This window comes from Nicotiana tabacum, chromosome 20 (assembly GCF_000715075.1).
Source record: "Nicotiana tabacum cultivar K326 chromosome 20, ASM71507v2, whole genome shotgun sequence".
Classification (NCBI taxonomy): Eukaryota; Viridiplantae; Streptophyta; class Magnoliopsida; order Solanales; family Solanaceae; genus Nicotiana; species Nicotiana tabacum.
The window spans coordinates 1-72,089 of NC_134099.1; the positions used below are offsets into that span (position 1 = coordinate 1).

At 37.4% G+C, this 72,089-nt stretch overlaps 4 protein-coding genes across 4 annotated transcripts; 1 reads left to right on the forward strand and 3 right to left on the reverse strand.

Moving 5' to 3' along the window:
* Positions 1 to 4,506: 4,506 nt before the first annotated feature.
* On the reverse strand, positions 4,507 to 6,379 carry LOC107826775 (heavy metal-associated isoprenylated plant protein 20). The gene is made up of 3 exons (XM_016653801.2): positions 6,181 to 6,379; positions 5,754 to 5,829; positions 4,507 to 4,856 (listed from the first exon to the last, which is right to left on the reverse strand). The coding sequence occupies exons 1-3, from the start codon at positions 6,256 to 6,258 to the stop codon at positions 4,564 to 4,566; spliced, it is 447 nt and encodes a 148-aa protein (XP_016509287.1). The 5' UTR covers positions 6,259 to 6,379; the 3' UTR covers positions 4,507 to 4,563.
* A 4,030-nt stretch (positions 6,380 to 10,409) lies between these two features.
* Positions 10,410 to 15,352, reverse strand: LOC107826772 (G-type lectin S-receptor-like serine/threonine-protein kinase At4g27290). The gene is made up of 7 exons (XM_016653800.2): positions 13,917 to 15,352; positions 13,206 to 13,334; positions 12,897 to 13,078; positions 12,421 to 12,631; positions 12,074 to 12,311; positions 11,686 to 11,836; positions 10,410 to 10,986 (listed from the first exon to the last, which is right to left on the reverse strand). The coding sequence occupies exons 1-7, from the start codon at positions 15,262 to 15,264 to the stop codon at positions 10,672 to 10,674; spliced, it is 2,574 nt and encodes an 857-aa protein (XP_016509286.1). The 5' UTR covers positions 15,265 to 15,352; the 3' UTR covers positions 10,410 to 10,671.
* An 11,689-nt stretch (positions 15,353 to 27,041) lies between these two features.
* Positions 27,042 to 29,196, forward strand: LOC107785657 (putative fasciclin-like arabinogalactan protein 20). Its single transcript, XM_016607010.2, has 2 exons — positions 27,042 to 28,218; positions 28,974 to 29,196. The coding sequence occupies exon 1, from the start codon at positions 27,132 to 27,134 to the stop codon at positions 28,215 to 28,217; it is 1,086 nt and encodes a 361-aa protein (XP_016462496.2). The 5' UTR covers positions 27,042 to 27,131; the 3' UTR covers position 28,218; positions 28,974 to 29,196.
* A 495-nt stretch (positions 29,197 to 29,691) lies between these two features.
* On the reverse strand, positions 29,692 to 31,801 carry LOC107772966 (pentatricopeptide repeat-containing protein At1g77360, mitochondrial-like). Its single transcript, XM_075241135.1, has 2 exons — positions 30,108 to 31,801; positions 29,692 to 29,990 (listed from the first exon to the last, which is right to left on the reverse strand). Exon 1 carries the CDS (start codon positions 31,767 to 31,769, stop codon positions 30,246 to 30,248), a length of 1,524 nt encoding a protein of 507 aa, XP_075097236.1. The 5' UTR covers positions 31,770 to 31,801; the 3' UTR covers positions 29,692 to 29,990; positions 30,108 to 30,245.
* Positions 31,802 to 72,089: the final 40,288 nt, after the last annotated feature.

Consider the following 72,089-nt stretch of genomic DNA (forward strand, 5'->3'; position numbering starts at 1 on the left):
AAATTACCTTAATTAATCTCTCGAAGATTTTCCCCTCTTTTCGCCTATTATACCATTTTGAACATTTTCATGATTCATCTTCTTATTCTCCATTTTTATATTCCAAATCTCTTGGGTACTCAATAAATACCTTAGAGGTATTTTATACCTGCTATAAATTTTTAGCAGTTTTCTTTGTATACTAATGTTTTAATATACATGGTATAATTTTATTGAATGATAATATTATATATATCTGGTATAATATTTTTTTTAGAGAAATATTAAGGTACAATATTATATATATAACTAGTATAATGATATTTCGTGAAATATTATGTATACTAATATAATAACATACCTTTGACCTTTTTAATAAGAATGTACTCCTTGGTGTAATAATGATATAAAATTACATGATTTATAATGAATATATACCTTAAATATAAATTACATTTTTCATTCTTTCAAAATATAAAGATGTATACTTTTGCTAGAGTTTATGCTGTATAAAAAGGTACATGTACTTTTTTTTTTCTAGTAAGAAGAAGATCCATGTATGGGAAGTACAAAATTTGTTATGAAATGAATTAGTTTCCAACAAAAAAATAGTAAAATGTATTACCATTTAAATATGTTAGGGATTGGTTTCAATGGAAAATATAGAAAAAAATGTTAAAATATAATAGGAACGTCTTCATTAAGGAAATAAATGCATTTGGTGTGTGATTAACTGATTATAGGTGAATGATTCAAAGGTGTCTGCTAGGAATATAATTATTTAGTTGTCGGAGGTGTAAAATAGCTATTGCTGCTAAGTTTTCATTTTGCTTGTTTTTCTTTTTGGTACATAATTCTACAGGCCCAGGTGGCCCACTATTTAATATCTTTGATTTTGGGGGCCCAAAACTGATCTTCTTTAGATATTGTCAATTCCTAAAAGTGGGGGAAGGTTAAGGAAATGACTAATGAGTTGTCTGTACTACTACTAACAACTTCATATTGAATGGAGGAAATTAAGTGCAAAAATATGTAGCCCTTATCTCTTCCAAATTTCCAAGTTATTCTTTGAGTCCCAAAAACAAAAACAAAATTCCAAATAATTTTTTCAGTCCAAAGTCTACTGCTGATTCGTGACAAGATTGTTGTCGGATAATTTTTAAATATCTAAAATTTTAAAGTGAAATGGGACCTTGGAGTTGGAGCAACGGTAAGAGTCCGTGTCGTGTGATCAAAAAGTCACTAGTTCAAATCGTAAAAAGAATGCCTCGCAGAAATACAAAATAAGATCACGTACAATAGATTCAATATAGTCAGATCCTTCTACGGAACTACAAAAGTTAAACTTAATGAAGATTTATCCGTAGCGATTCAATTTTCTCTCATCCCTTTTCATTTATTTGCTAAACGACCCCAAACAACGCCCTAAAATTTGAAAAAAATCACCTGCAATATATCAACCAAGAGGTTGTGAGTTCGAGTCACCCCAAGAACAAGATGGGGAGTTCTTGGAGGGAGGAAGCCGATGGTCTATCGGAAACAGTCTCTCTACCCCAGGGTAGGGGTAAGGTCTGCGTACAAATTACCCTCCCCAGACCCTACTAGTGAATTATAGTGGGTTGTTGTTACTTCCATTTATCTTCTTTAAATACAAACAATAATAATATACCAAGTGTAATTCTATAAGTAAGATCTAAAAACGATAGTGTGTATACAGTCCTTCTGATAGACCATCGAATTAAAAAAATAAAATTAAATCAATTCAAAAAGAAATACGATAGCGAAGAAATCATGCATCTCAAATGCAACATAAAGAGAATAAAAAAGAGTAGGACCTTTAGCTGTTTGATAGACAACTCAAATTTTGTTTTTGTATGAATGAATCCTCATTGTCCTTTATATATGGAGACAACTTAGTACATACCCTACATATATAAAGAGACACAATTCTATTTGTTACATAATGTTCCCTTTTTTGACATGCAATTTTGTCCTGTTTTGCTATATTTAATTACAAGAGGAAGAAACAAATGACCAATGCAGCAATGGCATTCATCAATATGATCAGTTACTCAAATTCTAAAGATTCCAATCACATCAAAATGTTTTCTAATTATGTTAAGCCCAGAGTCTATCGAAATCAAACTCTCTTATCAATCCAAACATGTGATCAATTGATTTTGTGATTTATTATTATTTTTTTAGTTATATATCAAATCTTCTAAGAGCACGTAAGAGATTCGAAAATAAAATATCTTGGGATTATTTTCTCCTATTAAAATTGTAAAGGATTATATTGTACCGTTAACCTGTAGAGCTAGAGGTTGAAATCGTTAGGAGGGTAAATGGACACGCTAGTAATCCTTCTAAGTTGGAAGGTCGTAGGTAAATAAAAAAATAAAGAATTTCAGAAAAATAACTAAAATTAAGAACTTGACACAAATAACAAAATGCGAATTACGACATAAATTGGCTCGTCGGGAAGGGATTTTCAACGAGCCAATTTCGGACAAATTTCATCGAAAATTTTCATTTTTATAGTGATTAGGAAGACAAGTTGGTCAATAGCCCAATTAGAGCATCAGCCTTTTGAGGCCCAATTACATTGAACATGATTGAGAATTTAAAGGTAAAAATTGCACGGGGCATCCTATTTGGTCGCCCCCATTTAACCTATACTCACTTTTTAAAAAAGTTTTAATTTATACCCACTTTTTAAACAATTTCAGGCCTCTTTCTCCTCCTCCTTTTTCTTCTTCTTCTTCTTCTTCTTCTTCTTCTTCTTCGAGTGACAATGATTTTATATGGTGATTGTGAACATATTTTAATGTAGTTTATGATATTTTACAATGGTGAGTTGTTATGATGCTTTATTTTTTACTATTGCTTAGGGTTTCTTTTTCTTCTTTTTCTTACTTGCAAAATGGGTTTATTAGATTTATTGTCGTATTGACAAATTGATGATTGAGGTTTGTTCATGATGATATTTGGAGGTTATGTTTCAAATTTGAGCTCATTCGGAGTAGATTTAGGTATTAAATCGTATATTGTATTGTTATAATTAGAAGAACAAATTTCTGTTTCTCGGCAATTTGCACTTTAGGCCTATTTGGCCTTAATTGCATAAAAACGTTGGTTGCACTTCAAACCTTTTGGCCTTAAGTGCATCTGAAGTGTAATTTTTCACTTCAAACTTATTGGCCTTAAGTGTAACAAAACGATTGTTGCACTTCAAACCTTTTGGCCTTAAGTATATCTGAAGTGCAATTTTTCACTTCAGACTTATTGGCCTTAAGTGTAGTAAAATATTTGTTGCACTTCACATCTTTTGGCCTTAGTGCATCTGAAGTGCAATTTTTTACTTCAAACTTATTGGGCTTAAGTGCATGAAACCATTGGTTACACTTCAGACCTATTTGGCCTTAAGAGCATCTGAAGTGCAAATTTCCACTTTAGACTCATTGGCCTTAAGTGAATGAAAAAGTTTGTTGCACTTCAGACTATTTGACCTTAAGTGCATTTGAAGTGTAATTTTTTCACTTCAGACTATTTTTTTTTAACTTCAGACCCGATAAGTCTGAAGTTGATCATAAAGTGGGTACGCTTGTAATTGTTTTTGCAAAGTGGGTATAGGTTCAATTATGACCCCAAAACCGAGTATAGATGCCAAAGCCCCCCAATTTAAAGGGCAAAATACAAAATTGATCGGTCGGTTGAAGCGAATTACATTCGCTAGCCAAAAAGTGTGTGTGTGTATATATATATATATATATATATATATATATATATATATATATATATATATATATTATTTGTTATTATTTTTTGGAGCGTCTAAAAATATATATTTTTCGAATTTAAATGACTAACATGCCATAAGAGAAATATCAAAAGAGGTATATTGCTGACTATTAGTTATACATGCATGCATATGACCTAAAATTGCTTGAATTGTTTTGATTTCTAGGCGGATCTTGTCAACCTAGACATATGTTGCAATGTCCCTAGCTCATCTAGATCTATAGATACTCCTAACTTAACCTTATAATATCAAATTACACATATTACGATTGTATATGCTTGAGTGGATAAAAATTAAGTGAGAATATATATATGGTTAAGTGAGAAATACGTGTATGATACACAAGTTTTGCATTCATTTATTTATTTAAACACGGGATGCGAAAGTTTTGCATCAGAATGTAGTTATGATGTCTGAGCTTTTAGTGATCGCTGACGATCGGATCTGGTTGTATTTGACCAATAAGGATCGTATTAGGATATTTAGCGACCAGATTTCCCCTGGCTAAATGTTCTTTTTCTTGTAGTGACACTTGAGATTAAGATGCCTAGTCACTTCCATGTTTCTTTTTTTAAGAATTAACCCAAATAGCTGCTCACCTAATCTCTTAAACTAAAAATAGCCAGCTGATATATAATTTATGTATTATATATGTATATATTTGTATAATCATTATATAATCTATGTATATCTGCTAGAAAAAGTAAACATTGAATCTAGCAAGCTATTTGTGTAAGAATCCCTTCTTTTTTACTATATTGTACTAATTTTCCAAGACAAATTTACATAATTGAACAAGCATTAGGGTTTTCATCACTAAACATAGAAGTGAATATCTCAGAAGGGGTATTTGGAATTTGAAGAGCTTGAGGATCAATCTTGACATAACCAGAAGGTGCCTTCTTATCATATACTCCAACAGCATAAGGATTTGATACTAAATTATATTTAATATATGGCCAGATTTCAGCTTTCTTTCCAGTTTTCTGTACTTTCTTTAATACCTTGCTTTTTTCTACATAACCAGTCACTGTCACCCTGCTATCTTTTCTGTTTATTTCCACTGATTTCACGCCTAAAAGATAGAAATATAGAAGAAAAAATTAAGTTTCAATCTAAACGGGAATCATGTATTGTCAGGTGGTGGAATAGAAATTTTCGGTAAGGGGTGTCAAAATATAAAAAAATTAAGGGGATTCAATTTATAGTATATGCATACATTTTTTTTACACCTAACAATATATTTTAATTTTCCTGCGAAGGGGTATCAATTGACACCCACTAGCAGTTGATAGATATATATTTTGTTCGGACTTTTCGAAAATTAATGTTGCCGAATTTATGTCGGATCTTCCAAAAATGAACCGCTTTAGAAAGATCCGACATGTACCCAGTGATATTTTTGAAGAGTTCGAACAACATCGACAGTAAATTAACATGGAGAGTGAGTAGAATATGACAAGGACATTGTAGCTATCATAAGAAGTAGCCTATAATAAATATGAAAAAGCAGGTTTGTGATTGGAAATAAAAGGGCCTATATATTGTTTATTTTTTTCTTATTATATATGTCTATTTAATTTTGTTTGTTGAGAACACAAGGTGCATTTATGAAAGATGTGTGTGTGTAGCACCAAAATAATAGTAATAGAAAAAGTTGATGGGTGAAAAAGTAAAAACTGGAAGTATCAAGAACCTAGATAATTTAATCCTCATCTTCTAGATAATTTTGAGACTAACAATCACATTATAAAGAAGGATACATAAAAGGCTGAACTAATTAATTTTAGTCGGGAATCAAACAAATTTTTTAAGAGTTTAATTTACATACACTAATATATGAAAGTATTTTTACATTATCAAGTTCACCTTAAAAATTATTACAGATAACTGCTCATAAAATATCAGATTAATAACTTATAGAGAACAAGACAATTAACCTACAATAGGTTAAAAATATGAAAGGATGAACCTTTAATGGAGGAAACCGCATTTCTGACTTTCCTTTCACAGCCATCGCAGTCCATTTTTACCTTTATTTCAACTGTCTGAAAATTGTTTAGCAAAATGAGATAAAAAGATCATCCAATTAATCATATATATTATCATCCTCCATATAGAGATATACTATCATCCGATCATAGACACAAAAACAACAGCTATTATTATTACGCGTTAATATCAAACAAGTTAAGGTCGACTATGCACACGCATGTACCGTACTGATCATGTTTCTCTATTTACGCTCATATCATACCATATGATATAAGAAAGGGTTTCGCCGTCAGACAGCGAAATTACTTTTAAAAAAAATATCATACCAACACTATACCGATGTAAGAAAAATAATACTATAAAAAGATAAAGATATAGATAAAATGAGGAGTAAACAAGTGCACCTGCATGGTTTTGTGTTTTTTACTCTTTCTTTTACTTGAAACTTCACATATTTCTGATATATGATACATAAACCCCATTTTTTTTTGTTTCTTACCTCTTCCTTATAATTAATTATTCCCTTTTCTATTTTCCCAGAAGAAGAAATAAGAGTGTGGGTGCGGGTGGCTGAAGGAGGAGAGGAGATATATGGTTAACTTGGTTCTATAATATGCCTATATTTATACCAAAAGTTTTGTGGAAGAAGACTCTGAGAAAATGACTTGTCTTTCTACTAAACATACGATGGATTCAGAGCGGAGCTAGTGTATTAGCTACTTGTTGGGGCGAATTCAATATCTTTTATTTATACCCTGTATTTGTATTAAGAAATTTATAAATTATATAATTACGGTCTCAATAACTAAGACAAGCTATGAGTTTCGATGACAAGTCCGAAACATATAAACTTTAAATCCTAACTCTGTCTTTGATGGACGCCCAAGTATTTCAACCTAGATAATGGGACAAGTTAGAGGGAATTTACTTGGCCACAAATAATTAATCAATAACTAAATGGAATTGGTGATTTTTTCAAAAAAATATATAATATTTTGAAACTTAATTTACTTGCCACTAGATCTTGCATTCTATATTTATTGTTTCCATTAAATGTTGCATCTCCCCTTAGATTCTTGGACGTGATTATTTTTGATAGTTTTTAGTCCAAAAATGCAGCATTTACTAGTGCTAGCTTTCATAATAATGTCCATAGGCCCCTTTCACAATTATAAAATATATTAATTGATTCTGACACTCATGTACATTTATGAATATAGTTCCCAATTGTTACCCACAAGGCTATTACCTCATCCATATGAAGTCGCCTTTATTAAAAAGCGCTTTAAAATATCACCGGTCTAAGACTTTAAGGTGTAAATTTAAATTTAGTTGGGCTCTAACAGAATATGGACGCCAGAGTGAGAAACCCAAAATAAATTCGCAAAATGTTGTCCTTTACAAGAAGTTCTTTAAGTCTGCAACTATTAAAAGATTTAAGATTAATCAAGAAAAAGGGATGCCACATGTATGTTTCCCGAGTTATAAGTTACTTTGGTTTTCTTTTTATGTTTCTTTCTTATTCAATTATTAACTAAAAGTGGGTAACACCAACGAAGCTTTGCTTATATTTAATGAGATGAATGAATTATCTAAGAACTTATAGGTGCTGAATGTTACACCTCCTTTTTCCCGAAGGGATAGGGGAGTTTTTTCAATTTAAGTGACATAAATCGAAATAAAATTATTTATTTATTTCAGAGTCGCCACTTGGGATAATTTATGGTGTCCCAAGTCACCGATTTATTTTAAATCCCAAATCGAGAAAATTGACTTTTATTTATGGTCTGTGCACACAGAAGACCGGGTAAGAAATTTTGTTAACCCGGGAGAAGGTGTGAAGCACTCCCGAATTCCGTGGTTTTAGCACGGTCGCCCAACTGTTAATAACTGGCCTAATTATCTGATTTAGTGCATGTTTGAAACCTATTGTGCATTTTTACTTTTTAACCGCTTTTAGTATTTATGAAAATATTTCTGGAACAAGTCACGATGTCGTATACTTGTCGTTTTGATACACATTGCAAATCGCGCCACATGAAATGCACTCGCGATTCACGAAATATTTATTTTTTATTATTATTCGAAGTTATGGTCGGGTCACATGAAATACACACTCGAATGAGATTTACGTATCGTGACCATGCCACGGGAACCGTACCTATGGCCACGATGATTTATCAATCGCACCTAAAGCAAGCTACGATATTTATGAATTATTTTCTAAACTACTTTGAAATTATGCGTGAAAGGCTTGAGATTATGGAGCACTTTTGCAAAAGAGAGATTTCATGCCCATATCACTTTAACTTATCCTTTATTAGACCGAGCCCGATACCTAAAGCAAAGAGACAAATCAATTGCTAATGGGCTTCGGTCTCTCCCTCACTCCCACGGTTCGACTCAGTCATCAGAAACATTTCAATCCAATCATTCACACATAACATATAAAATAGACAACCAAGCAAATAAGAACAAACATAATTCAAAGAAGGTGACAGTACGAAAAATAAGATAAACTGAAGCTATTACTTTTAGTAACACACAACAAATCAGTTTTCAAATGAACAAAGTACCCCATCACGCACTAAATAATTTTAATTCTACCTAATTAAAGCTTAAAACATGAAAACCTTACCGCAAATCAGAAAGATTTTGACATACCAATTCAGCGGATTAACCGCAAAGAAGCTGGTTCTTACTCACATAATTATTGCACTAAATTATTTAACATGAAATAATAATGCACTTGCTGAAATTTAACTACAGAATATTCTTTCAGAACATACGACCTAGGATTAACAGGTATTTGAAGGAATAAGGAATTTCTTTAACTAATCACTATGAAAAAAAAACATTAAACACGGTTAAGGAAAACAAATGTCAAGCTGGGTATTCTATTTTTTGAGAGCTCTAAACCATTTGATAACAACAAATTCACGACTGCGAAATAAAACCAAGTTGAACTCAAAGAATGACCGAAACAGAATTCTCGGCGCTTTAATTTAAACTCTAAATTCCACTGACGTCAACCAACTTTCAAGAAAAGCGCAAATTACTCATTCAAATCTTCAATTTTACTTCAATAAGAGAAGATAAACTAACTGTAGTATCACAGACAGGAAAACAATCGTAAATACTTTAGCACCCAAAGGTTCAAACTAACAAACTCTCATTTAACCACAACCAAGAAACAGAATAGAGTAGAAGTAATAGAAAGTTACCTGTTAAGCCAAAATTTCTTATTAACAGTTGAAGAATCAACAAGTACACAAATTCTGATTCCAAAAATTCAACGAGAACAAGCAGCAACAATCGAGAAGAAAAAAAATCTTCAATCGGAACCACGAACTTGAACCTCCGGACGGCGAATTGAAACAGCTTCAAACCTCAACTCACATCCATTTTTTGAAACCAAATTCAAAATCAAAGATCAATAAATAGAAACTTTTTTTTTTAGATTTGAAGTCGGAATCTCTACTCAACTAAAAAGAACGGTAAGTCATTTTTTTGTAATGGGTTTCTGGATTTTTTTTTTTTAAAAAAAAACTAAAGATTGAATTGGACCCTTTTTTTTTGTATATTTTGTTTGTTTGTTTTTTTTGCTTTTTTCGGAACTTAAACTAAAATTTTTTTTTACTGTAGATAGACAATTGAGAAGAAGAAGAAGAAGAACACTCTCTTAGAACCCTAATTTTTCTATTAAAAGTATCTGCCAAAACAAATCCCCCCTATTCTCCGAAAAATCTTCCTATTTATAGCTTCAATCGAACCTTCTCTCCTTGGATGCCAAGGAATCCAAAAATCACCCCCAAAAATCTAAAAATCATCTCGGTTTAGCGAGATAAGACAGATGTAAGGAGTAGATCGAGTGCGACTCGATCCTACGCCTCACATTTTTCCTATTTTCGCCAAAAGAGCATAACTCTGACAGAAAAATAAGAGGGAGTGCGTGAAATCCGAAAAGAATAATTCTGTTTGTCAGAAATCTGTTAGGATTAGAGTGACGTGGAGAAATGAGATGAGGCAGGGATCACGTGGGGGATTGGGCTCGGATCTTTGGAGGGTTTGAGCGTAGCTGAGGCAGCAGATGTGAAGGGGAATGGGGACTGCGGCGACTTAGGATTATTAGGTTTAGGGCTAAAGAAATTGGGGTTTTATGTGGGGTGTGGGAATTAATGTGGATCACTGAATTAAAGGGAGTGGATGGCTAAGATTAAAATGGGTATTTGGGGCGGGTCGGATGGGTAAGTCCGACGGGTTAAAGGGATTGGGTAGGACTTGTGGGTTATGGGATATTGGGCTCAAGAGACAAATTCGAAATTGGGCCAAACTTTTGGACTCTTCAAATCTAAAAATCCATAAATTAACCAATTAAAACTTCTTCCCTTTAAATAACTTAAAATTAATTCCAATTAATTAAAGTAAAACTATATCATAATATGAAACTATTTTTTTTATTTTCGATTTTATGTTTAAAATTAGAATTGAAGATAAAAATATACTACAATTCCGTAAAATCAAATAGATACTGCGAATACTAAGAATAACTCTTAAAACCCGTGCGGGTCAAAAATTACGTGCTTACACTGAAAATCATGGAGAATATAGTGATGTTATTTTCCATCAACTCTTGCAAATTAATCCAATGTCCTACTTTGCTTTTGCATTAAAAATATTAGTCAGCAGTTCTATATATATATACATACACATCATATTACAATTAGGGACTTTTCTAGTAACTTAGTTTCATTAACACTAACAATGCAGCTATATATGTCTCCAAAAATACTGTCACAGTCTAATTGGATCCTCTAAAATTCTAAAAATACTACTTTTGGAGGAACCGACAGATACTCAGCGACATTTTTGACTAACTCGAGCAACATAGCTTGTTATCGACCTGTTTCAATGGTGACAGTCAGCTCATTATTGGAAACAACATCTGATTTAGTAGCAGAAGAAGAAGATGTGTTATTAGCACATTTTCTTGTCATAAAAGCTGGTTGATTTGGCCTTGGAAGAGAAATAATATTTTCACTACCAAGCATCATTATTATATTTGTTGTGTTGGGACGATCTTTTGGATCTTCTTGTACACACAAAAGCCCAACATTAAGGCATTTAATTGCTTCTTCTTTGTTGCATGATTCTTGTAGTGATTGATCCACTAAGTCCATTGCCTTATCTTCTTTCCATAATCTCCATGCCTAAAATAGTAACATATGTTAACCAAAATGTATAATTATGAGAAGAAGAAGTAAGCTTTAAGTATTTAATATCAAGAATTTCTGATTGCATGTTCCTCGTGACTTTGATTGGGAGTTTAATCTATGTCGTATGAGCTCTCAAAAAAATGTATCGTACTCGGGTCGGATTCTTAAAATAGAAGAAATGCCAACCAACCGCTTAAGCTAAAAATAGCCGGTGAATATATAATACAAGTATAATTCATATATAATAAATGTATAACTGTATATAACTAGTGCATAATATAGGTATATAGGTTAGGAAAAGTAAACAATGAATTTGTTCGGCTATGTGTGTAATCCCTAAAAAAATATACTATTTTTAAAGGATCCAACATGCACCCGGAGACATATTTAAGATTCCGAGCAACATATATACTAAGATAACAAGCATGTATTTTAAGGAAGGAAACCAGGTTGCCGATGGTATGGCAAGAAAACAATTTAAGGGAAAATAATGAATATGATATTTTGTTTTTTGAAATCTGACCCCCTTTTGTTTCTTTGGAATATTATGTTAAAAGTTACAAGTTTCACTATAACTATTTGTAATTGTTGTATTATGATGCAATAATATATAGTATAACATTATCTTTCATAGCAAAAAAGTAAAAAAATAAAAAATAAATCAAGAACTTAAGTAGTTAGTTCTTCACTCACATGGCCTAAGAGGTTTGATGCTTCTTCTTGGTGAAAAAATCCAGTATTTCTTCTTCCACTGATGATCTCCAGTATAACAATTCCAAAACTAAATACATCTGACTTAATTGAAAATAATCCATCTATTGCATATTCTGGAGCCATATAGCCACTGCATAAATAGCATTTAAAAAACATATTAATGGACGAGAAAATCAATACTAGCCTATATTGTTCGGACTCTTTAAAAATGACGCCGGATATGTGTCGATCGGATCCTCCAAAAATAATGCATATTTAAAGGATGACACGAATGCGATAATATTTTTGGAGAATCCAAGCAACGTAGACACTAGCTTTTTCCGGTCTAAATTTCATGAAAAATATATAAGAGGAAAATATGACTTACTAGGTTCCAACCACTTTATTTGTGTTTGCTTGTGTAATTTTCCCTTCAACAACCCTTGCTAAGCCAAAATCTGATATTTTTGGGTTCAACTCTTCATCTAATAATATATTACTTGTTTTGAGATCTCTATGAATGATCCTTAACCTTGAGTCATAGTGTAGATAAAGAAGTCCTCTAGCAATTCCCTCTATAATTTCAAATCTCTTCCTCCAATCCAATTTCATGCATAGTTTTCGATCTTGCGGAGCCGTCACGAAAAGAAATAAGTAAAAAAATTTTACACTATCAGATCAGTAATTCGTAAAAAATAAGTTATATAAGTTAAACTCGTAAGCAATGATACTAACCAAATATGAAGGTGTCTAAACTTTTGTTTGCCATATACTCGTAGAGTAAAATCTTTTCACTTGATTGAATGCAATAACCCAAAAGTCTAACAAGATTTCGATGTTGAAGCCTTGCAATCAACATTACTTCATTCTTAAATTCATTTATCCCTTGTCCAGAATGACTTGATAGCCTTTTCACTGCAATTTCTCTTCCTCCTGAAAATATACCCTAAAACAAAAATTTCTAAGAGTCATACTATAATCAAGAAATAATCATCCACTTGATAATAACATGACACAACTTTTTTAGAAAAGAACTGATCGTGTTGGTTAGGCGCACGTCGTGAGTTCGATCTGTCACAAATAATTATGTGGTATTTAAGTAAAATAAACTAGAGGAACTAGTTCATTATCCACTGATTTTGACCATGTGCAACTGGCTCTCGAGAATTTCTCGGTTATATTTTTTTAACAAAAAGTGATATAGTAAAAACCTTGTAAACAGGACCAAATCCCCCTTGCCCAAGCTTATTTTGTTCTGAGAAGTTATCTGTTGCCATTAATATGCTTTCAAAACTGAAGAATGGAACTTCAATATTGCCTTTATCATCATCTTGAATATCAATTAGCTCTGCTTCTCCTTCAGTATTTTGCATGAGAGATTTTGTAGTATTCTCTGTATATTTAAACAAAACCAAAAAAAAGAAAAAAAAAAGAGAAAGACAAATGAGTTTATAAACCTTAGAATACTAGTAATTTTAGTGCATTTCTTTTTTTAAAAAGGAGGAGATATTTGTTATTACCTTTGATTTTTGCGCTTCTTCTTTTTCTATAATATATGTAGGAAACGCATGAAAGAAAGAGAACTGCAGCAATTACACCAATAGGAATGGCAATTTTCAGCTTTTTTGATGTTTGCTTTTGCTGTTCATCTGCTAATCAAGAGGACAAATTAAGAAGACATTTACTTAGGAAAAAGAATGAAAACAATTAATAAGTTCATAAATAGACAAAAAACAGAGGAGAAAAGAAGTATTAATAAAAAATCTATTTTGATTCAAAAGAACTGTATAAATTAAAGACGTCCCGTCTATCGTCAAAGGATGTAGTAAGATGGATGAGATCCCTCCACACTTGAGGTCTCGGGATTAAGAAATCCCTGGTAGAGAGCGCTTTCGCTTAATGGCTTTATGCGGCAGAACCTATTGAATTCCGAATATCAGATGGAGAAATCTAGAGAAATCCCTGATAGATTCAAAAAATTATGTAATTTAAAAACGATCACTAAGTCACACAAAGGATGCGGTAAGATGAATGAGATCCCTACACTTGATATTTCGGATTCGAGCTCCAAGAATGGAGAAATCCCTGGTAGAGAATGTTTTCCCTTAATGGCCTTATGTGGCACAATCTGAATTAGTCGGACTATTGAGTTCCGGACACTAGATGATTAATAATAAAAAATAATTTTTAGTACATTCCAAAAAACATAGGAAAAAATTGCAAATCATTACCTTTGTTACTTGAAAATTCAGAAGCTGCAAGCCTAACATAGATTGTGCTTCCATTTGCATTATCTTGTGAGAGTTGTTGCAAATTCAAAAGTTCTCCACTCCAAATCAAACATCCATCTCCATTTTTATAAGCATAGGCAACACAATCACAATTCTCTAAACATGTCTTTTCACATTCAGCTTCATTCTGAACTATCACAGATACATTATTTGCAGGTAATCTCATATTTTTCTGCATCCAAAACTTGTCCTTCTCCCAATCAACAACACTAAAATTACCACATTTCAATCCCATTTTCCTCATACATCCACCAGAAAAACTTTTCAAATTCCAATCTTCGTTCGATTTAGGCGTAAAACCAGGCAAACAATCACATACTGAAGCCGCGGAGCTTAGTTCATTACAAGTACCAAAAGCTCCACAATAACCAAAAACATCACAAACTTTTTTCGGATCAGTATAAAACACGTTCCAATCGTTCGTGCTATCCATCCATAGTAATTGTTTCGTTTGTCCATCGAAATCCATAATAAATCTTGATATAAGTACAGGATTAAGGAAATTGTACTGATAATAAACCTCATTATCATTGTCAACATATGTGTAATTAAACATAGGATTTGGTTGGTAAGGTACACCAGTAAAATTGTTACCAGTCCAAGGTCCACTATTCCAATAAATTACACTATGATTCCACATATTAACACCTTGGCCACTATATTTATCCATGTTAACTTCATGAGTAAAGGGTCCAGGAGAAGGATCGTTCGCGTTCTTCCATGATATCAGAGCTTGTTTCAGTTTCGTACGTTTGTTGTACCCGAATTTTGAACCGGGCATGAACGTATGAGATGGATGATCAAAACTTGTCCATAGATGATTTCTTGAATTATTACTATCTCCGTTACTCAATATCAAATTCCCATCATCAAATAAAGTTGCTACAACTTGAGAAGTATTAGAATTGGTGGAGAAATTTAGACTTGTGGACCAAATTATATGTCTAGTTCCATTGAGGAGAACTAAGTTTCCATTTTGAATCTTGAATTCTGCAAAATTCATTTCATAAATGGAAACTGGTGTTTCTCTATTTGCTACCCAAATAACAGTTTGTATACTTAACTTCTTGTACCATATGCCTATGTAATAATTGGAATTATTACCTGGTGTGAAGAATCCCATCTCAAAATTCCCACCTGATGAAACTATTGTTGAGGCAATTGTAATCCATTTATTTGCATCAATTGTGTTTCCAATAATTGAATTTTTCTGTGCAGTTACAAAAGGAAAAGGTTTTTTTAGAGAGAAGTAAGAGAGTACAAAGAGCAAGAAAAAGAGAGAAGACATTTCTTTCTATTTTCCAAGGTTGTTGCAATTGGTTTTTGTGTATTAGAAAAGATTTATGAATTAGGAATAAGACTAGAATATTTGGATGTAAAAATTTATCTTCACTCGATACATGTACTAATTTATGTTAATATATGTTTGATGAACAAATCACAATTGTCCACTTAATAAATTTGACTCAAAAGTCAAAAGACATTCATAGTCAAGTCTATCTTATTAGATTTCTTTGGAAGGTTCCTACTCTGATTTTCCTATGTTATTTTTGGTCAAAAATTGGAAGCTTGTTTATTTGTTGGACCAACAATTTTCTCCTTCGTGAACGGAGAGCATTACATAAGTCATTTTTTTTTTAATATCGTGGTATTTTAATTAGTTGTTTCCGTGTGATTAGAGGTTTGATAGGTAAAAGCAATCACTAATTTAGGTGGTCTATATTATACCTCTGGAGTGCGACCCTTCTCCGGATCCTACGTGAATGCGACATATTTTGTACATAGAAAAAGAAAAAATAAATATTCCGATCAATTTGACCGCATCTCACTATTTCTTAAGGTATTTACTATTTCACACTGGAATAAATATCCAATGAGATTGTCCACCAAAACTTAGACCAATAAAAAGAATTCACCTGCTTACATACGTCACTTTTACTTTCATAATTTGATTAGAACCGTACTGAATTTGGTGTCAATTTGTAAAAAGAGTGTTAGGAAATGAGAACGAAAGGCAAGATAGAATATTAATAAAAATTTAAAATAAAATAAAGAGGAAGAGGAAAGACAAAATTATTTGATAAACACCGAATATTCCCCTTTGTTACCTATTATTTTTAACTCACGTCATTTTCTCTAGAAGTTGATATCAACTTCTTTGTCTCTTAGGGTTTTTTCTGCGAAACTGAGATTGTGAGGTAATATTACTTAGAAAATGCTTTTCTTGTTTTTGTTAAAGATTACAATGAAAGGGAAAAGCATTATCCACGCACAATATTAAAAAAATATGACAAATTTTCAACCATTATTCGATATTTTTTTTGTTGCCTAACTAATTCAAATTCGTGTTGCATAAGACATATTAAAGGGAAACATTCCTTACTATAATTTTTTTAATTCTCATGGCTAAAACCCAAAATCTCAGATTATATTTATATATATTCCACCAACATTTTAAAATGGCAAGTGTTTTATTTTTTCTGTTTTCCCGTTCTTATTTGTCACTGCACTGGTCAAATACTGACACTAAAGTCCAGGCAAATGAGCGTAAAACAATGTTGCGTTTCAAACGGCGGCTTCAATCGGTCGTTGTAATTAATATATTTTTCATAGTTTTATCAGTAATATGAATATTAAAAAGTCTTGACCAATAAAATGATCGAGCAATTTATTTACGTAAGAAACCACCAACTTGACTACCATCAAATTCCAATAATTACTTTCACCTAATACATCATATACATATGTATCAAGACGATGGGTGTCTTTATCTTTGATTAACTGTATGCTTGGGCAGCGGCGGAGTTAGAAATTTCATTTAGGGGAGTCAAAATATAAAGAAATAAAATCATCAAGAAGTCAAGGAGTGTCATTATATAATAGATATACATATTTTTTTTAAATTACCGAGGTACACAGTATAATTTTCTGACGAAGGGGTCGCTCGACACCCCTTTGGTGCATGTGCTTGGGTAAAAGAATATTTCTTCAAGCAAATCAGAATATTAAGCCGATGATTTTTGGGAGCTTATTAGGGAACGATTATTACCTTATTGTTGAGTGTTTGTCCACGATTGGTCTTTATCAGAAACCCGATATTTCTATTGGTAAGACATTAATAACGTAATAGGATTCTGGAATTAACTTATTGGAATTAGTTTCCGGAGATATTACATCTAAAAGATATAAATAAACCTTGATTATGGATTATTGTTTTATATAGATGCGTTATTTTTGCTTTCCCTTTTATCGTAACATGTGATCTTACTATGAGAAAAGAAAAGAAAAAACTAGGTTTAATTAGGCCGTTTATCGAGCACAACTCATAAATTACGCGCAGACTATCTAATACTTTTATCCTTTTCCTCGTGATCGTATTAAATAGAAATTGAGAACGAAATAACTAGAAAGGTTGTTAGAATCCCCACATCTAGAAGGATAAAAAATATTTCTAGCAAATAAAAGCAAATTCACTTGGCCTTCATACTTCCACGACCGTGTACGTCTTGAATAATCACCGATCTTAATCAGCACTTCAATGGTTATCCTTTTATTCTGGAACACTCATATTCCTTTCTAACCATATGTATATTTACTCGTAAAACGGTTACAATTGAATTTATACGTGGTTTTTAGATAAATGAATTAATTTGATCCTAAAATAATCGAAGAATTATGCAATACTTAGCCTTAGGATATAGACGAAACAACAGAAACAATAGTTTCCGAGAACAGAATTTTCGGGCACAACAGCAAAATTAAAAAGTAAGAAGATAAGATTGTATGAGCTTTGTATAGAATATAGTGTAAGTTTTCGAGAAAATTCGTGTCTTTTACAATGACAACTGATCTCACTATTTATAGCTATGAAGGAGGTCCTAGGATCGTGCCCTTCTTTAATGTCAATTATGAGGGTTATTGATGAAAATGTAACGGTGAATATAAATGCTAAATTCCCTGCAACGGATAATTGCTCTTAATGCCATGAAATATTCTCTATTAAATGCTACCAAACGAAGAGCATTTATCACATCTTTATGAGTGTTATTCTTTCCGGTGACAAACGAAACAATTGCCTTCGGTCTTTGGCCATCCCCCTGTCTTGGGTTCCACGTGTCCCCTTTATTGGACGGCCACATATCATAGCATATTTTACCCTATACAGATAGTCCCCCTACTTTCCGATGACTTAACTTTGTGTTACCAGAAAGTTGGTAGAAACACTCTTTTGGCGGGAATTACTATTAATTCCCTCTGAAGGCTTCTGGCGGTTGATTAGACGCACTTCTCTCCGCATTTAATGCCCCAAACACGCGTCATCCCATGATTCAGCACAACTTTTGCCGATTATCGAGGTAATCATGGCCATGAATTTAGCCGCCAAAACGTTTACTTATATGTATCAACTTTCTCCCTTATACTTCATAATTTTTCAAGCTTCCCTTATCTAACTTGCATCTTGCTCTTCATCTTTTCTCTAATTCTCTTCAAACAAAAAACTTTCTCCTTCTTCCATACAATGGCTTCTTCCTCAAAGCGTACCGATTTTTCAAAAAGCGAGAACAAGGCCGAGGACTCTACTCTTCCAACAGTGGGCTCCATCATCCCTAAAAATCTTATTACCACAAAAGACTTCGAAGAGAAACTCCCTACTGCTAACTCTCGTACATGGGCTGTCAGTAGGTATCCTTCTTCCATACGTCCTTTTAGCATTCCTACTGTGAAAGAAGACGGTCGCTGCCATGACTTGGATATTACTACTCCTGATCTATCGGAGCGAGTCACCCTACCCAAAGAGGGTTTTACCTATTTTTGCACGTTTCCCTTTACTTTGGGTGCGTTCTCTTGAGCGGAGAGCTTGACCCTGTGATTGCGGAGTTTTGCCTCCGCTACCAAGTGTGTTTGGCAAAGTAAGTCCTTCTATGTGAAGGACGGTTGCTTACCTTCGGCGTTTGTGCCAGGAAACTGGAGAGGAGCTAACTTTAGCTCATATGATGAATCTCTATTCTCCCAAAATCCTCCGTGGGGGAATGATAAACCTCTGCAAACGTGGCCATCATGCTCTGTTGTCTAACATGTATGATGATAACGATCGTGGGTGGATGGAACGGTTCGTTGCAGCTACCACCAACGACATTATTCCAGCAACAGCTCCATCATTTCCGGCCGCTTGGAACCACACTCGTAAGCTCTTTGCTTAGTATTTCCTTTTACTAAATATTTTTCTATAGCCGTATTGATCCTCCATCCTTCGCCTGTTTCAACAACTCGATGGATCCCGCCGGTGGTTGAAGGTTTGGATAAGTGGGTACAAAAGATCTTGGACTTTACGACGCCTGAGACTCGCTTGTGGAAAGAACTAGCCCCTAAATACAGGTGAAAGGCCAAGAATTATGGTAATTCAAACTCACCTTGTTTCAATTTTTCATGTGAAGAACTTGATTGATCCCTTCTAACCTAACTATGAAATTAGGTCTACCCATGGGATCTATTGTTGTTCCCGAGGAGGATGTTTTGGCTGATCATGCTGATGCAGTGAGGCTGTCGCAAGAGGCGCTTACTCGAACAGGTGGCTTCGGGCCTGCTTTGGGAGCAAATGTTTCTTTACGGAGTCCCCGACCGGAAGACAAACGACCAAAGAGAAGACGCTTCTCTGCAATTGGAGAAAAGAATAAAAGGGCGAGGACCGATGCCCCCGAGTCATCTTCGGTAGCGATGGTGATTGGTCCTCCTTCTGGGTCGATCATATACACTGTGACGATCAACCATGATGAAAAAGCTTGTGATGAGGGAGGTTCTCTACATAGAAGACGACGATCCTCATCATCTCAACATGATGCTCGACGTGTTGAGAGAGTTACACCAATTGAAGATGATGCCTCGGCACTTTGGGGAGAGTTTAATTTGGTAGATAATGTCAACTAATTGTTGTGCCTGGTACTGCGGGGCTGAATATCGGGTCCCTGCCGTCTTTGGTTGGCGAGCATCCTACAACCAGCACTGCATTTGATGCAGTTATTTATCACTCTTCAACTCCATCAACTTCATCTCCATCTTCACCAACACCAGCAACTGCCACATCACTTCCATCTTCATCCACTCTTCCACCAACAATTGCTACATCATCTCCACCGGCCGCACCTGACCATGAAGAAGGTGTTCCTCTTCCACAATCCCTAGTTCATGGGAATTTGGGGTAAAATTATGATGCCCCTTCTGAAGATCCAAAAAAGAGGAGGAATGTTACTCTTTCGGTATCTACAGGATGCAACCTGCTATCCCAGCCGGTGGAGCTTGCTAATTATCTGAAGCCTTTGGCTTTAGAGAAAGACTGGGAAACGATTCAGGCACTCTTAGGAGAGTATTTGTTGAACAACGCCATGCACAACGCATTCTATTTTTGGGTATGAACATATCCTGAATTTTACCCTTCTTACTTGGTAGGCCAACTTTCTTGCTTTCGAGGGCCTTCAGAAGTTGATTCGTGAAAAAAAAGAGATTACCTCTGCACGGGATCAGCTTTTGTTAGAGCAAGAGCAACATGTCGCTCGCCTTTCGGAACTGGAAGCCAAAGCTGCTGAGGTCGTTGAATTGGAGGCTCGTTTGTGGCAAAGCAAACAAGAAGTGGTAACCCCTCGCCAAGAAATTGGCCCGCAGAGGGTTAGATTTGACGAAGCCAAGGCCAAATGGGTTGAAGTCCATAACATCGTTCTTGCTGCAACCGAACACGAGACTGCCTCCGCTGAAAGAGTGATCAACTTAGAGGTAGCCTTGAACTCCAAAATTGAAGAGCTTGCTACTACGGGGGCGAAACACGCCCAGCTGGAAGAGAAGTACAGGAAAACTATCGAGAATAATAGACTTTTTAGTTCAAATGTCTGCGACCTTGATGTTAGCCTCAAATCTGCAGGTCCGCCCGGGAAAACCTTTCTGCCGAGGTAACCCAACTCAAAGAAGAACTTAAGCGCCGAGCGGCTTCCCTCGTTGTTGAGAAAACTTACACTATGTACAACATGAGGAGAAAAACCTTGGAAGAGGCCAAAGCTGGTGACATTGATTTTGATGCCGAAATATCTAAGGCACGTGAGCTTGAGTTAGCTACTAAAAGTGGAATCCCAGCAAGGTCTGATGCACCTGGTCCTTCTGGTTCAGGTTCTGAGTTCTCGGGAACTGAAGAAGAATCGGAGGATGATGATGCTGAAGGCCAAACTGGTGAAAATGTTAAGCCATCGGTGGGTCCGTCTTCTTCTCCCGGGGGCACAGACATTTCACTTCCTCCTGGTTCCGGAGATACTGCAGCTTAGCTTTTCTTTTCTTTTTCCAATTCTTGTACCTGTGCCGTTTTAACGTGTTTTTGTAAATAAAAATATCTTTTGCTCAAATATTGTTCGAGTCTTCCTTTCGTTTGAATATTCATGCAAGTCTTTAATATTTGCCTTTTCTTTCTTTTTGATTAAAAAATTTGCTCAAGTTTTTCTATTTTGCGTCTTATTATGTGAATCCTTGGGTGTATTCTCCCCGAAAGCATTTTTGGCTCTGAGCATCATGCCTTTTTCGTCAGGGCTTTGATAAGTATTTGCGCAAGTTTACTTTTTGCGTCCTTTCGTATACGGCTTCGGATGTATCTTTTCCCGAAGGCATTTTGATTCCGGGCATAAATTCTTCCGAAACCAACCCTTTAACGTGAGGGCTTTTTAGAGGGCCCTCTTATATTTACGGTGCTCTTGAAGAGGACGTCTCATGTTCATTACGATACTAGCATTTGAAGTACTTGTTTAACTTTCAAATGACAAATTTAATTCATCGTTCAGACAAGAAACAAGATAAAAACAAAAGTATTTCATTTTATTCCTTCTATTTTCAAAAAGTAAATAAGCATTTGCTATGCTGAAAAGAAATTGCCATTACTTGTGGCTAGCTTGTACAACTTATTTCTACGGGGCTGGCCGCACAGTTTCCGGTCCCGATGATGCAATTATATTTCCGATTTTTTATTTTAAGTCGATGTGGCAGTCATTGTTGCCGTATCCTCATATCATTCCCCCTAGCGTTCGAATACGAAAAGTGTGAATTCGAACACTGGAAGTCTTGTATCTTTGAAGATTTCACTAATACATTGCAAGATAATCCTTAACTTGGTAACACACTTTACTTCCCCTTAGGAATTTATGCTATCGAGCGAAGGACAATCTAACAACCCTCTAGTGGTTTATGCTCATGAACGATCAGGTGACCTTTTCTCAATAGCAAACTTAACTTCCCGGTTAGAATTTACTATAGAGCAAAAGATTATCTAACCATCCCCGAGTGGATCTTTGCTTGTGTGCCTTGATATTAAAGGTCTTATTGTTGCTATCTTCATAGTATGCTTTCTGTTGCTGCCTCGTTAAAAACCCTGCCAGAAAAATTCAATTGGAACAAAAATTGAACGAAGGAAAAAAGAGTGCAGCGCCAGCACATACTTTCTAATCGGATAATGTTCATCAGCAATAATATCTTTTGAGGTGTGCCACATTCCAATTACTGGGCAACTTTTCTCCATTTTGGTTTTCCAATTCGTATGAACATTTTCCGGTGATAGCTGAAACCCGATATGGGCCTTCCCACGTTGAACCTAGCTTCCCCGCGTTAAGCTCCCGGGTGTTTTGAGTTAATTTCCTTAGGACCAAGTTTCCTATTTTGAAATAACAGAGGTTGTCTCTTCGATTATAGTACCGCTCCATTCTCTGCTTTTGAGCTACCATTCTTACATGTGCCAAGTCCTTGCGTTCATCGAGCAGTTTCAAGTTGACTATCATTGCTTCATTGTTCGATTCTTCATCTGCCTGGAAATATCTCAAGGTGGGTTCACCTACTTCCATTGGGATTAAAACTTATGCACCGTACACGAGGGAAAAAGAGGGTTTCCCTGTGCTTGACTTGGCCGTAGTTCGGTATACCCATAGAACTCCGGGTAATTCTTCGGGCCAGTTACCCTTAGCTGCTTCCAACCTTTTCTTGAGGTTTTGAATAATTACTTTGTTCGTCGACTTCGCTTGACCGTTTGCATTCGGATGATAGGGTGAAGATGTGATCCTCTTTATTTTTAAATCTTGGAGGAGCTTTGTAATTTTTGCTCCGATAAACTATGGCCCATTGTCGCATGCTATCTCTTTTGGTATTTCGAACCCGCAAATTATATTTTTCTACAAGAAATCCACCACTTGCTTCCACCTATTTAGAAGGTACAATTGAATTATATTTACTCGCAAAATGGTAGTTGAATTTATACGTGGTTTCTAGACAAGTGAATTAATTTGATCCTGAAATAATAAAATAATCGAAGAATTGTGCAATACTTAGCCTTAGGATATAGACGAAACAACATAAATAACAGTTTCGGGAACAGGATTTTCGGGCACAACAACAACGAAATCAAAAAGTAAGAAGATAAGATTGTATTGAGCTTTGTATAGAATGTATTATAAGTTTGCCAGAAAATTCGTGTCCTTTACAATAACAACTGAGGTCACTATTTATAGCGATGAAGGAGGTCCTAGGATCATGCCCTTCTTTAATGTCAATTATGAGGGACATTGATGAAGATGTAACGATGAATATAAATGCCAAATTCCATGTAACGGGTAATTGCTCTTAATGCCATGAAATATTCTCTATTAAATGCTATCGGGCGAAGAGCATTGACTCTTTCAGGTGACAAATGAAACAGTTGCCTTCGGTTTTTGGCCATTCCCGTCTTGAGTTCTACGTGTCCCTTTTTTGGACGGCCACTTGTCGTAGCATATTTTACCCCGTGCAAACAGCAGCAACAAGAGTCATTTTAAACACTTCCGCACTCGTACTTCTGCCTTTTGCATAGTCAATTGCCCATTGTAACTCTTCTTCCCAACGCAAACAAGATATGTTGAAATCGTCTCTAACTTTTTATATCTTAATATTGTTGTTTTCTATTATTTTGAAAGAATTCAAATCCGAGCTTTGGGTTGCAAAATAGGAGAGACCTTTGCAAGAACAAAACTGATGCTTTTGACTTTTGAACTGGTGGCTGAAGTTATTGAATAAAACTAGTAGTAGTACCCGCGCACGGTGAATAGTAAAAAATATTAATTAATTTAAATTGTGATAAGCTTATTTGAACATATTAGATCGTATTGTTTTAATAAATTTTAATTGTTATTTTATTTGTCAATATGATATACTCAATAATAAAATCTCTATTAAATTAAAGGACTTATATAGTCGTTGGATAACTTTTTTGTTCTATATTTTTCTTTGTTCTATTATCCAATGTTTAGTATTTTTACATTGTCTATAGACATTTTTATTAGCACGTATTTTGTTTAATATTTTTGTCTACTCGCTTTCTTTTGTAATATAAGAGAAAATATATATGTTTTTTTAATCTTGAAATATTTTTTAAATTTTATTTTGTTGTTGTCAATAATATTATCTGAATTTTAATGAATAAAATCTTTATTAAATTAAAGGGACTTATATAGTCATCGAATAACGTTTTTGTTATGTATTTTTATTTATTATATTATTCAATATTTAATATTGTATTGTTAATACAAATTTTTATTAGCATATTATTTTGTTTAATATTTTTTCTACTACTTTTTTTGTAATATAATAGAAGATATATATTTATTAATCCTTAAATATATTTTTAAATTTTAAATTTTATTCTAATATTCTAAATAATATTGTCTGAATTTTAATTAATAAAATCTCTATTAAATTGAAGAGACTTGTATAGTCATTGAATAACTTTTTTGTTCTATATTTTTCTTTATTATACTAATCCAATATTTAGTATTTTTACATTTTTAATAGAAATTTTTATTAGCATATTACTTTGTTTAATAATTTTGTCTACTACTTTCTTTTTGTAATATAATAGAAGATATATATTTTATTAGTCTTGAAATATTTTTTTATTTTAAATTTATCTTATTGTTCTCAATAATATTTTATGAATTTTAATAAATACAATCTCTATTAAATTAAAGAGAGTTGTATAATCATTGAATAAATTTTTTGTTCTGTATTTTTTTTTATTATATTATCCAATATTTAGTATTATTGCATTGATAATAGAAACTTTTATTAGCATATTACTTTATTTAAAATTTCCGTTTACTACTTTATTTTTATAATATAATAGAATATATATATTTTATTACTCTTATAATATTTTTTATTTTAAATTTTATCCGATTGTTCTCAATAATATTATTTAAATTTTAATGAATAAAATCTCTATTAAATTAATGAGACTTATATAGGCATCAAATAATAGGCTTGTTCGATATTTTTCTGTATTATATTATCCAATATTTAGTATTATTTCATTGTTAATAGAAACTTTTATTAGCATATTACTTTATTTAAATTTTTTTATGTTACTTTAATTTTAAAATATAATAGAAGATATATTTTATTTTATTTTATTTTATTCTATTATTCTCAAGATATAATATTTTCTGAATAAATAAACTTTTTTATTTTTATAAAGAAATACATAATTAATATAAAAACTCAAACTTGAAACTACTTCCAATTTAAATGGAAAACTTTTTTTAATTTTCCTTTTTTTATTATAAAATAGTTTATTTTATTATTTTATAGATATTTAAATTCAAAAATAATAACCAATAACTAATTATTAACTACTTATGCCATATGAATTTTTTCTAGGCTGCCACTTGGCTTAAGGAGAAGGATTTTTTCTCTCCTTTTAATATTATCCAATATTTAATATTAATTGCATTGTTAATAGAAACTTTCCTTAGCATATTACTTTATTTAAATTTTTATATGCTACTTTTTTTTATAATATAATAGAATATAACATATTTTATTATTTTTTAGTTTATTCTATTATTCTCAATAATATTTTCCAAAAAAATAATCTTTTTATTTTAAAAAAAGGTATTTGAAAAAACAAAGAAATTCTAAATTTCTTAGTTTTTTATTGAATGGTAATTTTAGTTTTATTTTAAAATAATTTTAAAACTCCAACTTGAAACTACTCCCCAATTTAAATGGACATTTCTTTTTTAAATTTTTGTTTTTTATTTTATTATCTTATAGATATTAAAATTCAAAAACAATAACCAGTAACTAATTATTAACTACTTATGCCATGTGACTTTGTTCTATGCTGCCACTTGGCTTAAGGAGAAGGCTTTTTCCTCTACTTTTAATAATATATAGATGGGAGCATAAAATTAGAAGAAAATACTTTTAAATGGTTGTGGATATATAAATTTGCCTCAGGAATTTTTGTTTTTCCATTTGTTCTTGAAAGTTCTAATGCTATGTGTCTATTGATTTTTAATGCATAATCCAGAAAAATATTACTCAGAAATTTAATATTTTGCCTTCTAAATGCATAATTTACGATTGATTTGCATAAAATTTTGAAAAGACTTTCTTTTCCTTGAAGACTATGAATAAAATTATGACAATTGAAATTTGTGATCTAAAACAAGTTATATAAACACTTGTTTAGCTATAATTTAAGAACTTCAAACTAAAAAAGTAATCTAATAAACCATTCTGTAATTGAAGTCACTTCAGAACTTCATAATTTAATAGACCATTCTATAATTCTCAAAACTAAAGGTAAAACTTTTACATTTCTACAAATTTACAACAAATTTTGATTCCTTCAAATGTAGCTTTGCACTAGTGTGGGTTGAAACTTGCTATTGCACATGTGTTATGGTCGTAGGCGGAGCTAGAAGGGGGAGATACTCGTTCAATTGAACCAGTAATTTTAATTTAAGCTTTATATTTATACTAAAAAAATCTATTAAATACATATTAAAATTAAATTAAAACTCAACTATTAACACATAAATAATTATAATGTAGAAAAATATAATAAAAAATTATCGTTAATTCTCGATTAGTATAATATACAAAAGAAACATACAGGTATTAACGAATAGGTGGAAGGTTTATGCAGAAGCTATTCACTCAAATACTTCTATAGACCATTCTGTAATTCTCAAAACTAGAGGTACAAGTTTTATAATTTGACAAACTTACAACTAATTCTGATTCCCACAAAATAACCGCCAAAAAAATCCCCTACATAAACCCACACTCTGCAACAGAAAATGAAAACGAAAACTCAAAACAACAATGGCAGCTTCCTTCAATCCACTCTCTTTCTTCATTATTTTCAGTTCACTTCTCTCATTTTCCACTTCACAAACCACCGCCCCACCACCGCCGCCGCCGCCTCAATCCCTCTTAAACGCCGCCGAAACACTCTCAAACTCCGGTTACGTTTCCATGTCACTCACTCTCGAACTCATCTCCGATACCATCCTCTCACGCGCCACCAAACACTCACTCTCACCTTCCGCCCTTACCATCTTCACTCCACCTGATTCCTCTTTCGTTAACTTCGGTCAGCCCTCTCTCTCTCATCTTCTCCTCCATTTTTCTCCTCTTTCACTTTCTCTCTCTTCACTTCAATCCCTCCCTTTTTTGTCCAAAATCCCTTCTCTATCTCCTTCTAGCTCACTTTACATCACGAGCTTAGCTACTGATCTTCAAATTTCAATAAATAACGTCAAAATCGTCGGGTCTCCGATTTACGACGACGGATATGTCGTCGTTTTTGCAATTGAAGATTTCTTCAGCCAAAATTTCACCCGCCCGACTACAAATCAAAACCCGAATTTCAAATCAAGTCCTCAGTGTATCACATTTGATCCATTTTCTCGGTTTTATGAGGTGTCGTTGATGTTGAAGTCAAAGGGGTACTTAATCATGGCTTCGTTTTTGGAGTTACAGTTAATTGGGTTTTTGAAGATTAATAATGATTCACCGCCGTTAAAGTTAACGGTGTTTGCTCCAATGGATGACGCGATTGTTGGGTACGCAGGGGATTTTTCTGACTATCAGCAGTTATTTTTGAGGCATTTAGTGCCGTGTGTTTGGTACTGGACTGATTTGAATAATGGGACTGAGATTAAGAATTATGTTAATGGGTTTAATATGATGATTAAGAAGGTTAATGACGTGGCATTTGTTAATGGAGTGGAAATTACGTATCCGGATTTGTATTATAATGATTGGCTTGTTGTGCATGGGTTGCAGAGTGTGATTCCTTTGCCTGATGAGATTGATGAAGAAATGGGTGAAAATTTTGGTAAGGATGAGAGTAATAATGCGGTAAATTTTGATGTTTCTATGGCTCCTGATCACAGTGAATTTTGAGGTAATGCGGTAATTTATTTTTGAGTTTGTTTGGTGCATTATTTTTGATTGATTGATTTTGCTTTTTCAAGATTAGTGTGTGTGTGTGTGTTTTTTCATAGCCCCTGAACGCAGTGAATTTTGGGTTAATGTGGTAATTTTGTTGTGCATTGTGTTTGATTGATTTTTCCATTTTCAAGATTAGTGTGTGTGTTTGTGTGTTTCCATAGCCATTGATCCTAGTGAATTTTGAGGTATAATTAACAAGATGTTGCAATAATTTTGGGAAATTTTATAATTAGTAATTCAATTTTTATTTTATTGCCTAAGTTTCATAAAAAAAATAACTTATTTGCTTCCTTCTAGTAACTTATTGTAATACTTAGGTAACTATAAAAGATTTTGTAGTTATGCAAAAATAGTTTAGTGGCTATCGTGATACGAAAAATAGTTTTTGATTTTTTACTTACAAATAGTTAAATTGTTTGGAACAGTGTACAACAACAACAACAACCCAGTATAATCCCACTTAGTGGGGTCTGGGGAGGGTAGTGTGTACGCACACCTTACCCCTACCTTGGGGTAGAGAGGCTGTTTCCAAATAGACCCTTGGCATCCTTCCCTCCAAGAACTTCCCATCTTGCTCTTGGGTAGACTCGAACTCACAACCTCTTGGTTGGAACATTGTGTTTGATTGATTCTGCCTTTTTTTTTAAAGATTTATTTTGTGTGTGAATTGATTTTGATATGTTGGTGCTTTTTTGTTTTATGATACAGGATAGGTTGATGGTGGAACTTTAGTGCTGTGACATTTGGAAACTGGAAATTATACTGCTGGTTTTGGTAACAATAGTTTTAGAGTTAAAAGTGAATGAAATTGTAGGTTCTTGACTTTGAGTAATATGAAATAGTTTGACTAGTAGAATTGAGATGTATTTCAATACCACTCTCCATCTTGAGAATATTAAGCTAGCGTTTGGACATAGATTGAATTGAAACTTGAAAAAATAATTTTTGAAGTAGTTTTGAAAAATAATTTTTGGAAGTTGAAATTATGTTTGGACATGCATTTTATTTGAAAAAAATTGAAGTTTTGTGAGTAGGAACTTGATTTTCACCCAAAATCTATCATAAACTAGATTTTGAAAACTTGAAAAATATTTTCAGAAATTTTTCAAAAACAGATGACTAATCTATGGACAAACAATGTTTTCAAAAAAAATTTGAAAAAAACTTGCCAAAATGTATGGCCAAACGGGGGCTAATATTATGCGATGCTAAACATTTGTTGTACTCTATTTTTCATCTCTGTTTCCACTTTTCCTTAGCAATGGTTTTAAACGGATTAGAATTACTTAATTGGCATTTCTTTTCTCAACATCCTATGTAGGTCAAGATTTTAGTTTGAGTTTAGCACCAACTACTCGCGAGGCGCTTACAAAAGTGTAGAATAACAATATTAAAGAAGAAACATAAAAAACAAATGCTACTACGATTCAGTACCAAACAAGTTAGACTTGGCTATTCGAATCCTCATTAAACATAAAAGAAGTTCATTTTGCATTGCCCATTTCGGCAGTAATTGCAGAAAGCTTGTTTGTAGTATCCATAGCCATATGTGCTAGTGCTCAATTTCTTTGAAAAGAATTTGATGAAGCGAGATCCAATCAAGAATTGGGGCCTCACAATCACTCGCCAATATGCTTTTCTCTCATGCCTAATATGCTGCCCCCTGGGGACTACCGATAGCTTCGGTTGTTGAATCTCGTGCAAGTTAGATTGTGGTTGTATTGGCTGCAAGCAGGGACAAAAGTGAAAATGGACATAATGAGGCACCTTGGATGTTCCAAAAAAACTCAATCGATTCAATTGTGAAGAATACAAAAAAAAAAAAAAAAAAAGAAGGCAAACCGGCACACTAAGCTTCTATTATGTGCGGGGTCCGGGGAAGGGCCAAACCACAAGGGTCTATTGTATGCAACCTTATCTTGCATTTCTGCAAGACGCTATTTCTACGGCTTGAACCCGTGGTTCCACCTTAAGTTGTCTCTATCCAACTAAGTTGCTTTTCCTTAGTTTCTCAAGTTTCCTCCACAAAGCTTTAACAGTATCCTCTTTTCCCTCTTCAGGAAGTGCCCGTTTTAGATTATCAAACAAGGGAAGTGGAGGTCTCATGCCCATATCAAGCATTTCTTGAAAGTATGTGCAGGCATCATCCAATCTATTCTCATGGCAAAAGCTGTTAATCAATGTCGAAAACATATGCATTCCCGGAAGAACTCCCCTAGCTTTCATTTGATCCCATACCCTTAGAGCCATATCGGTCCGGTCCTCATTGCAGAACATCCTCACCATTATCTCGTATGTACTCACAGTCGGTTCGCAGCCAGGATCATTGCTCATTTTCTGAAACACCAAATAAGCCTCATTCGTTCTTCTGGCCTTTATAAGATGGTGAAGAATGATATCATATGTTCGCGTATTTGGACCAATCTTACTTCTCCTCATCTCATCAAGTAACTTATATGCATCGTCCATACGCATAGACCAGCAATAAGCTCCCACCATTGCGTTAAACGTGAATACCTCAAGATCAAAACCACTACCCTTATATAGCTCAAAATACTTAAGAGCCTCAACCAACCTTTTCTCCGATCCCAAACCATTTATCAACGTGCAATACACATGAGGGGTTACCCTAATCTTCTTCCTTTCCATTTCGCGTAACAACTCAATCGCCTCACCATACTTTTTAACCTTGCAATGAGCATGGATCATGATTCCATAGCTCACGACATCAGGCTCAATATCATCAGCCTTCATCTCCTGATAAACTTCATTTAGCCTCAACAAATTCTTCTCTCCACCCCACCCTTCTAACAATATAGTATATGACTTAATATTAGGCTTGAATTTCCTTTTATTCTTCCATTTATCAAACACCTCTTGTGCTTTCCCAACATTCCTAGACTTGCTCAATGTATCAAGCAATCTATTAAAATCTTGCAACTCAACAACCAACCCATATTTCTCCATCCTCTCAAACGCCTCGATAGCTTCTTTTACCTTCCTAGCACGAGCATATCTCCGTGAAATAAGTGCAAATGACTCTTTACACAACAACCCTTTTTTCTTCAACTCATCAACCAAAATCCAAACCATTTTAAACTGTTTGATCTTTCCTAAAGCTTCAATCAACCCATGATAACTCTCTGAAGTATGCACGAAACCGTTCTGTTTCTCAGCCCAACGGAAAAAAGACAATGCTAAAACCCCAGAATTGCTGAGCTTCTTTACAACCTCCTCAACTAATAAAGGACTCACATTTACTGAAACCGAACCCAAAGCATCAGTTACACATTTCGTCGAACAGGTGGTGTTCAATAAAATTTTGCAGATTCTTTCTGCTTCTTGGACAATTTTTGGGTTTTTGGGATTTAGATTTTGGTCATTAACATTAGAAATGACATGGGTATTTACTGAATAATAATTAATTTGAAAAAAGGGCACTAATTTGCGAAAGGGGGTTATTAGGGTTTTAGGTATGCGAAGAAGGGATCGATGGAGACTCATTTTTGGGATGAATTGCAAATATTTTCTCTTGATTGGACGGGACAGAACGTATTTATATTCTCTTTATATATTAGAAGCAACAGTGTGGGCAATTTAGTAATTGTACCCAAACACATTATTCCCATTGGTCCAGACATTTTGTTTTATACATTTGCACAAAAGAAATAATTAACCAATTTTTGCTTAAATATTTTGACATATAAAATAGTAAAACATTAGTGCTTTGCATAAATTAATTATCCTATATTTTATATTATTTCAAAGCTATTCTTTCTTTTAAGTGAAACTTTTTTCTCTACGCTTATCAACACTTTTTTCATTTGTTAAAGTTGATTATCCATTTAATTATCTAAATAAGCATGTTTAAACTAAATGGAGATACTTAAATTGGGGTACATAGGTATTATGTAAAAGAAATTAGGAGAAATATGGTAATTATATAGCAAAGACAAGAAAAATTAGATTTATATTGTGTTCTTTCTAACGTATAATGAGAAATATTGTTGGATTAAGAGTTCTATTCGAAGACTAAATTTGCCAGAAAATAAAGTTTGTTGTTGTTTCCTAATATCTTAACTTTAATTATAACTGCATTTCAACTAAATTACTTAAAAAATACCAAAACTAAACAAAAATAAGAAATATGTATTTTCTTTCGTAACTGAAACAAGGGGATGCAACAATTGTATATAATATTTTTGTGATAAACATTTGGAGGTTTAAATTTTAATCTTTTCTTGAGAAATTTTCAAAATGATGTGATTTAAGACAAGACGTGCTAATTTGAGAAAGTGAAGATATTAAGACGCTTCAAAACATGCGCTATATAGGTATGTGAGTCACCATTAATTTTTATTTTTTAAATCTTTAAAGCTAAATTTAAAATTACAAGACTAATATAGTTTGTTGACATTTAATTATAATATATATATATATATATATATATATATATATATATATATATATATATATATATATATGTTTACTTTTTAAACATGAACTTCTTCCCATCATTAAAGTTTCAAGTGTATCTATAAATTAGTAGTTTTAAATATCATAGTCAACAAAAAAATCTCATTTTATAAATTAGAACTTGATGATTTATGTCTGATATTGTAAATTAAAATTGACTTAACTTTAGCATATTTATTTTTAAAATTTCATTAAAAAATAATAGTAGAGTCCTTTTTTGCCTAAACAAAAAAGCGCATCTTTCTAGTTTAAAATCGATCTTTATTCTCAATCGTTATATATTGAGATTGATCGAATTTTAGTATATTCATCTTTAAAATCTTATAAAAATAATGGTATAATTTCTTATTGGGTAAAACAATTTTGGTTAGAGTAAAACAAAGACCAACTTGACATAAAACAATAACAACAACTCAGTAAAATTCCCCAAGTGGAGTATGGAGAGGATAAAATGTACGCAAACCTTACCCCTACCTCGGAGGGGTAGAGAGGAAGTTTCCAAAAGACCTTCAGCTCAAGAAGACGAAAATCGACAATAAAATATTTGCCAACAACAAAAATCAGAAAAATAATATATGCATCCAACTTTTCAAAGTTTAGGAACCTAGGTAATAGTATCCCAATCAAAGAGCTGACGAAGGGGATGAGCGGAACAGGGAAGAAGGCAGTTGTTGAGCAAGTGACATTGGTTGAAGTTCAATATGAATATGCATCATCAACTGGAGCGAAATTAGCTCGCGATAACGTTCAGCCACCCGCTCATCTCCGATGACGATATCGTCGCCGAGGATAGCGTAGCGTGTAAAAGGATGACATAAAGAAGGAAAAAAAGGTATCCATCTTCCTTGTTCATATTTAAATAGCTTATATCCCCTCGGATTGAAAAAAAATAGTGTCATTTAAGATCAGGGACGAAGCTACATGTGTTAAACGATGATCAATTGACCACCATTTGCTTAAAAATTAAATTGTATATATAGGCAAAATATTATATTTTAGAGGTATATAATATATACCGAACACCTTTTGTCGAAGAATTTTTTTTCACTTCTTTTAAGTTTGAACACCCTTGAGAAAATTCATGACTTCGCTTTAAGATAAAATATGAGAATATATAAAGAATAACTGAGAAGATATAAATAATAACTTAGTTAAATAACCCCTATACTAATGATATTAAGTGATTTTTTTAATGAATATTCTAGAAGATACTTATTCTGAATGGGAGATATAGCATTACCTGAGAACTATGAATATTATTTTAAATAACCAATATTATAAGTAAAATATATGTTATAGGTATATCTAAATGAGGAATTTACACATAATATAACTTATTCAAAATTTAATTAAATAAGTTATAACTACTTTTAACTTTTCACATTCGTAATATATCTCATATGTATGTTGAGAAAAAAAACCTGATGTATACTACTAATAAATATCGTGTACAATATATTATATAATATAAACATATATAATATTGTTTGAAGTATACAACACGACATACCTTTCATGTACAATATTAATGGTTTATCTGATGTATACTACTAATAAATATAATATATAATATATTATATATACTAACTTTTGGGGTAACCTTTGAAGTTATACCCGCATTCCACAAAATTTTATACAGTGTATCCTCTCGAATTTGAAGTAATTTAATTTCTTCAATGCAAATTTAGAAATCAAATCTGAAGTTCTTCTATATTTCAAATGCAACTTCAGAAATTCGAATCTTAAGTAGTTCAATCTATTGACTACAACTCTGAAATATAAACTTGTTCTTCGATTTTCAACAATCTAAGAGCCCGTTTGGATATAAGAATTTTTTCACTTTTTTTTTTTTGAAATTTTTTCACTTTTTTCGAAATCATTGTTTGGCTATAAAATTTCCAATTTTCACTTGAACTTGAATTTTGATTTTTTTCGAAAATTTGAAAAACTCCAAAAAGTTATTTTCCGAAATTTTCACTCAGATCACTCACAAAAATTAAAAAACAACCCAAAATTATATTCATGTCCAAACACAACTCTAAATTTCAAATACCATTTTCACTTAATTTTTTTTCTCACTTTTTTTGAAATTTTACAATTCTTATGTCCAAACGCCCAATAATACACGATTCAATGTAAGTCTACTTCAAATGAGCTCAAATTTGAAACATAACCTTCAAAAATCATAAAGAACAAATTCCAATCATTAAATTATCCAAACGACAAAAAATTTAATAAACTCATTTTGCAAAAAGTTTGAGTATCAATTAAACTTTTCTTAAAAAGTGGGCATAAATTCAACGGATGAAACAAAACTGGACGCTACATAAATTTTTTACCTTTGACTATGGTTGTTGGGCTCGGGCACTGCCCAGGCTAACCGTAACTAGTTAATACCATAAGCATGATATAAAAAATTGAACAGATTAATCTTTTTTAATTTTTTTTTAATGAAAGTCATATAAAAATCTGTATTTTGTAAGATTGCTGATTTTTACATAATTGAGGTGTAAATCAAGCTTTGCTCCTAAAAACAATTATAGAGTTGAGAAAATTAGACCTTCTCCAATATAAATCAATAAGCAAAACAGAAAAACCAAAAATAGAAATAAGATAGTTCATTCATAGTTCGCTTTTAGTTTTGTTTTTGTTCTTCATTCACTCACTTTTCCGTTGATTCAGATAAAACAAGTGTTAATCAAATTACAATTGATTAAGAGGGTGTTTGGCTAAGCTTATAAGCTGGTTAAACTGGTTTATAAGCATTTTTTTGCTTATATACGCGTTTCGTAAACACTCAAAGTGCTTATAAGCTAAAATCAGTCATAAATCATAAGTTGGTCACCCCCAACTTATGTTTTTTTAGCTTATATGTACTTTTAGTTTGACCAAGGTGTCGCGCCCCCTTTTTTCCCTCTCCGTGGGAAGAGAGAAGTCCGGGTTTCGACATTCATGGGGGATAATAACTCATTTCCTTTTGGGAATTTGGGTTTTTGAAGAGTCACCACCTAACGTATTATGGTGCGTTAGGGCACCTAGAGTAATTAACTCTTGGACTAGTTTGTATTACCAAAGACTTAGGGTAAGGTCTCGAAATAACCTTGAGGGGAAGGTGTTAGACACCTCTCTCGGTCCACAATGGTGGGTCCCGGCCGAACTTATACTTATGAATTAGTCTTTTTAACAAATAAATAGTTTAAACACGTATTTGCAAATAAAGGCATGTTTTGGACATTGTAAGGACATGTAAGGTTCAAGTAATGAAAACAAGGGAAAAGGTTGGAACATAAATAAGGGGAAGTAAATTTGTTTAAAAAAATATAAGAGTTGGGAAAGAGGGGTCCTAGGTTGGTTGGCCTATAAGATCACCCCACACAATGTCCGGTAAATACTCCTCAATGAGGGGCTACACGTGACATTAGCGCGTAGTCATCATATCATTACTACTCAATTCCCTCCCCTTGGTCATAGCCTAAAGCGTTCTAATAGCCTTGATAAATGTCCTATGCATGCACTACCTGTCCCTTCCTTGTGGTCCTGGAGGTATTTTAGGACCTCTACTTTTGGACAGTTCTAGACCCTCCTAAGTTGTTTAAAGGATAAAAGTTTAGGCGTCAATCAAAACATCTAGGACTGCACGTAAAGAAGGAACAAGTAATGGCTCATGTTTCTATGTAATTACTCGACCGGTCGTTTTAAGCTTTTGCATTTCGCTTGCCAGTTCTCGGGTATGACTTGCCCCGTGTGATGCAATATAACTTATGTAAATCATTGATTTTGGTTTTCAGGATAATCGGAATAAACTTGGAAGAACACTTTCCAGTTTGGAAGCTTGAAATTTGAAAGGTTTGACCAATATTTGACTTATTTGTATATGACCTCGGATTGGAATTTTCATGATCTGGGTAGCTCCATTAGGTGATTTGTGACTTAGGAGCACGATCGGAATGGGTTTTTGGAGTTGTAGAGAAGATTTAGGCTTAAATTGGCGAAGTTGATATTTTGGCGATTTCCGGTTGATAGGCAAGATTTTGATATAGGGGTCGGAATGAAATTCCGAGAGTTGAAGTAGCTTCGTTGTGTCATTTGGGATGTGTGTGTAAAATTTCAGGTTATTTGGATGAGATTTGATAGAATTTTTGATCGAAAGCATAATTTAAGAGTTCTTGGAGTTATTAGGCTTGAATCCTATGTTAAATTGGTGATTTGATATTGTCGTATGCGTTCCGAAGTTTTGAACAAGTTTGAACAATATCATGGGATGTGTTGGTACAATTGGTTTGAAGTTCCGGAGAGTTCCAGGTAAGTTCCGGGATGTTTTAGGCCAAAAATCGTAGCTATAGCAGGTCCAGAAGGGTTGCAGGCCTCGGAACCCACCGGCGCGGTCCGCACAAAATGAAGTGCGGCCGCGGTAGGTATTGTGCGGACCGCACAAAATGCTGTGTGGCTGCGGTGGGGAACGTTTCACTGGTCCTATTTTGTAACCTCATATCGTTTGATCTACAAGGAATTTGGAGATGTTTCAAAAACAAAAGTTGTAGCCCTTCGTGTCTAGTTTCCAGAAAGATAAAGATATTGTAATTTGGACATCTGTAGCGAAAGGTATGGCCAAAATACTAAAGTCTGTCACTGCAGATGAAAACCTATGCGGCCGCAGTCGTTTTTGTGCGGTCTGCATAGGTGAAAATCGGTGGGATACTCTATAAATACGAAGTTTTGGGTTTTATTTAATATTTTGACCTAGAGAGCTCGAATTTCACGGTTCTTTCGAATGTTTTTCAAGAAATTCATCGGGGTAAGTGATTCTAACTCAGATTTGGCTAGAACACATGAATATATCATTGAATTCATCATTTAATTCGTGAGTTGGGATGGAATTTGGGAAGAAAAGTTGTGGAATCTTCCAAAAATATAAAATGATGATTTGAAGGACCAAAAGGTACCGGAATTGGATAACTTTGGTATGGTTAGACTCGTGAGGGTATGAGGATTCTAAAAATATAAATTTTACCGATTTCAAGACGTGGGCCAAAGGCTCGGGTCTTGGTAATTTCGGGAATCGCGCCCTTTGTTGATTGTTTTCGCTTGGGCTTTGTTCCCTTAGCATATTGTGACGTATTAGTTTTGATTTTGGATAAATTCGACGCGCGTGGAGGTCGATTCGAGGGGCAAAAGCGTTGCGAGTTAGAGATTTAGCCAGTTTGAGGTGAGTAATGATTGTAAATGATGTTCTGAAGGTTTGAAATCCCGGATTGCATATCATAGTGCTATATTGAGGTGAGACACACGCTTGATGACGAGCGTGAGGTCGTGTACTATTGGGAATTGTGACTTGGTCTGTCCCGATTGATGATTTTACCGTGCATTTGACTGAAACTTATATGTTATCATCATGATTTGGGTTGATTGCCATATTTGGGCTTCGTGCCAACTATTTGAACCCTTCGGGTATTTTTATTACTATTTCTTCATTGTTTTGACTTACTAATTGAACTCAGTCATGTTATTTTCCACTGTTTTACTACTCAGCCATTTTTACTCCGTTTTGAGACTTAAATGATATTTTAAATGATGTTTTGGGCTGAGAAATATTGTTTTACTAATGCCCGAGGGTGTTGTAAGTATTTTTGACTAAGTAAGGCCGAGGGTCTAGTTGTGAGGAAACACTGATACTGCTTTGAGGCCGAGGGCCTGAGATATGTACGCCACGAGGTGGCTTGTTGATATTGTTTATGAGGCCGAGGTCCTAAGATATATACGCCACGAGGTGGCTTGACTAATATGAGGCCGAGGGACTAGATTTGATGCCACGAGATGGCTTGATATTGCGCTTGGGCCGTAAGTGGACCCTCCTGGAGTCTGTATACCCCCAGTGAGCGTGGGTACCCATTGTGATGTGAGATATAGCCCGAGGGGCTGGTATTGCTCTATGTGATTGCCCGAGGGGCTGGTACCGCTTTATGTGATTGCCCGAGAGGCTGGTATTGTTCTGAGATATTGCCCGAGGGGTGGAGTTGTTGACATTGTGTCCGATGGGGCGAACCTTTATGTGTTTATCTTTCATATTTACATGTCATTCACCTATTTAACTATGGTACTTGTGCCCGAGGGGCGGATTTCTGTGCTTATCTACACTAACTATTTTGCATTCATTTGCGTAACTGTTGAAAAAGTTATTTTCAAAGAAGTTTAAACTAAGTTAAGATATTTTAAGAGATTTGTACATTTTCACTGCTTTCTCATTGGTTTTTAAACTGCTTCTATACAGCATGTTGATATGCTTTACGTGATTTCTTACCATTCAGACTTTAGTTATGATTATTACTCATTGAGTTGGAGTACTCACTTTACTCCCTGCACCTTGTGTGCAGATTCATGTATTTATACACCCGATAGCGGGTTTTGGCTGATCAAAGGCAGAGTCAGCGGAGTTTAGCAAGGTGGTTGCCGATGTTCGCAACACTGCTTCTCTCTCTCTTTCTTTATTCATTAGTCTATATTTGTACACTTCAGACTTTCAGTTTTATTTATACCTTAGTAGATGCTCGTGACCTGTGACACCCCGGTTAGGGCTGTGTCGGGTTGGACTTTTTGCATTGTTATCAATATTTTCGCTTAGACAAGAGGGGTTGCTCTGATGGTAAGCAACCTCCACTTCCAACCAAGAGGTTATGAGTTCGAGTCTCCCCAAGAGCAAGGTGGGAAGTTCTTGGAGGGAAGGATGTCGGGGGTCTATTTGGAAACAGCCTCTCTACCTCAGGGTAGGGGTAAGGTCTGCGTACACACTACCCTCCCCAGACCCCACTAAGTGGGATTATACTGGGTTGTTGTTGTTGTTGTACATATGAAACAAATTGAAGAAATTGTTTAAATCATGTTTAGACTATTTTCATGTTGATTAATTACTTTAAAAGTTGAGTTGGGTTGAACTGGTTGGCCTTGTCTTCACGAGAGGCGCCATCACGACCGGGTTCGGGGTTACATTCTACCTCCACAAGTAGAACAGATAAATGCACGTCTCAACAACAGTCAGGTATTTAAGAGAAAATCCTAGAATATGATATCTAGGTGAGCAGGGATTATGCAGTATTGGATTAGGACAAAGTGTCAAAATCCTATTTAGCTTGCCTACCGATTTAGACCTGTTAAATCTGAACAGTTTTAACTGACAAAGCACAGTTTCATAGTTGCAGAATTTAAACCGCCCTAGAGGCTTGCCTAAGCGCGTAACAGTGATGTTCTAAGAGCATGATATCTACATTGATGCAGTAGAATAGTAAACAGTTTTAAACGAACACTTGAGATCCTATAGACATACTTTCTAGCGGTAGTAAATTAAGGCAGTATTTGAAAACTGATTTAAAGAAGCGGACAGTTGATTAAGCCAATTCAGAATGAACTAACGTGAATTAAGCTGATTTGTTTAACTAAACTGATTTTAAGTTCTACAGGCAGGATTTCTGATTTTAATTCCTATAGGTATGGTATCCAATTGTTAAGAGCTGATTTTAGAATTTATAGGCATGATTTCTAATGAGACGAATGTACTCAATCACTTTACACTCTATAGGCATGATATCTAATTATAACGCTGATTTTAACCCTATAGGCATGGTATCTATTATTGAGTCATTTAGATCCTATATGCATGATTTCTAATATTGTGAAAGTATAGCAAACATAGCAAATGCATTAACACAAATTCTATGACATGGTTTCTACCCGATTTACCCAACATATATAATTACCCACCCCTTTTCACTAATCACCCGAATTTTATTTACAAATAATTATTATAGACCAGTTGAATAAATTACATAAACAAATAAAGAAAAGAGAAGAAGTTAACTATAGGGAGCCTGAAGCAGGCCCAAATGACTTCCCAAGCCTCCAATAGCCTCAAATGCTAAAGTTCCATAGACAGTATCATGTCTAGGTGTGTCAGAGTTCCCTAAGGACCTCAAGGATCCCTGGCAGTGCTCACACCTAGATCTTTTCTCAAACAATAACTGATTTAAGTGCAGTGTAGAAAGGCCATCTCTGGCATGCCAGAGTTCAGAAAGATCTCATGGATATCAAGGCAACACACATATCAGAAGGGTAGAACCTAGTGTTCTAGGAATAAGTGGAAGTGCATAACAATTGAAAGAGTTTAATAAAAAAGGTTTTAAGATTGAAAGGAACTTTTTTGAAAAACCATTAGTACTGAAACAGTTTGAGGAGAGTACCAAAATAACAGATAATCAGTTGGTCATAAAACATCCAAATTCAGAAACATTTAACAAATAGATCTCTCATGGGAATAAGAGGATTTGGGCACATAAGAATCACATTGGGGTACATGGATAGGGATAGGGGGAGTATATAGTCACAAAACTGCATAAAACACTTAGAGACTTAACAAGCTAAACATGGACAGTAAGTAATTAAGACATAGGTCATAGTGGTGATACAAGAAGCATGCCATGTCTTGAATAGGATTGAACATGTTAGATAAAAAGTAAGCATAAAAAGTACAAAATATAAAGCATACATTGAATATGACAAAGTTTAGACATGCTGAGCAAAGAAGTAAGCAGGAACACAAGTTGAATTCATAACTGATGAACTAGTACAAGAAAAAAACATAGAGGGTTTGGATTTCAAAACTTAACTAGGGACATACCAATTGAAGAAAGAGGGTGCAAAATACAAAGCAAATAAAGTTCCAATATCTAGCCTTGGCTTTCAACCGACTAGATTAGTGAGTATCATAAGTAGCAGAAGAGAACTTTAAAGTGTAAGGAGTAGTGATTTTTTGAACTAATGTGTTCTCTCGTTATTCATGTGTAGAACTTAAATGAAGAGGAGGTTTATATAGTAATCAAAATCTTGACATATAAGGTAAGAGATCAATTAAGTGGTAAATCAAAAAAGTCACATGTAAATCAGCAAGATCTTCCATTAATCAAGGGGCAATTAGATCAACGGTAAAATCATGCTAAGTATTTAAGGAAAAGAATCAAATAAGGCTTAGTATAGAGTAGGTAATTAGGGGTAAATGAACATCAGTTTAATTAAAGAAACAAATTAGTAATAATCAGCGGAATACAAACAAGGCAGGGAAAAACAATTAAAGCAAGCAAATTTAATCAAATTGAGTAAAAGGTTAGAATCAAACGTTTAAAGGAAAGTGTACAAATTAAACAAGAAAATAAGGGATTCAGAGTAATCAAGGGTTCAGAAAGTCATGAAAGAGCCAGCATGTTTAGCATATAAATAAGGTAAAACATGAATACTCAAGAATCGACATATAACTTTAACAAAACAAAAAATTAAACAATGTTGATTCAATGAGAAAGATATGGGTCTTGATATGAACAGTCAAGATGAACACAAGCACATAGAATCAGTGAAAGGTTAAACTAAGAAGTTCAGTAGAAGCATATTAGGGCAAGAAGGTCACGAGAAATCACAAGAACCCAAAGCAAGAACACAGTCAGATGCACTGGTATTCAGAAAACAAACGAAAAATCCCAAAAAATTAGGGTTTTCAGTTCAAACAGGCTAAGGTTGTAGCGGATTGATAAAATTAGTCAAAATATATGAGAAGTAGAAGATTAAACATAAAAGACCATCAAACAATTTTTAAAAAGAAATTCCGGACCCCAGTTTTAGGAAAAGATGAAAATCACTTGAAATCATACGATTCTTGTGAAGAATCCTAAGGCTGTTGTAAAACTCACATGAAACAAACTCAAATCATCTTAGATCTGTATAGATCTAAGAGGTTTAGAAAAGAAATTAGGGTTTCGAAGAGAACCATAAAGAGATGAAGAAACCTGCTTAGAAAACTATAGATTGTAGTTAATATTGGACGATCTTACTCGGAATCACACCGGAATGGCCTGAAACAGACGAGAGAGGAACCATAGATGCAAGCCACTAGCCTTGGTCCCTTGAGGGCCTTGGAGATGGCAAGAACAATATGAGAGAGGACATTGGAGGCCTGAGAGGTGGTGAGAGGTCACTGGAGATGTCCGTAGATGAGTGACGGCATTTGGAGATTAGGGTTAGGTTGAGAGCGTTTGCCGGGATGTTATTGTTTAAGATATTGTCTCCCTTTCCAGGACGTTATTGTTTATGATATTATCTCCCTTGACAGGATGTTATTATTTACGATATTATCTCCCTTGTCGGGATGTTATTGTTTATGATATTGTCTCCCTTGTCGGGATATTGTTGTTATACTCTTGTTCCCTTGCCAGGATTCTTTTATGATAGATGATGATTTGTAAATAGGAGCGGGTTGCACGCCTGCAACAAGATATGTGAAATGGGAGCGGGTTGCACGCCTGCAACGAGATATCTGAAATGGGATTGGGTTGCACGCCTGAAACGAGATATATGAAATGGGATTGGGTTGCACGCCTGAAACGAGATATATGAAATGGGAGCGGGTTGAATGCCTGCAATGAGATATATGAAATGGGAGCGGATTGCACACCTGCAATGAGATATATGAAATGGGAGCGGGTTGCACGCCTGCAACGAGATATGAGAAATGGGATCGGGTTGCACGCCTGCAACGAGATATGAAATGAAAATGAAATTCTGTGTTTGTTTTCCTTATCCTTGTTAGTGTGAGCACGTGATTTTTGCCCTACGAGAACTACTCCCAGAAAATTCAAAACAAAATAAATTTTATGTTATTTGCAATTGTTGTGAATTTTTTTATTGTTTGCATTCGTTCGTGCCTGTTTATTTGTTAAGTTAAGAATAAAATCACAAAAATGATGTACTTTGCATTTAGGCATTTAAGGTCTAGTTGTGTGATCTTATATTTTAATTGGTACTTAATCATGTTTGATAATTATTATTAAGAGCTAATTAGTATTTTAATAAGTTAATTTAATTTATAATTCAACTTAGAATTTTAGTTGGTTAAAAGAAAAAAGAAAATAAAAGAAAGAAGAAAACAAGAAAAATTTCGGATTGGGCCAGCTTTACAAGAAAACAGCCCAGGCCCAATGTCACCCCCAATCCAGCCCGTCTCCAGCCTCAACCAAACGACGCCGTTTCAGGCACTTCCATCGGGACCGTTGATCTCAACTGATCAAACGGTCCCAAAGCCTTGACCGAACCCGACCCCGACCCGTCACTCCAATACCCAGACCGCCCCAGTACTACTCCAAACGACACCATTTGAGTTAAATGAACTGATCTGGACCCTCGATCTCTCTTGATCGAACGACCAAAATCAAACCACCCCCACTATATAAATGAAACCCTCATACCCAGCCCCCAGTCCAAACCCCTGTTCATCTTCGTCTCAAAGACGAAGCCCTTCCCCCAAACCCTAGCCGTCATGGCATTCCTTCGCCTGAAACCCGGCGGCAACGACGCCGCCGACCACCAAAATAACACCCCTGAACCTCCTAACCACCCCCAATCCAAATCCAGTACCCGTTTGTTTCGAATCATCCTCAAACTTCTCAAATCTTCATTTGAAGATTCGAGCAAAGCCTGAACCTACCCCAATCCGCCTTAAACTCACACCAAGGCACCCCCTGACCACCCTCGTTACGGATCTGTTGATTGTTTGCCTCGAATCAACCTCAAACTTCTCGAATCTTCAATCGAAGATTCGAGCAGGACCTAGATCTACCCCAACCAGTCCCAAACTCATACCAGACATGTCCCTGACCTCCCTCGTCACTAAACCACCGTGGGTTTGGTTCGAATTTGACCAGAACCGTTCGAACACCAAATCAAACTCCCAAGAACCCTAGCAAGCCAGAGGGTGAAATCTGTCCCAACTAAAGGAGGGTTTGGGGTCTAACCGACTTTAGTCGAAGTGTTCTCAGTTGAGAACACTCGATTAAGGTCAGTTCGACCTCAAAAAGTTTGAGTTTGAGTTCGATTCAGGGTTGTCCAGGTCCCGAGTTCTTGAGGTATTTTCCATTTCCTATTTGTCCCAGTTTGTGTTTGTTTATACTGTTTATTTATTTAGTTTAGTTTTATTGGTTTTTCAATTTCTTTTGTCGATTGTCCAGTTCTTCTCCCTCAGACCTTTTATTTGGTCAAATTTGTTTCTGTTCGTTGTTAATTATAGGTTGTGTAGTCAATTCGAATAAGTTCGTCAATTAATTTAGCTTTATTATAAATCCTTGTTCTTGTCATTGTTACTTGAATGGACTGATTATCTATTTCTGAGTAATTGCTGTCAATTGTTGTAAGCAATCGTTTAATCAGTTATCATCGATTAAGTCAAGTTTTATCAGTAGTTTCGTAAAATGATTTAAGGTCGAATGTTGTTTGTGCTTGATCTGTGGACATTTAGCTTCAGGGCATTGTCAATAGGCTGACAATGAACCTGCATTCATGTTCATTTTTAATTCAATTTTCAGTTTCAGCTTTAAGGATTCTATTGAGTTCTGTGTTGTGATAAGTCTGGTTTTGATTTAATTTCAATTCATTTGTTTCAATTGAATTTTAACCTCAGTCATTCAGTTATCAGAAGTGAGTTGGTTATAGCTGTTTAATCAGATTTAGTTTTAAATCATTGTTAGCTTGAACAGATTTCAGAATTAAAAGTTTAAATACAGTTGAATAATTGTATTAGGGCAGTAATATTAAGGGGTTTCAGGGGTGATTTGGGAATGAAACAGTTAGGATAATATTTTAATGTTAGTGTTTTGATTAGTGGGATATTAGTGTCTTTAAATTAATATGGTAATGGGGAACAAAAGGGAATGGGGGCTGAAAATAAGAAAAAGTTTTCCTTAGTGGGATTTTAAGTGGAAAAATTGAGATTTTTAGTGGGAGAAGGGGGTCGGGCAGTAAGGGGGAAAGGAGGGCAAGTCTGTATAAGAGGGCAGAAGGAGGTCTGTGGGAGGGGCTGAAAAAAATTGAATTCTGAAAGCTGAAAAGTTAAAAGAGAATAGCTATTTTTATTGCCTGGTTTAAGACTTGAAAATAGTTAGAACTTTCTTCCTTTTACTTCTGCTCTATACCTGGAGTTGTTGATAGTTGCTGGTTATTTGTTGTTGCACTGTTGTTGCAATTGCTGTTTGCATTACTGCTGCTGATCTCCTACTTCTTCTCCATTGTATTCCATTTTCAGGTACACAGCTTGACTTCAATAATTGTGAAGCTGAAATGTAAAGGAGGAACTTATAATTGAAGCTGGAAGATTTCAATTTAATTCAGTTTTTTTTTCTGAGTTGTATATTTCAATGTTTTTTGTTCATTAAGGATGTTTTAGCTCTTGTTTTGGTTGTGTTGGCTGAACTAAACTGGGCTATGCAATAACTGTATTATAGACTATTATAGCTTAGTTTTCTTGGATCGAGATATAATTAGGAGTGTCTGTTTTGTTTCATTTCCAGCGTGTAATTTGTATATGACCAGGCTGTATAGGGATTGCAGTAGACTGCCTAAATCTCCCTGGATGGTATATTACGGCTGTACAGTGTGACTTGATTTCAGTAGTTCTTTTAGAACCTTAGTTAAAAGGCCTACCTTGCATGTTCAATGTCAGAGAGTTATAAGATAGGGTTGAATGGTTTTTTTAGTCTCAATGTGTCTTTCAGCAGTTCTATTGGGAAATCGTGAATCATTGAAGTGGTTAGTGTTAGTTTATTTTTATGACGGTTCTTAAGCATTGATTTGTCTCAATAATTGTAAAACCAGTTCAAATAACTCTGGATTTCATATAGTTCGCTTCCGTATACCAATAGTTTAAAACACCAAGTTATTCGAAGCACTAGTTCAGTACTGATAATGTAAATAAAATATTGTTTGGGTCTGGGCCATCAGATGATTCGCTCGGAGCCGATTGGGCTGCCCAGATTCGTGTTGCGATATTCCCGTCCAGGCTCGAAGCTCGGGCTCGTCGGGCTGCAAACGCCCTTGTAGGCCCAATGTTGGAGGCAACCTTTCTCACAGTAAGGTTGTTGACGTATCAATTAATTAGGACCTTTTCTTTATTTCTTCTAGAGACAAAAATAGAAGAAGCAAATCATAGTCGCTATTAGGTTTGCCCTTTTAAATAATAAACGAGACGAGCCTCGTCAAACAAAAATACAAAATTGCGGGGCCCTCAATAAATGTTTGTTTTAAAATTACTTAGACTTCGGGATGAGCCGTTTAGCAAAATTTCATGGCCCTACCCAAAATAATGATACGTTAGTCGCTTTAGGTGCGTATCTAATAATGTTATCTTCTTAAACTCGGGTGCACATTTATGTGACCCAAATCCAAATCTCAACAAAGTTGAAATGAGTCAATAACCACGGGTGCATGAGCCCTTTGATTTTATGTCTCTTTCTTCCGCCTCTCTTCTCTTCTCTTCTGTCTTTTATGTCTATTTCATGTTCTATTCTTCAACTTTTGATTTTATTTTGATTTTTTTGTTTGTTTTGGTAGATGGAAGATGAGATAGAGACACCGAATGAACTTTAAATTGTTGAAAAATTTTGTGACAATCCGATCCGACAATCCGAAAAATTATCCGATCCAATCCAATGTTAATTCGGATCGGATTCGGATTGCACTTTTCATAATCCGAAATCCGAAATCCGAATCCGAAATATGCTAAATCCGATCCAATCCGATCCGTGCACAGCCCTAGCGCATACTGTTAAACAGAGTCCTTCTTTTCCTCGATTCGGAATTCAACCGGTGACTTGGGACACCAGAAAATTATCCCAAGTGGCGACTCTGATTTTTTTTAAAAAAACAATAAATCCCGTTTCGATTGTCCTTTAATTGGAAAAACTCCCTTATATTCGTGCCCTTTACGGGTATAGGTAAAAAGGAGGTGTGACATCTCTGGCGACTCTACTGGGGAACGAACCCAGAATCTCTGGTTCAGGGTTCAACGATTCGAGCTTAGAATAATTGTTATTATTTGGCTTTATCTATTATCTGATTTTATTACATGTTTTAGCCTAAATGTGCAAAATGTTGCTCTTACCGCTTTGATATTATCTGAACTGTATATAAACTGCTACGAAATCCCTCTCTTCTCTTTCTTGAGGAGTGCACGCTAGTCGTGACTTCTTTCTGTTAGTATCATATCCTAAAATAGAACGAGGATTCGGAGGAGTTGCAAAACCGGATGATCTTTTGGTTACCGGTACGCAGTTCCCATCCTCGGCTCGAGTTGTCCGCTCGAGTAAGCCAGGTCTAGAACAAACACCCAGGTTAAACCTAGTATAACAAAACCTCATGCCGGATCCCTAGTAGGAACGCTTATTTGCATCATGTGCACTTAACTTAGGGGACTCAACACAGGGGTTGAGTCCGTCTAGGACAAGCAACCTGAAATGAAAAGATCATACTGCTGCATCCTGTTTGTTTTATGCATTTATTTGCCGCAGACTTGCATACTGATCGGCTTCTGAAAATACTGGAATATTGAAAAAAAAAGAAAAAAAATAGCGGTGTAGAGAGATAATTCTAAGTTACCGGCAAACTCTGCCAAACTTTTATGAAAATGAAAAAAAAATGTTTTTTAGTATAATTTGTTTAAACAATTCTTGTTTTGAGAATTAGTATATTGTCGTGGCCCGAACTACGCCAGTTTGATTCTCACTGGATGTGAGATACGTAGGCAACCCTCATCGGGTCCAACCTCCCCTTTTGCAAAAATAGCCAAAAAATGTCAAAAATTTTAATCTTTCGTCATAAATAAGTCGGGTGATTCCATTCTTGTAAAAATAGCCGAATGTCCCTAAAAAGACGCCGGAAGGCTGTTTTTGCGAAAATAGCCACTTTTGGTCATTTTCAATGTTTTGTCCGGTTGGTAAAACACAACCTTTAAATCTTCTTCGAAGTGTTGAAAGGCCGTATTGACAAGACCGGAGTTTTATTTTAATGTGTGTCAATTTTAGTTTATTCTTTCTTTGACTCCAATGAGTGTTAATCACCCCAAAAAAACATACAGAATGAGCCCGGGTTCAAGCTTACCGATAACAGTTAGGAGCAAGATCCCTTTGGAGTTGCGCTTGTGGTGGGAGGATTTGGAAAAGTCAGAGCGAGATAAGATAAAACTACATCTAGGAGGTCTTACCAGTTTGTTGAACGTCAGACCCAGATGTGACATCGTAAAGGCTTTGGTGACATTTTGGGACCCGGCCCACAACGTATTCCACATCTCGTATTTTGAACTCACCCCAACCTTAGAAGAGGTAGCAGGTTATATGGACATTACTAAGGGGCTAAGGCACAAATATCTGATTGCTCCAAGAGCTGTCAATTCGCACAAGTTCATGGATCTGCTGAAGATAAGCAAGGGAGTCCCGTACTCTGAATTGGATAGGGTTTTTTCTACTTTGCAGTTCATATACCAGAGGTATGGGCATATAGGAGGGTTCGACGATCTAGAAAGCAGGGTTTGCAGCAGAGGGAATCGGACAAAATGGGATGAACATAGGCGGTTTGCCTTCATGGTAGCATTCTTGGGCATTGTGGTGTTTCTTCGGAAAGACAAAAATATTGATTTGAAGGTGGCTGGAGTCGTCAAGGTCCTAATTACCAACAATAAAAGCACGCTTTCCCCTATGATAGTGTCCGAGATATACCGAGCTCTCACAGCCTGCAAAGCTGGGGCAGATTTTTTCGAAGGATGCAATTTGTTATTGCAGATGTGGATGATCGAGCACTTGTGCCATCATCCTTAGTATATGAGCTATAGATCTACAAACGAAGGTTGCATTGAAGGATATAACACGAGGGTTTCAGGGTTCAAATTGCCAGAAGGGTCTGAAGACTGGGTATCTTGCCTTCGCGCCATCACAGCAGCACAAATAGGGTGGACACTGGGTTGGCTTCCTGTTGAAGAAATTGTGTACATGCCCGCCACGGGTCCTTACTTCCTCTTAATGTGACTCCAAAACATTCAGCCTTATGCGCCTTACCAGGTGATGAGGCAGTTAGGGAGGTGTCAGGTGGTACACCCAGATAAAGATCTCAGTATTTATGCAATCGAGGTTGGTACCAACGGCTAATTTCATGAAGAAGTCGTTCGTTCTATATGGAATAAATGCCAGTATTTAACGGTAAACACTCGAGTGCGCGACCTATCTAGAGGTGAAGTCTCACCGGCTTATATCGCCTGGCACATGAAGAGAGATGTTGTAAGAGATGAGCAAGAACGACCAGCCAAAAAACCTCACATTCAAGAGTTCGTTGAGGCGTCGCAAGAACCGTGGGACTGGTTGGCCAAAGAGCGCGAATACCGGGCCGAAATAGGTAAGCTGAAATAACAAATTAAGGATCTGAAATTTGAGACACAAGGTGCAAGTTGCTGCCGATGAAGGAGAGAAGAACAAATTAGCTTGGGAAAGCGAGATCCTCAAATCTCAAATCCGGGAAATGAAAATAGTTGCCAGAAACCCGAAGAGAAGCCGGGCTGATGAAAAGCTCATAAATGGTCTGTAGAAGAAAGTCCTCGAGTATCAAGAAGACCTGGAAAAATCTAAAGCTGGTCTAGCAAGAATCCAGGTGAAATGGATAAAGAAGGCAGAATAGCGAGCACGGTCTATGCAACAAATAAAGAGGGACTACGAAAGGAGCATCGCTCTATTGAGAGAAACAATATCCACTCTCGAAGAGCGGATCTTCAGACAAGCCTGAGATGCCAGAGCAGATAGGAAGCGCTACTATGATCTAATGGCCCGAATGGAGAAACAGATGAATGAGTTTCAGGATCAACTCCTTTACAATGCTCAAATGCTGGGGACGCGGAATCAACAAATAGAGCGATTGCTTATGGAAAGGGACAGAATCAAGGGAAGAATCGACGATATCGGGCACTACATCACCATAAAGTGCCTAGCTTGTGAGGATATGTCCCGCACTACCTTCCTTGCTTCAATAATGATTTATGTCCACCAGATCATGGAAGATTTGAAAGATCTGCAAAGGGGCCTTGCACCAAAATCCGCGGCGAAGCCGAACGACGCCCCGCGGGCGCCAAAATTCAAAACTCTGAAACATTCATAGTTTGAGTCTATATTTTCCTTGTCTTCAGAGTCTGTTTGTCCGTCGGAGTTTGTATTTCCCTTTTTGGCATAAAAGTCTGTAGTTTGTATCAAGTCTGTCAATTTCCTTTCAAAAATGTTTTGTCTTGTAATAAAACGTTTTGCTAATAAAGGTTGAAAAATCCAAAAATGGTGTCTTTATTTTCCGCACTTGTGGTAGAACTACGCCTGGTCTAATTCATGCAGGGACATGATATGTAGGCAATCCACATAAGATTTGACCATCATTAAAAAAAGGCAAAATGAATAAAAGAAAGGACATAAGCCAGAATGACGCATGCAGTCGAAGCAAAGACATGTTAGAAATGGTTAAACTGCCTAGGAACATTGCATTCCCCAATGTGAAATTGTAATATGTGTTAAACTCTAATGCTAACAAGTTTGTTATTTATATCCAGAGAAAGATTTCGAAATAGTTAGCTCGTTAGAACGTTCTGGCAGATTACCATTACCATACAAGACCTAAAGGGACCATTCAGGAAAGTATGTTCGGACAAAAGTGTTGAGGAGGAAAAGACAGAGATGAAAATGATGAAGGAGGAAGTAGACAGGTTGAAACAAGAGATAGCTGGGATGCACCTAGCCTGGGCTAGGGGACAAACATCACCAATACTTCCCCCTACTCCGACCCTTTCACCGGCTTGGACTCCGGAACACCCTCCCATTGGTCCATCAACGAGCTTCCCCATTGCCCAATACTATCAGGGGAAACTTCCTATAATCCCCAAGCTCCACCACCCAAACAAAACCCTCCTCCACCAACTGTTCCTGTTTTCGTGGCACCTCCACCCGCCACATTGCAAAAATCATCCGATGAACCAGTGTTTCAGGTTCACGACAACCAATACTATCCTCCTGAACTCACCTTCAAAGCACCCGAGCCATATACTTACACCCCTCACCTTTAGCTCCCGGCAGAAACTGAGAGGCCGGCTAAGAATCCGGAGCAGGACGAAGTTCTTCATAAAGTGAAAAGCCTTGAGCAATCCTTCAGGAATATGCATGGATTAGGCAGCCAAGTTAGTGTGGCCTACAATGATCTGTGTCCCTTCCCCGATGTTCAATTGCCGGCAGGTTTTAAGATGCCAAAGTTTGATCTATATGAGGGACATGGTGATACCATGGCACATCTACGAGGTTTCTGTAGTAAGAGGATAGGGGCAGGTAGAAAGGATGAGCTGCTGATAGCTTATTTTGGTCAAATTTTAAGTGGGTCCGCACTGGAATGGTACACAAGGCAGGATCCTAGCAGATGGTATACCTGGGACGATCTAGCACAAGCATTTGCAGGTCATTTCCAGTATAACCTTGAGATCGTCCCCGACCGTCTCACACTGTTAAAACTTGAGAAAAAGCCCGGAGAGAGCTTCAGGGAATTCGGATTCCGTTGGAGAGAACAAGCAGCAAGAGTCGATCCACCAATAAGGGAAGGTGAAATGGTGGACTACTTCTTACAAACTTTAGAGCCAACTTACTTTGGTCACCTGGTGACGTCAGTTGGTAAATCTTTCAATGAAGTAGTAAAAATGGGCGGTATGGTTGAAGAGGGACTCAGGTCCAACAAGATAATGAGCTATTCGGCAATCAAGGCCACAACTCAGGCTATCCAAAGCGGCACGGGTGGTGCGCTCGGGAAAAAGAAGAGAGAGGAGGTTGCAACAGTCGAAGAAGGTACTTGGTCCAGATCCAGAGGCCCTTCCCCTCGCTACCAACCCAGACCCCATTACCCAAATTATTCACACACTCCTTACAACCCTCCACAACCCTATTATCCACCACAAGAGCCACATTTCTCCGTCCATCACGCACAAACTTACACCCAGCCTCCGGCTCGCCCGCAATGGCGTGCGCTGGCTCTCCAACATACATATCCACCTCCACGAAACATATATCCACCTCCATAAAACACATATCCACCACCAAGGGCCTACCGGAATCCTTCAGGGCCAGCTTCTGCGGAAATTAGGCTTTCAGGAACGAAAGGGTGCAGAGGCCGAGAACATTCACTCCACTGGGAGAAACTTATGCTACTTTGTTCCATAAGTTGAGGCAGTTAGGCCTATTAAGTCCTGTTGAGCCCAAATTGCCAAATCCCCTTCCCAAAAATCTGGACCACTCAATAAGCTGTGAATATTGTTCGGGGGCTCCCGGACATGATACTGAGAAGTGTTGGAAGTTGAAGACTGCCGTACAAGATCTTATCAGCACAAATAGGATCGAGGTTCAGGCACCAGAGGCACCCAACATCAATGAGAACCCATTACCGGTGCACCATGAGGCCCACATGATCGAACTAGTGTACGAAGGAGGGAAGCCCAAGAAACCCTCACAAACGGTAATGATGATTTGTGCCAATCCAAGTGAGAAGCCGACCAGTGGAAAGGCAGTGGTACAGTTGGGAAGGTTAGATGACAATCCAGTTGTGGTAATGGGGAAAGGTTCATCTGTTGTTGCGAAAAAGCCGGATCCGGTCAAGGCAGTGCTGCAGGGAGTATCAAGCACACTAGTGTTAGTTGTGAAATGGGCCCGCGTAGAACCTGTTGTTATCAGGCCAGTAATGCAGTTGCCGATAACAAGTGAGAAATTTGTGCCATGTTGCTACAATCAAGTGACAATGATGCATAAGGGGAAGGAGGTTGTGGAAGAAGTATGCGAGGCCCAGGGGTTAACTCGTTCGGGAAGGTGTTTTGCTCCCGCAGAATTGAGTAGGGCCAATCCTGTAACAATAAAGAAGCCAGTGACGGAGGAGGAAGCAGAGGAGTTTTTGAAGAAGATGAAGGCACATGACTATTCCATTGTAGAGCAGTTGAGGAAGACCACGGCCCAGATTTTGTTGCTATCCTTGTTGATCCATTCAAGCGATCATTTTCGGGCATTAATGAAGATTCTGAACAAAGTCCATGTTCCGGACAAGCTCTCAGTGAACCATTTGGAGAAAATAGTGCACAAAATCTTCGAGGTAAATCGAGTGACATTTTCTGATGATGAGTTGCCAGTAGAGGGTACAAAATACAACAGAGCACTCTACCTGACTGTGAAATGCGAAGACTCGGTGGTCACTCGAGTACTGATTGATAATGGGTCTAGTACCAATATTTGTCCTTTGGCCACTCTGAACAAACTGAAGGTTGATGATGATAGGATTCACAAGAACAACGTCTGCTCCGAGGTTTTGATGGGGGCGGTACTGACACAGTGGGTGATATCATACTGGAATTGACAATTGGTCCGGTCAAGTTCACCATGGAATTTCAAGTGGTAGACGTGGCGGTGTCGTATAATCTTCTGTTGGGACGACCCTGGATCCACGTAGCCAAAGAAGTGACCTTTACACTGCATCATATGGTCAAATTTGAATGGGATAGACAAGAGATTTTGGTACACGGGGATGACGGTACACACGCCGTTAGTGATGCCATTGTGCCCTTCATAGAAACCGATGATGATAAGGGCCCATGGGTTTATCAGGTTTTTGACGCAGTCTCAGTGGACAAAGTTCCTGAGGGCGGGGTCCTTCCACTTCCCAGAATCGTAGCTGCAACCTTCATGATAGCCTCGGAAATATTAAACAGCGGGTTTGTACCAGGAAAGGGTTTGGGGGTTGATCTGCAGGGTATTGTCCAACCAGTTTCCTTGCCCAAGAACCTGGATACTTTTGGGCTAGGATTCAAGCCTACCGCAGCGGATGTAAAACGGGCCACAAGTTGAAGAAAAGAGTCTGGGTCCTTCCTAAGCAAATCCCGCGCCTATTCAGATCATTTGTCAGAGCAGGTTTCAGAAAGTTGTCGGCCCCGAAAGTTTTCAGACCACTGATCGGGCCAGATGGAGATTTGAATGAGGGCTTTGAAAGGCTGTTCGCTGATGTCAACATGATAGAAGCTGGAGAGGGTTCCAGTAAGACAGACATACAGTTTGTGGGGCCTAGGGCCAATGTCAATAATTGGACGGCTACTCCTCTTCCTACCCGGAGGGAGTCTTGGTAGTAGGCTCTGGATTTTTCTTTCTTGTTTTCTGGATTATTCCAGAGTTGTAATCCAGTTTTTGTTTTATTTTTTATATTCGGCAAAAGTGTGCAACTCTGTTATCCCGCAATTTAATAAAGTGAAAGTTTTCTCTCTTTATTTTTATTTTAATTCTGTTTTCTTCTTTTCTCTTTCTGAACAGTTCTCTTCATATTGGTTCTAATGACATGGCGTGCACAGCGGATCTTCAACTCAGTCTAAAAAATCAATCTAATTCCGAACTAATTGTATAAGAGGTCGATTATAATGATGAATTGGAATACGATGAGGATGAATCTTTCGAAGAGATAAACAGAGAGTTAAGCCAGTTTGAAGAGAAATCCAAGCCCAACTTAAATGACACAGAAGCCATCAATTTAGGGGATGCAGATGATATCCGGTAAACTAAAATAAGCATCCACATTGCACCAAATATCAGGGAAGAACTAATCAAAGCACTTATTGAGTTCAAAGATGTTTTTGCATGGTCGTATGATGACATGCCGGGGCTAAGCACAGATTTAGTGGTTCACAAATTGCCCACTAACCCGGCGTGCTCTCCGGTTAAGCAGAAATTGAGGAAGTTCAAGACAAATATGAGTGTGAAGATTAAAGAGGAAGTAACCAAGCAGCTGCAAGCAAAGGTTATTCGGGTCACTCGATATCCTAATTGGTTGGCTAATATGGTGCCAGTGCCGAAGAAAGATGGGAAGATCAGGGTGTGTGTCGATTACCGCAATTTGAATAGGGCTAGCCCCAAGGACAACTTTCCATCACCCAACATCCATATCTTAATCGATAATTGTGCCGGATGTGAGATCGGGTCTTTTGTAGATTGCTATGCTGGGTATCATCAGATTCTGATGGATGAAGAATATGCGGAAAAGACAACGTTCATTACGCCTTGGGGGACTTATTGCTACCGGGTAATGCCATTTGGTTTAAAGAATGTTGGGGCAACGTACATGAGAGCAATGACTACTGTGTTTCATGACATGATACACAAAGAGATTGAGGTATACGTGGACGATGTGATCATAAAGTCTAAGCATCAGGAAGACCACGTAGCAGACTTAAGGAAGTTTTTCCAAAGACTTCGAATGTACGATATTAAGCTCAACCCAGCCAAATGTGCATTCGGTGTTCCATCTGGAAAGTTGTTAGGATTCATCGTCAGTCGGCGAGGTATTGAGTTGGACCCGTCAAAGATCAAATCCATCCAAGATTTGCCACCGCCGAAGAACAAGACAGAAGTAATGAGTCTGTTGGGAAGATTGAATTATATTAGCAGCTTTATTGCGAAACTCACGGCATCTTGTGAGCCCATCTTTCGGCTACTGAAGAAAGATGTTGCGGTAGAATGGACGGTAGAATGTCAGGAAGCATTTGACCAAATCAAGGGATACTTGTGAAATCCACCTGTGTTGGTTCCACCTGAGCTGGGAAGACTGTTAATTCTTTATCTAACGGTACTGGAGAATTCGTTTGGATGTGTACTGGGGTAACATGACATGACAGGAAGGAAGGAGCAAGCCATCTATTATCTCAGCAAGAAGTTTACAGGCTATGAGGTTAAGTACACTTAACTCGAGAGGACATGTTGCGCCCTAACTTGGGTGGCCTAGAAATTGAAGCATTATCTGTCATCATATACTACTTATCTCATTTCATGCTTGGATCCACTGAAGTATATTTTCCAAAAGCCTATGCCCACAGGGAGGTTAGCGAAATGGCAAATATTACTCACGGAGTTCGACATCGTCTATGTGACGAGGACGGCCATGAAAGCCCAAGCACTGGCCGATCACTTGGTTGGGAATCCTGTTGATGAAGAATACGAGTCATTGAGGACGTATTTTCCTGATGAAGAAGTGATGCATATAGATGAGTTGGAATTACCTGAGGAACCAGGTTGGAAGCTCTTCTCTGATAGAGCCGCAAATGCGAAGAGAGTTGGAATAAGAGCGGTACTTATTTCTGAAACAGGACATCATTATCCTGTTACGGCTCAACTGCGTTTCTATTGTACCAACAACATGGCTGAGTATGAGGCACGCATTTTGGGTCTACGACTAGCTGCAAACATGGATGTCCAGGACGTCTTAGTCTTGGGATACTCGGACCTCCTGGTGCATCAAATTCAGGGTGAATGGGAAATAAGGGATTTGAAGCTCATACCATATCGACAATGTTTGCACGATCTGAGCAAGCAATTCCGATAAGTGGAGTTCAGACACATCCCAAGAGTTCACAATGAGGTTACTGATGCTTTGGCCACTTTAGCATCGATGTTGCACCACCCGGACAAAATTCATATTGACCCATTGCATATCCAGGTTCGTGATCAGCATGCTTATTGCAACATGATAGAGGAAGAAATGGATGGCGAGCCATGGTTTTGTGATGTCAAGGAGTACCTCAGGATGGGGATATACCCGGAGCAGGCCACCGGAGATCAAAAGAGAGTCATTCGGCAATTGGCCAATGGATTCTTCCTCAGTGGAGGAGTGTTGTACAAAAGAACCCCAGATTTGGGATTGCTGAGATGTGTAGATGCTAGTCAAGCCACGACAGTTATGACAGAGGTACATACTGGAGTTTGTGGGCCACATATGAGCGGATATGTGTTAGCGAAGAAGATTCTTCGAGCAGGTTACTATTGGCTCACTATGGAGCATGATTGTATCAAGTTCATGCAAAAATACCATCAGTGTCAGATACACGGAGATTTGATTCATTCTCCGCCGACAGAATTGCATACAATGTCAGCACCATGGCCATTTGTTGCATGGGGCATGGATGTCATTGGACCTATTGAGCCGGCAGCTACCAATGATCATAGGTTCATTCTGGTGACCATCGACTATTTCACTAAGTGGGTTGAAGCTAAAACTTTCAAGTCGGTAACCAAGAAGGCAGTGGTGGATTTTGTTCATTCCCATATCATCTGTAGATTTGGTATCCCAAAGGTGATCATCACGGACAATGGTGCTAATCTTAACAGCGGTTTGATGAAAAAAGTATGTCAGCAGTTCAAGATTACACACCGCAATTCCACCCCATATCATCCCAAGGCGAATGGAGCAGTAGAAGCGGCCAACAAAAACATAAAAAAGATACTAATGAAGATGGTAGAAGGATCCAAACAATGGCATGAGAAATTACCATTTGAATTGTTGGGTTATCGCACTACTATCTGTACTTCGATAGGGGCAACTCCTTATTCGTTGGTATATAGAACTGAAGCAGTAATACCGGCGGAAGTTGAAATTCCATCCCTTCGGATTGTCGCTGAAGCTGAGATTGATGATAACGAGTGGGTCAAAACCCATTTAAAGCAGTTGAATTTGATTGATGAAAAGAGATTGGCCGTTGTGTGTCATGGTCAGAGAATGGCGAGAGCCTAAACAAGAAGGTGCGCCCCAGAAAATTTGAAGTGGGGCAACAGGTGTTGAAACGAATCCTGCCACATCAGGCCGAAGCAAAAGGCAAGTTCGCCCCGAATTGGCAAGGACCATTCATCATAACCAGAGTGTTGTCCAATGGCGCTTTATGTTTAACAGACATCGAAGGGAAATGCGTCGACATGGCTATCAATTCTGACGCAGTTAAGAGATATTATGTATGACTTCTTTTAATTGTAATTGTTGTTTGTTTGTACTTGGCATTTATCGGAGAATGAAATAACGGAGGCAATTCTTTCTTCTATCCAAACACTTTAACCTTTTCTTTCCCTTTTGAGCCTTATTTATTCTTTCATATCTCTCTTTTGGAATCAGTAATTAAAATGAAAGAAAAAGAAAAGAGAAAAATAATGATAATAAAGACAAAACAAAGTCACAAGAAAATAAAGGAATTGGGAACTACGTTTGACCTGATTCCTCAAAGAAGGATACGTAGGCGCATCACGGCTCGGTCATAGTGTAACATAGTATGCATAATGTAACATAATGTAACAAAAAATAAAAATCCCCAAGCAAGAAAAACTGGGGCAGAAGTTTGTGTTTGTAATTTTGAAAAGAAAGTTTGATTCCAAGAGTTGTACTGTTTTACCCATCACGAAAACCCATATTGATGTCCAAAAAGACCTCCCGATCAGTATTCGAGAAGTGCCAAGTCATGCAAACAGAATTCGGGGATAGCACCCTGATTCCCTGTAGAGAAGAGGATCATGGACTGGAAATGAATTGATAGCCGAAAAGAATCCTCAGCAGAGAGAGTCATATCGGCAGCACTCCAATCCCCAGCTGAAAAATAAAATAAAATGAGGAGTCTTATCGGTAAAAACCTTCACAGGCACCATAAGGCGACAGGAGTTGAGAGAAATGAGAGAGTCTTATTAGTGAAAACCCCTCGAGGGGCACTATGAGGCGACAAGGCAAGATTTACAGAAAGGGTCCGCATTTGGCGAAGAGTTGAGTGTTTGTTTATCCCCAGCAGGATGAGGCCGTCCGAAAGATTGATTGATACGAATAGACTGGGTTGATTAATCCGGAATGCATGACATGATCGTTGGGATCGGTTATATCATTCAGATAAGTTTTTTTTTCTTTTTCCCCAGCATTTGTTCAGAAAGACTTCTTCTTTTTCTATTTTTTTGAATCATCACTTTTTCATTTCTTGGTTTAAAGACTTTATCCCCTAGCAGTTTATTTTTGAAAAGGATTTTCAGAGCTTACTATCGGTTGCCAAAGTGGTGCAAAGCAAAATGCGAATAGGACAGGCCAAAGATAAGGCGGCAAAGCGAAGAAGAAGTTGGTCGAAAGACCAAATGATGAGTGGGTCTAGATCCCAAAAGGACAAATTTCCAGGGGAAGTTGGAGAAAAACGGAAAGCAACAGTTAAAAGGTTATGAGGATCCCCAGCAGATTTGCGAGATACAGGAACAACTCCGACAGATTCTCGACCAAGTTCCGCAATGGTCGGATAACACAAAGCGGGGAAGGAAGAGAAAAGAAAAATCATCCCCAGCAGGAATATCATCCCCAGCAAATAATATCATCCCCAGCAAGTTTTGTAGCAAAGCAGGGAAAAGAAAAAGGGAAAAACCATCCCCAGCAGAAGTGGCACGACCACTCACCACGTTTTAAACTAACAAATTTTTCTTTGATTTAAAGTAGGGAAAGGAAATATTATTGACAGTAGGAAGACATGGCCACAAAGAAGATTATCAAACTAGGGCAGAAAATTTTCTCTCATTACGAAAATTTTCTTGAAATCAGATAACCATTTGGGAAAAAGAGAAGATAACACAAGTTTTGAAGGAAGTAAAATCCCCAGCAGTATACGAGAAGGGAGATACAAGTTTTAAAGAAAAGCAATCTTGGAAGAAGCAAGATAACCCAAAGTTTTAAAAGTAGTGGCCTTTGAATCAGTATCATCCCCACCATTGTTAAAAGGAGGAAGATAATTCCCCAGCAGTGTTACTCCCTGCAGGTTTCAGGGAAGTGAAAGCACCAGCTTTAAAGGAAGTAGTCTTTGAAGAAGGAAAATAATATATTTGTGAATAAAATATCGGTGTTATCCCCAGTAGGTTCAGAGGAATAAAACACCAGTTTTGAGGGAAGCAGTTGAAAGAAGATGATTCAAGTTAAAGAAGTCAGGAGCCCGCCTGGAGAATGGAGGATGATTTATTTTCAAAGTTGCTGTTGAAGTCAGGAGCCCGTCTGGAGAATGGAGGTGTTACGTTTTAAGAAGTTGCTGAAGTCAGGAGCCCGCCTGGAGAATGAAGGCTGAAATTTAAAGAAGTTGCTGAAGTTAGGAGCCCGCTTGGAGAATGGAGGTGTTACATTTTAAGAAAGTTGTTGTTGAAGTCAGGAGCCCGCCTGGAGAATGGAGGTGTTATGTTTTAAGAAGTTTCTGAAGTCAGGAGCCTGCCTGGAGAATGGAGGCTAATTTATTTTTAAAGTTGTTGTTGAAATTAAAGGACAATCGAAAGGGGATTTATTTATTTATTTCAGAGTCGCCACTTGGGAGATTTAGGGTGTCCCAAGTCACCAATTTTAATCCCGAATCGAGGAAAAGAATGACTTCATATTACAGTCTGCGTACCAGAAATCTAGATAAGGAATTCTGTTAACTCGGGAGAAGGTGTTAGGCATTCCCGAGTTCCGTGGTTCTAGCACGGTCGCTCAACTGTTATATTCGGCTTGATTATCTGATTTTATACAAATGTGAACTTATGTGCCAATTTTATCTTTTAACCGCTTTTATCATTCAATGTTATTTTTATAGGACTTGCAACGTCGTGAAAACATATCTCGAACCACGTTACATCAATGCACCCGTGGTTATTGACATATTTCGACTCAGTTGAGATTTGGATTTGGGCCACATAAATGTGCACCCGAATTTAGGGAGATATCATTATTAAAGTCGCGCCTAAAGCAACTAGCGCATTATTATTTTGGGGTAGGGCCGTGAAATTTGCTAAACGGCCCATCCCGGAATCTAAGTATTTAATACATATATTTTGTGAGGGCCCCGCAATTTGTCCCTTTTATTTGGCGAGGCTCGCCTCATTTTATTATTATTATTATTTAAAAGAATTTACAACGTTATGGAAATGCGTCTCAGACCACGTCACAATCAATGTACCCGTGATTAGAAACACATTTCGACTCCGTTGAGACTTGGATTTGGGTCACATAAATGTGCACCCGAGTTAAGAAGGTAACATTATTAAATACGCGCTTAAAGCAACTAGCGTATTGTTATTTTGAGAAAGGCCGTAAAATTCGCTAAGCGGCCTGTCCCGAATTCTAAGAATTTTAATAGGGTTCCTATTATTACTAACTTTGCTAGCGTATTGTTATTGTTATTAAACCCAACTTCCATTACTAACAAATGAGAAATAAGGTTTAAACGCTAGTAGTCATGATTTTCTTTCATTCAGACGTTCACATACCCATTACAACGAGAATACATAATATATGCGAGCACATATGTTCGCAACAAATCACCGGATGTCAAATTGTTCCCTTAATAAACACAAATATATGCATAGAAGTAGACATTCTCGTACAAAAAACTTAAGTTCACAATATGTTCTCACATTTACTTTAAGCATATGCAGTAACTAATCATAAGATGAACATTTTTAACAAAAAACGACGAAAATTGCATTGTTGACATTCATCTTAAACCATAATATGCGAATCGAACGAAATGAAACAAAGGACGAAGAACACTAACCTTCGAACCTCGACAAACCTAGAACGACAAATAGCGCCCCCGATGGAACTCAAGCCGGATCTCACTGAACAACGACGGAACCTCGGACAAACGGCTCGACGTACCGGACCTCGACGAAATAAAGACGACCTCGATGGAAATAGAAAGCTCGGACCCACAACTGTCAACAACCGAGGATTGTCTAGATATGAGGAGGAAACAGCTATAGAGGGTCGTTTGGGGCTGTGGTCGACGCGGCTACTGGTTGCAAGCTTGCGAGGGGTCGTTTGGGCAGTGGTTCATGGCAGGGGGCGTCGCTGGACTGGGGGTCATTTGGCGACGTCGGAGTTCAGTGATGGTGCTTGGACGTGAGGTTGGTGGCGATGGTTGGAGTTGGATGTGAGAGGGTGGCTGGATAACGCAGCGGCAGTTACCGCTGCTTGACCTGAAGTGAGGGGTCGTTTGGTGAAGATGGTGGGGCTACTGGTCGACGGAGGGAGCTCGTTGCGACGGGGGTGCGTCTGGTTTGTGATGGAGGTGGTTTTCGTCGATGGTTATGGCGTTTGGACAGTGGGTTGGGGACAGTAACGACGGAGAGGAGCTGGTGGGTTTTTGCGTGGTTTGTTGACGATGGCGGAGGAGGCTGAAGCTGCGGTGGTGGTGTTTGGGTGGTAGGTTGACGATGGCGGAGCTGGGGAGTTGCGACGAGGGGGGTGATGGTGGTTGCGGATGGTGTTTGGACGTGGGGTTTGGGTAGGGTTTTTCTCTGGTTTTCGTCGATGGAGAGGAAGAAGACGACGCACAGTCTTTTCCAAAACCAAAATTTCCAAGTCCTTCCCCTCTCAAAATGTTTTGTCCGTGTTTTGTAATGGGTTTGCCCAGAAAAATGAGCCCCACGCGTGGTGGGGTTCGAGACTTATGTTCCCCACGCGTGGTGGGGTTCCTCGTGTATGGGATTCCGTCCGTGTTCCCCACGTGTGGCGGACTCGGATTATTATGGGCTAGGTCTGAAAATTAGGCCTAAAACCGGGTAGTTTGAACCCGAATATTATTCTTTTGCCCGGACCCGAGAAATAGGAACACGTTGCTTAACTAGTCCTATGTAAGCAAAAAAAAATTACCAAAAATAAGACTAGTATTCAAACAAAACTATATCTTTTTTTAAATATTTTTCAAAATTTAAAATAGCTACAAAATATTAATAAAACTATTTTTGTAATTTTCGTTTTTGTAAAGATTAAGATAAAATATGAAGTAATATATATTTTTTGTATTTTTCAAAGTTAAAATGACTATAGAATATTAATAAAACTATTTTTTTGTAATTTTCGTTTTTTTAATAAAGACAAAAATATAAAGTAATATTTTTTGTATTTTTCCAAAATTAAAATGACTACAAAACCTTAATAGAATTATATATTTTTTTTTTGTAATTTTCGAAATTATATAAAGTACAAAAATAATGTGCAATTTTTGATTTTTTTTTTCAAGTTTATGAGGGATACATAAACTAAAATTTATATATATATATTTTGTAATTTTTTCTTTTGCGAGAAAAATAAAGTAAAAATAGTCAAAATAGCTATATTAGTCCTAAATTAAATATTTAAGCTAAGAATGTAAAAATTCTCGGGGAGGGTCAAAAATCACGTGCTTACAGCTGCCCCTCTTTGACTGGAAACACGAAGAGTTTTCCGACAAAGAACGACTAGACGTGTTTTTGACCCGACCATTATTTTGAAGGACTACACTAAGGAAAGGGAGGGAATGTGACCGAGCCCTGGTATTTGAGTTGCCTACATATCCTTGGTTATACAGGAATCAGGCCACATGTAATTCGGGAATGAGAGAGATGGTAAAGTGTACCGAGGTGAGGAGCCGATCGAGGTGCCGTTCCGTTGAGGTTCCGGTCCGCGGTCCTGTCGTTACAACAAAAAATGAAGACTAAAAAAGACTAACTAAGCCTATCAGCTACTAGTTACAGGGATTCCTATCTGTAAGTCTTCTGAAACTTGGTCTTGAGTCTTGAATGGTGCTTCATGCAGACTTCAGATTTGAACCTTGATACTGCTAGTTGTAGGTGCTAGTTCTTGAGCGGACCGCACCTGTTCTCCACTTCCGTACCTTGGGTTCTTTCCCCCTCTTTTCTCCTCTTGTTTTCTTGTTGTCTTTTTTTGACCAGCCTTTTGTGAATGCTGGGGATTTTTATTGCTTCCTGCTGGGGATTCCTGTTGTATTCCTCTGCTTTATTGATTCTAAGTGTGCTCATTTCTCATATGAGCGGGCTTTTGACTTCAATACTTCAATTGTATTCCCTTATTCTCCAGGTGGGTGCCTGATTTCTATTTCTTTTATCCTTGTTCTCCATGTGGATGCCTGATTTCTTCCTTCCTTTGTCCTTATTCTCCCGGTGGACGCCTGATTTCTATTTTTCTTTGTCCTTGTTCTCCAGGTGGACGCCTGATTACTTCTTTTCTTTGTCCTTGTTTTCCAGGTGGACGCCTGATTTCTTCTTCTCTTTTGTCCTTATTATCCAAGTGGACGCCTGATTACTTCTTTCTTTGTCCTTGTTCTCCAGGTGGACGCCTGATTTCTATTTTTCTTTGTCCTTGTTCTCCAGGTGGACGCCTGATTACTTCTTTTCTTTGTCCTTGTTCTCCAGGTGGACGCCTGATTTCTTCTTTTCTTTTGTCCTTATTCTCCAGGTGGACGCCTGATTACTTCTTTTCTTTGTCCTTGTTCTCCAGGTGGACGCCTGATTACTTCGTTTCTTTGTCCTTGTTCTCCAGGTGGACGCCTGGTTTCTTCTTTTCTTTTGTCCTTATTCTCCAGGTGGATGCCTGATTACTTCTTTTCTTTGTCCTTGTTCTCCAGGTGGACGCCTGATTTCTATTTTTCTTCGACATACAACAAACTCCGTTCTACAGGCGGGTCTCCTATTGGTAAGATTAAACTTAGGAAGTGCGTCTCCTATGGTGAAACTAAACTGAGGAAGTGCGTCTCCTATTGGTAATGACATGCCTGCATTTATACTTGTGGGCGACCTAGAATATGGAATGAACAGACAAAATGTATTCCCGCATTATACTGGTGGGCGACCTAGAACTTAAATGTATTCCTGCATTATACTGGTGGGCGACCTAGAACTTAAATGTATTCCCGCATTTTACTGGTGGGCGACCTAGAACTTAACTGTATTCCCGCATTTTACTGGTGGGCGACCTAGAACTTAAAAGTATTCCCGCATTTTACTGGTGGGCGACCTAGAACTTAACTGTATTCCCGCATTTTACTGGTGGGCGACCTAGAACTTAAAAGTATTCCCGCATTTTACTGGTGGGCGACCTAGAACTTAAAAGTATTCCCGCATTTTACTGGTGGGCGACCTAGAACTTAAAAGTATTCCCGCATTTTACTGGTGGGCGACCTAGAACTTAAATGTATTCCCGCATTATACTGGTGGGCGACCTAGAACTTAAATGTATTCCCGCATTATACTGGTGGGCGACCTAGAACTTAAAAGTATTCCCGCATTTTACTGGTGGGCGACCTAGAACTTAAAAGTATTCCCGCATTTTACTGGTGGGCGACCTAGAACTTAAATGTATTCCCGCATTTTACTGGTGGGCGACCTAGAACTTAAAAGTATTCCCGCATTTTACTGGTGGGCGACCTAGAACTTAAAAGTATTCCCGCATTTTACTGGTGGGCGACCTAGAACTTAAAAGTATTCCCGCATTTTACTGGTGGGCGACCTAGAACTTAAAAGTATTCCCGCATTTTACTGGTGGGCGACCTAGAACTTAAATGTATTCCCGCATTATACTGGTGGGCGACCTAGAACTTAAATGTATTCCCGCATTATACTGGTGGGCGACCTAGAACTTAAATGTATTCCCGCATTTTACTGGTGGGCGACCTAGAACTTAAAAGTATTCCCGCATTTTACTGGTGGGCGACCTAGAACTTAAATGTATTCCCGCATTTTACTGGTGGGCGACCTAGAACTTAAATGTATTCCCGCATTATACTGGTGGGCGACCTAGAACTTAAATGTATTCCCGCATTTTACTGGTGGGCGACCTAGAACTTAAAAGTATTCCCGCATTTTACTGGTGGGCGACCTAGAACTTAAATGTATTCCCGCATTTTACTGGTGGGCGACCTAGAACTTAAAAGTATTCCCGCATTTTACTGGTGGGCGACCTAGAACTTAAATGTATTCCCGTATTTTACTGGTGGGCGACCTAGAACTTAAAAGTATTCCCGCATTTTACTGGTGGGCGACCTAGAACTTAAAAGTATTCCCGCATTTTACTGGTGGGCGACCTAGAACTTAAATGTATTCCCGTATTTTACTGGTGGGCGACCTAGAACTTAAATGTATTTGAAATTGTTTCCCCGTTCTTCCGAGAAAATTTTGACAATCGGTAGAAAATTTTCTGCCCCGGTTTTTGGTGACTTCCCTGGCGTTGCCTCTCGCTGCCATCATCAATCCTTTGTTTTCCTGCAGCAGACAAAAGGATTTAATTAGTTTTAATCGTGGTGGTAGAGGGTGCCTTTCCAGCAGATGATTTTTCCTCTCTTCCCCTTTTCTTGCTCTATGTCCCCATGATTGGTTAGTGGACAAAATTTCCTGCTGGGGGTCTCTAGCCTGCTGGGGTTGGTTTTCAATTTGTTCCCTTTTCTGCTTTTCTTTAAGCACATACTGTGGAATCTGCTTTTACTCCTGAAACCATTCCCTTTGGAGCTTACTTCCTCCAAAACTGCGAGGCACGATTATTGCATTGCCTAGGGCCGGCTTTTAAGACTGTTTGTGTTATCCTGCATTGGATGAACCCCCCTTCGGTCTCTGGTAGTAAGCTTTGAAAAATCCTTTTCAAGACAAATTTTTAGGAAGAGAAAATAAAAGATAGAAAAGGAGAAAATCTTTCTGAACCAATATTTTGGTGGGAGAAGAAACTCAAAAGAACTTATCTGGAGTACATGACTGGTCCCCGTGATCATGACGTGCACCACCGATTCCCGACCCAGTCTATTTGTATCAATCGATTTGCCCGATGGTTTGATTTGCTGGGGATGATAAAGGAGTGTCCATTTCGAATGTTGTAGCTTTTGTTGATCTGTCTTGTCGCCTTATAGTGCCCTTCGAGGGGTTTTCACTAATGAGACTCTCTCTTTTCTCTCATCTCCCGGCGCCTTATGGTGCCTGTGAAGGTTTTCACCAATAAGACTCTCTCATTTCATGTCCCTCATCTTACATCGCCTCTCGGTGCCTGTGAAGGTTTTCACCGATAAGACTCTCTCATTTTATTTCTTTCGGGGAATCGGGGTGTTGTAGATACGACCCTCTTTTCTGGAGATTCCCTTGACCATCAATTCATTCCCAGTCTTACGATCCTCTCCTTTGCTGGGGATCGGTGTATTATTCTCGGCCTTATTTTCCGGACTTGGCATCTCTTGAACATTGATCGGGAGGTCTTTTGGACGTTGATGTTGGTTTTGGTGTGGGGTTAAAGAAAGGCTATAAAAATGAAAATAATTTGATGGGTGATGTGCTACAACTTTTGGAATCAAACCTTTGTTGGAACTTAAAACATAACCTCTGCCCCAGTTTTCTTGCTTGGGGAATTTATTTTTTACACTTATGTTGCGCTATGTGCGTTACGCACACTGTGCCTATTATGCACACTATGTACATTATGCATCCTATATTCACTATGATGCATACTATGACCGAGCCGTGAGGCGCCTACGTATCCTCTTCGAGGAATCAGGTCAAACGTAGTTCCCACGGTTTTGTATTTCTTATGATTTTATCTTCCATTTTTCTTTTTCCTTCTTTTCATTTTTCTTTTTCTTTTCTTCTCTCTTTTTTTCATGTATTTTCCATTAGTGATTCCAAAAGAGGGGTATGAAAGAATAACTTAAGGCTCAAAGGGGGAAGCAAGGGTTAAAAAGTGTTTGGATAGAAGAAAGAATTGCCTCCGTCATCTCATTATCCAATAAATGTCAAATACAAACAAATAAACCAACAATTGCCATAATTAAAGAAATTACGCATAATATCTCTTGACTACATCTGAATTGATAGTCATGTAGACACATCTCCCCTCGACATCTGTCAAACACAAAGCACCGTCGGACAATACTCTGGTCACGATATAAGGCCCTTGCCAATTTGGGGCGAATTTTCCTTTTGCCTCGACCTGATGTGGGAGGATCTTCTTCAATACCTGCTGCCCTACTTCAAACTTCCTAGGGCGCACCTTCTTATTATATGTTCTTGCCATTCTCTTCTGGTACAGCTGACTATGGCACACTGCTGCCAATCTTTTCTCATCTATCAGGCTCAACTGTTCCAATTGAGCTTTGACCCATTCATCATCATTAATCCCGGCTTCAGCGACAATTCGGAGGGACAGAATTTCGACTTCCGCTGGTATTACGGCCTCAGTTCCGTACACCAACAAATAAGGAGTTGTGCCTATGGAAGTTCGGACGGTAGTGCGGTAACCCAACAAAGCAAAGGGTAATCTCTCGTGCCATTGTCTGGACCCTTCCACCATTTTTCGCAGTATCTTCTTGATATTCTTATTGGCTGCTTCGACTGCTCCATTCGCCTTGGGACGATATGGGGTGGAATTGCGGTGTGTAATCTTGAATTATTGGCATACCTCTCTCATCAAGCCGCTATTAAGATTCGCACCGTTATCCGTGATGATCACTTTTGGGATCCCAAATCTACAGATGATATGGGAATGAACAAAGTCCACCACTACCTTTTTGGTTACCGATTTGAAGGTTTGAGCCTCAACCCATTTGGTGAAGTAATCAATGGTCACTAGAATGAACCTATGACCGTTGGATGCTGACGGCTCGATGGGCCCAATGACATCCATGCCCCATGCCACAAACGGCCAGGGTGCTGACATCGTATGTAACTCTGTTGGCGGAGAATGAATCAAATCTCCATGTATCTGGAACTGATGGCATTTCCTCACGAAAGTGATACAGTCGTGTTCCATGGTGAGCCAATAACACCCTGTTCGAAGGATCTTTCTTGCCAATACATATCCGCTCATGTGTGGCCCACAAACTCCAGCATGTACCTCTGCCATAACCGTCGTTGCTTGACTGGCATCTATGCATCTCAACAATCCCAAATCCAGGGTTCTTTTGTACAATACTCCTCCACTGAGGAAGAAACCATTCGACAAACGCCGAAGGGCTCTTTTTTGGTCTCCAGAGGCATGTTCTGGATATATCCCCATTCTGAGGTATTCCTTGATATCATGAAACCAAGGTTCGCCATCTGCTTCTTCTTTTATGGCATTGCAGTAGGCGTGCTGATCACGGACCTGGATGTGTAGAGGATCAACATACATTTTGTCAGGGTGGTGCAGCATTGATGCTAAGGTGGCCAAGGCATCCGCAACCTCATTGTGAACTCTCGGGATGTGTTTGAACTTCACCGATCGAAATTGCTTGCTCAGATCGTGCAAGCATTGTCGATAAGGTATGAGTTTCAAGTCCCGTGTTTCCCATTCACCCTGAATCTGATGTACCAAGAGGTCCGAGTCTCCCAAGACCAAGACGTCTTGGACATCCATGTCCGCAGCCAATCGTAGACCCAAAATGCAAGCTTCATACTCGGCCATATTATTGGTGCAATAGAAGCGTAGTTGAGCCGTAATATGATAATGGCATCCCGTTTCAGAAATGAGTACTGCTCCTATTCCCACCCCTTTCGCGTTTGCAGCTCCATCAAAGAAAAGCTTCCAACCCGGTTCCTCGGGTAACTCCAGCTCGTTTGTATGCATTACCTCTTCGTCGGGGAAATACGTTCTTAAAGGCTCGTATTTTTCATCAACAGGATTCTCTACCAAATGATCAGCCAGTGCCTGGGCTTTCATGGCTGTCCTCGTCACATAGATGATATCGAACTCTGTGAGCAGAATTTGCCATTTTGCCAACCTTCTTGTGGGCATAGGTTTCTGAAAGATATACTTCAATGGGTCCAAACGGGATATGAGATAAGTAGTGTACGATGACAGGTAGTGTTTCAACTTCTGAGCTACCCAAGTTAGGGCACAGCATGTTTTCTCGAGTTGAGTGTACTTGACTTCATATACTGTGAATTTCTTGCTAAGATAGTAGATGGCCTGCTCCTTCCTTCCTGTGTCATCATGTTGCCCCAATACACAACCAAATGAATTTTCCAAGACCGTCAGGTAAAGAATTAGGGGCTTCCCGGGCTTAGGCGGGACCAATACGGGTGGATTAGACAGATACCCTTTGATTTGGTCGAAAGCCTCCTGACACTCTGCCGTTCAACCTACCGCAGCATCCTTTCTCAGCAGCCGAAATATGGGCTCACAAGTTGCTGTGAGTTGAGCGATGAACCTGCTGATGTAATTGAGTCTACCCAGCAAACTCATTACCTCTGTTTTGTTCCTTGGCGGTGGCAAATCTTGGATAGATTCAATTTTGGATGGGTCTAACTCAATCCCCCGTCGACTGACGATGAATCCTAGCAACTTTCCTTATGGAACCCCGAATGCGCATTTGGCCGGGTTAAGCTTGATATCATACCTTCGGAGTCTTTGGAAAAATCTCCTTAGGTCTGCCACATGGTCCTCCTGACGCCAAGATTTGATGATCACATCATCGACGTACACCTCGATTTCTTTGTGTATCATGTCATGAAACACGGCAGTCATTGCTCGCATGTACGTTGCCCCGGCGTTCTTTAACCCGAATGGCATTACCCGATAGCAGTAGGTTCCCCATGGCGTAATAAACGCTGTCTTCTCAGCATCCTCTTCATCCATTAGGATCTGATGATAACCCGCATAGCAATCCACAAAGGATCCGATCTCGCGCCCAGCGCAATTATCGATCAGGATATGAATGTTGGGTAACGGAAAATTGTCCTTGGGACTTGCTTTGTTGAGGTTGCGGTAGTCGATGCACACCCTGATTTTTCCATCCTTCTTTGGGACTGGTACCACATTGGCCAACCACTCGGGATATCGAGTGACCCGAATGACCTTTGCCTGCAACTGCTTAATCACCTCTTCTTTGATTTTTACACTCATTTCTGTTTTAAATTTCCTTAGTTTTTGCTTGACCGGAGGGTATGCCGGGTTAGTGGGCAATTTGTGAACCACTAAATTTGTGCTTAATCCAGGCATATCGTCATAGGACCATGCAAAAACATCTTTGAATTCCATGAGGGTTCTGATCAATTCTTCCCTGACATTCGGCTCAATGTGGATGCTGATTTTGGTTTCTTGGACGTTATCAGCGTCTCCTAGGTTTACAGCCTCAGTGTCATTTAGGTTAGGCTTGGGTTTTTCTTCAAATTGGCATAATTCTCGGTTTATCTCTTCGAAGGCTTCACCTTCATCACATTCAGATTCATCATCACAAACGACCTCTTGCATCATTGAGTCAGATTCAGATTGATTTATTAGACTAGGTCGAAGATCCGTTGTGCATGCCATGTCATTAGAACCAGTAAAAAGAGAACTGTTCAGAAAGACGAAAGAACGAAACAAAATTAAAATGGGCAAAAGAAGAGAATTTTATTAAACTTGCGGGATAAAAGGGTTCACACTTTTACAAAAACGAAAGTAAAATTTGGATTACACCCTAGGATAATCCGAACAAAACAAAACACACAAAACATAAATCAAAGCCTACTACCAAGACTCCCCTCGGACAGGAAGAGGAGTAACTGTCCAATTGTTGGTCTTGGCCTCAGGTCCCACAAACTGTATCTCTGTTCTGCTGGAACCTTCCCCAGCTTCTACCACGCTGACATCAGCGAAGAGCCTCTCAAAACTCTGATTCAGGTCCTCATTTATACCGATCAATGGTCCTAGAATCTTCGGGACCGGTGACCCCCTGGCACTTGCTTTGACAAAAGACCGTGAGAGACGCGGTACTGGTTTAGGCAAAACCCAAACCCTCTTCTTCATTTTTCGCGCTCGCTTCCTATCTGCTGCGGTTGGTTTGAACCCCAATCCGAAATTTTCCAGATTTTTAGGAAGGGAGACAGGTTGGACAATCCCTTGAAGCTCGACTCCCAGGCCTTTTCCTGGTACAAATCCATTACCCAGCATTTCTGAGACCATCAT

Excerpts from the sequence above, each read along its gene's own strand:
- LOC107826775 (XM_016653801.2), bottom strand. The coding sequence starts at position 6,258 with ATGGGGTTTATGTATCATATATCAGAAATATGTGAAGTTTCAAGTAAA. Across the intron at positions 5,830-6,180 it reads AAAAACACAAAACCATGCAG|ACAGTTGAAATAAAGGTAAA; the intron begins GTGCACTTGTTT and ends AACAATTTTCAG. Across the intron at positions 4,857-5,753 it reads TGCGGTTTCCTCCATTAAAG|GCGTGAAATCAGTGGAAATA; the intron begins GTTCATCCTTTC and ends TCTATCTTTTAG.
- LOC107826772 (XM_016653800.2), bottom strand. The coding sequence starts at position 15,264 with ATGTCTTCTCTCTTTTTCTTGCTCTTTGTACTCTCTTACTTCTCTCTA. Across the intron at positions 13,079-13,205 it reads AAGAAGCGCAAAAATCAAAG|AGAATACTACAAAATCTCTC; the intron begins GTAATAACAAAT and ends TTAAATATACAG. Across the intron at positions 11,837-12,073 it reads AATAAAGTGGTTGGAACCTA|TGGCTATATGGCTCCAGAAT; the intron begins GTAAGTCATATT and ends CTATTTATGCAG.
- LOC107785657 (XM_016607010.2), top strand. The coding sequence starts at position 27,132 with ATGGCAGCTTCCTTCAATCCACTCTCTTTCTTCATTATTTTCAGTTCA.
- LOC107772966 (XM_075241135.1), bottom strand. The coding sequence starts at position 31,769 with ATGAGTCTCCATCGATCCCTTCTTCGCATACCTAAAACCCTAATAACC.